This window comes from Dama dama, chromosome 9, assembly GCF_033118175.1.
Source record: "Dama dama isolate Ldn47 chromosome 9, ASM3311817v1, whole genome shotgun sequence".
NCBI lineage: Eukaryota > Metazoa > Chordata > Mammalia > Artiodactyla > Cervidae > Dama > Dama dama.
The window spans coordinates 41,532,322-41,602,438 of record NC_083689.1 but is presented as its reverse complement, the minus strand read 5'-3'; the positions used below and the strand labels follow the sequence as shown (position 1 = coordinate 41,602,438).

Sequence of the window (70,117 nt, the reverse complement as noted above, 5' to 3'; positions counted from 1 at the left end):
GTTGCAATGGTAAATGGGAATGATTCTGTAACTTCTCTTTCTGATTTTTTGTTGTTAGTGTATAGGAATGCAAGTGATTTCTGTGTATTGATTTTTGTATCCTGATACTTTACCAAATTCACTGATTAGCTCTAGTAATTTTCTGATAGTATCTTTAGGATTTTCTATGTATTGTATCATGTCGTCTGCAAACAGTGAGTTTTACTTCTTCTTTTCCAGTCTGGATTCCTTTTCTTTTTCTTCTCTGATTGCCATAGATAAGACTTTGAAAACTATGTTGAATAATATTGGCAAGAGTGGGCACCCTTGTCTTGTTCCTGATCTTGGAGGAAATGCTTTCAGCTTTTCACCACTGAGAATGATGTTTGCTGTGGGTTTATCATGTTGCTCTTTTTCAGTTGCCCGGTCATGTCCAACTCATTGAGACCCCACGGACTGCAGCACACCAGGCCTCCCTGTCCCTCACCATCTCCAGGGGTTTGGCCAAGATCACGTTCACTGCATCAGTGATGCCATCCAGCCATCTCATCCTCTGATGCCCTCTTCTCCTTCTGCCTCTGATCTTTTCCAGTGTCAGGGACTTTTCCAATGAGTTATCTGTTCACATCAGATGACCAAAATAATGGGAGTTTCAGCTTCAACGTCAGCCCTTACAGTGAATATTCAGGGCTGCTCTCCCTTAAGATTGACTGGTTTGATCTCCTTGTTGTCCAAGGGACTTTCAGGAGTCTTCTCCAGCACCACAGTTCAAAGGCATCAATTCTTTGGTGTTCTGCCTTTTTTATGGTCCAGGTCTCACAACCATACGTGACCACTGGGAAGACCATAGCCTTGACTATATGAACCTTTGTCAGCAGAGTAATGTCTCTGCTTTTCAACCCACTGTCTAGGTTTGTCATCGCTTTCCTGCCAAGAAACAATCATCTTCTGATTTCATGGCTGCAGTCACCATCTGCAGTGACTTTGGAGCCCAAGAAAAGGAAATCTGTCACTACTTCCACCTTTTCCCATCTATTTGCCATGCAGAAATGGGGCTGGATGCCATGCTCTTAGTTTTTTGTTTTTTAGTTTTTTTTAATATTTAGTCTTAAACCAGCTCTTTCACTCTCCTCCTTCACCTTCATCAAGAAGCTCTTTAGTTCCTCTTTGCTTTCTGCCATTAGAGTGGTATCATCTGCATATCTGAGGTTGTTGATGTTTCTCCTGCCTAACTAGATTCCAGCTGGTAACTTATCCAGCCCAGAATTTCTCATGATGTGCTCAGCATATAGCTTAAGCAAACAGGGTGACAGCAGACAGCCCTGTCATACCCCTTTCTCAATCTTGAACCAGTCAGTTGTTCCATACAGGGTTCTAACTGTTGCTTCTTGACCTGCATACAGGTTTCTCAGGAGACAGGTGAGATGGTCTGGTATTCCCATCTCTCTAAGAGCTTTTCACAATCTGTCATGATCCACACAGTCAAAGGCTTTATCATAGTCGATGAAACAGAAATAAATGCTTTTCTGAAATTCCCTTGCTTTCTCTATAATTCAGCGAATGTTAGCAATTTGATCTCTAGTTCTCTTCCTTTTCTAAACCCAGCTTGGACATCTGGAAGTTCTTGGTTCACCATTATCCTGAAGCCTATCATGCAAGATTTTAAGCATGACCTTACGAGCATGGGAGATGAGTGGAGTTGTCTGATGGTTAGCACATTCTTTGATACTACCCGTTTTGAGAACTGGGATGAGGATTAACCTTTCCCAGTCTTGTGGCTATTGCTGGGTCTTCCAGATTTGCTGACATAATGAATGCAAAACCTTATGGCATCATCCTTTAGGAATTTGAATAGTTCTTCTGGAATTTTATTGCATCCACTAGCTTTATTAACAGCAGTGCTTCTTAAGGCCCGCTTGACTTTGCACTCCAGAATGACTGGCTCTTGGTTGACTAACCACACCATCATAGTAATCCAGTTCATTTGGATCTTTTCTGTACAGTTCTTCCATGTATTCTTTCCATCTCCTCTTGATCTCTTCTGAGTCTACTAACATGTGAAAGTCACTCAGTCATGTCTGACCCTTTGAGACCCCATGGACTATACAGTCAGTCTATGGAATTCTCCAGGCCAGAATACTAAAGTGGGTAGCCGTTCCCTTCTCCAGGGTATCTTCCCAACCCAGGGACAGAACCCAGGTCTCCCACATTGCAGGTGGATTCTTTACCATCTGGGCCACCGGGGAAGCCCTCAGAGTCTACTAGGTCTCTACACTTTTTATTCTTTATTGTGCCCATCTTTGGGCAGAATGCTCCCTTGATGTTTGCAATTTTCCTGAACAGATCTTTAATCTTTCCCCTTTTGTTGTTTTCTTCTATTATTAAGCACTGTTCATTGAAGAGGGCCTTCTAGTTATTTCTAGTTATAGTCTCTTCTAGTTATTTTTTGCAACTCTGCATTTAATTGGATGTACTTTTCCCTCTCTTCCTCACTTTCCACTTCTCTTCGTTTACCATATATGGCCTTTATTATGCTGAGGTAAGTTCTGTCTATGCCCATTTTTGGAAAAGTTTTTACCATAAATGACTGCTGAATTTTGTCAAAAGCTTTTCCTGCATCTATCGAGATTATCATATGATTTTTATCTTCCAATTTGTTAATATGCTGTATTATTACACATTGACTGATTTGTGTGTACTGAGGAATCCTTGTATCCCTGGGATAAACTTGACTTGATCATGGTGTGCATGCATGCATGCTCAGTTACTTCAGTCGTGTCCAACTGTCTGTGACCGTATGGACTATAACCTCCCAGGCTCCTCTGTCCATAGAATTCTCCAGGCCAGAATACTGGAGTGGGTTGCCATGCCCTCCTCCAGGGGATCTTCCCAACCCAGGGATTGAACCTGTGTCCTGCAGCTACTGCACTGCAGGTGGATTCTTTACTGCTGAGCCACCAGGAAGGCCCTGATCATGGTGTATGGTCTTTTTAATGTGTTCTTGAATTCTGTTTCATAGAATTTTGTTGAAGATTTTTGCCTGTATGTTCATCTGTGATATTGGCCTGTAATTTTCTTTTTTATGCTGTCTTTATCTGTTTTTAACTTCCCTAGTAGCTCAGATGGTAAAGAATCTGCCTGCAATGCGGGAGACCTGGTTTCAATTCCTGAGTCAGGAAGATCCCCTGGAGAAGGGCATGGCAACCCACTCCAGTATTCTTGTCTGGAGAATCCCATGGACAGAGGAGCCTGGGGGGGCCTACAGTCCATGGGATTGCAAAGAGCCGGACACAATGGAGCAGCTGACACTTTACTATCTGGTTTTGGTATCAGGGTGATGGTGGCCTTGTAGAATGAGTTTTGAAGTGTTCCTTCCTCTGAAGTTTTTTGAAAGAGTTTCAGATGGATTGGCATTAGCTCTTCTCTAAATGTTTGATAGAATTCACCTGTGAAGCTATCTGGCCCTGGGGTTTTGAGGTTTTTTTTCTTTTGGAGATTTTTGATCACAGTTTTAATTTCAATGCTTGTGATTGGCTTGTTCATAATTTCTATTTCTTCCTGATTCAGCCTAGAAATACTGAACTTTTCTAAGAATCTGTCCATTTCTTCCAGGTTGTCCATTTTATTGGCATATAGTTACTCATAATAGTCTCTTCTGATCCTTTGTATATCTGCATTGTCTGTTGTAACCTCTCCTTTTTCATTTCTAATTTTATTGATTTGATTCTTCTCCCTTTTTTTCTTGGCAAATCTGGCTAATAGTTTGTCAATTTTATCTTCTCAAAGAAACAGCTTTTAATTTTATTAATCTTTACTATTGTTTCCTTCATTTCTTTTTCATTTATTTCTGCTCTGATCTTTGTGATTTCTTTCCTTCTACTAACTTTGGGTGTTTTTTTTGTTGCTGTTGTTGTTCTTTTTTTCTAATTGTTTTAGTTGTAAAGTTAGGTTGTCTATTCTGTTTTTCTTGTTTCTTGAAGTGGAATTGTATTGCTATAAACTTCTCTCTTAGAACCACTTTTGCTGCATCCCATAGGTTTTGGGTTATCATATTTTCATAGTCATTTGTTTCTAGGAATTTTTTAAATTTCCATTTTTATTTCTTCAGTAATTTGTGTGTTTTAGAAATGTATTGTTTAATCTCCATGTGTTTGTGTTCTTTATAGTCTTTTTCCTGTAATTGATGTCATCCTATTGCACTTATACATCTTATAGCACTGTGGTCAGAAAAGATGCATGATATAATTTCAGTTTTCTTACATTCACTGAGGCTTGATTTGTGACCCAAATCCTGGAGAATGTTCCATGTACACTTGAGAAGAAAGTGTATTCTTCTGCATTTGGTTAGAATATCCTGAAAATATCAATTAGATATATCTAGTCTAATGTGTCATTTAAGGCTTGTGTTACTTATTAATTTTCTGTTTTGATGATCTGTCCATTGGTGTAAGTGTGGTGTTAAAGTCCCCTACTATTATTGTGTTGCCATCAATTTCCCTTTTTGTGTCTGTTAGTGTTTGCCTTATGTATTGAGGTGCTTCTATGTTGGGTACATAAATATTCATAATTGTTATGTCTTCCTCTTGGATTGATCCCTTGATCATTATGTAGTGTCCTTCCTTGTCTCTTGTAATATTTTTTATTTTAACATCTATTTTGTCTGATATGCAAATTGTTACTCTGGCTTTCTTTTGATTTCCACTTGCATGGAATATATTTTTCCATCCTCTCACTTTCAGTCTATATGTTTCTCTAGGTCTGAAGTGGGTCTCTTGTAAAGAGCATATATGTGGGTCTTGTGTTTGTATCTATTCAGCCAATCTGTGTCTTTTGGTTGGAGCATTTAATCCATTCACTTAAAGTAATTATTGATCTGTATGTTCCTGTTGACATTTTCTTAACTGTTTTGGGTTTGTTTTTGTGGGTCTTTTCCTTCTCTTATGTTTCCTGCCCATAGAAGTCCCTTTAATATTTGTTGTAAATCTGGTTTGGTGGTGCTAAATTCTCTTAGTTTTGCTTGTCTGTAAAGCTTTTGACTTCTCCATCAATTTTGAATGAAATCCTTGCAGGTAAAATAATCTTGGTTGTAAAATGACATCCTTCAGATACTTGGTGGCTTTTCAGATATATACTCCCCCTAATGGCCTAGGGATTTTCAGGACTGTTGTCCATATGCTAGATTCTCAAGCAGTTCTCTGGTAGTTGTATCCAAATACACAAATCCTTAGTCAAAGTGCTCACTATATCTCTTAAGTGCTTGCTCAGTTGTACCCGATTCTTTGTGGCTCCATGGACTGTGGCCCGCCAGGATCCTCTGTCTGTGGGATTTTCCAGGCAAGAATACTGAAGTGGCTTGCCATTGCCTTCTCCAAGGGATCTTCCCATCCCAGGGATCGAACCCAAGTCTCTTGCATCTCCTGCATTGGCAGGCAGATTCTTTTCTGCTTTGCCATGGCTCAGCAGGTATAGAATCCACCTGCAAAGCAGGAGACATGGGATTGATCCCTGGGTCAGGAAGACTCCTGGAGAAGGAAATGGCAGCCACTTCAGTGTTCTTGCCTGGAAAATCTTATGGACAGAGGAGCCTGGTGGGCTACAGTCCATAGGGCTGCAAAGAGTTGGACACAATTTAGCAACTGACCACCCACGCACAAGCACCACCTGGGAAGCTCACTGTATACTGATGACCGAAAGGCAGCTGCTCAGAATCTATCTTCACAAACTGCAGTGAATTTTTAATGTTAATTTAAAAACTGAAGCAATGTACTGTTTTGGTAGGACTACATTTCACCTTAGCATTGCATCCTATTAGATATTGTTGTATAGTGGTGCATGTGCTAGGTATATATGTCATTTCCAATGCTGCACTAATGAAAATGTATGTATTGATTTATATTGAAATGCTGTATCTTGGACATACCAAGTTATGTAAGACATATTATTAAAATGAGTTCCAACTGTGCCTTTATATACTTTTCAATGTGACTACTAAATTTTTTTAATTACATAAGTGTCTCATTTTATGTTTATTATGAGAGCATACTGACATACATTTTAAGAATTCAATCCAGAATGTTTGAGATTTTCTAAGCAATAGAAGCACTTTCTTACTTAAAAAAAAAAGTGTAGTGATCATTGTAACGATCATTATGTCCACAATCATTTCCCCCAGAATGGTTGATAACATCAGTAGAAGCTTCCACAGGAAGTAAATACAAACCAAACACTACAATGAAAATTTCTTCTTTTTAATATTGCAGTTGAGAGAATATCCTCATTTTGGATTCAGGGCCAAATTTATTCTATATGTTTCTGTGCCAACAATCTGTTGACCCTTTTCCCATTCATTCTCAGCACTGGTAAAGCAGCCCCCCTTTCATTAACTGTCGGCAATTTGGAGATTGCAACCTGTCCTTTGGGGGCTTCCCTGGTGGCCCAGTGGCTAAGAATCCACTTGCAATGCAGGAGATACACAGGAGATGCAGGTTTTGATCCCTGGGTGGGAAAATCCCCTGGAGAAGGTAAAGGCTACCCACTCCAGTATTCTTGCTTGGAGAATCCCATGGACAGAGGAGCCCGGCAGGACACAGTCCATTGAGTCACAAAGAGTTGGACATGTACTCACACATCTATCCTTTGGGAAGGCCATTTTTTTTGGGGGGGGGTAAGGCCATTTTAGTCTACCATCTTTGACTTTCTACGAGTTGCAGCTGTTGCTGCTCATTTTTTTCTTTACTTGTCACAGTAGAAAAAGAGTAACTGGAAACAAATCAACTTGTCTCTGTGGCCCCCTTCAATCCAAATTATTAGCTCTTAGTGAATGCATTGGCCAGATCTGACTACTGATCATTTCTTGAGCTTTTATGAGATCTTTGTCCTAGTCTAGTCTACTGACTTCTGACTTGAATATTTTTCCTTTTTTTTCTAACCAGTCAGCATCATAGAGGACTCTGAAAGAAATACTGGAACACCAAAGAAGAACTTCTTGGACTTCCAGCATCCCACCCAAGCGACATTCCAAGACACCCTGACGACTTCTGCCAGACAGCTCGCCTGCATTTCAAAGTCCAACCCAACCTTCCCTCCTTCCCTTGCCCTGCCAACTCCCATGGAACCCCCAGACTTGGTGAGGGGAGTGATCCCATCTCCTAAAAAGGCCCTAAAGTGTTCAAGGGAGAGGGAAGCCCAGGACTGGAGCTTTTCTGAGACCAAGGCAACAAAGCAGTCCAGGAGAACATGCTGCCCAGTGCCCCTCCAGGGCCCTTCCTCCCTGGGCGCCCCTTCTCCAGGGCCCCCTCTGGATGTACAGCGGGGCATGAACACCAGTAAGCTATGCCATGGCCCTCCACGATTGCTACCAGTCTTGCCTTCACTGTTTAGGCTTTTTGTCTGGAGCCATGACATTTCCTACTTTAACTAAACTTGGTCACTTCCATTCCTGGGTAAAGACTGGCCCTTATACACATGTTACCAAAAGGTATGTGTGGGAGGGTCTGGCTGCTTGCCGCCCCAAAGCCAATAAACAGGCCAGGTTGGTGGAAAAGAAAGTTTGCTTTATTTCAAATGCCAGCAACTGGGGGGAGAGGATGGCAGACATCTGTCCAAAGGCTGATTTCCCACCCCCAACAAGCAGGGGGTGAGAGCTTTTATAGACAGACGGTGGGGGGGGGGGGGGGGTCACATGCAGAAACAGCACAGTCATCTCTAACAGTCATCTTCAAATTGGTCATCAGTGGTCTGACCAGCATCTCTTGATTATTTTAGGGACAGTTAATCTTCAGTTCCAGAGTCCACTTGTTCCTATTTCTTTGCAGTCAACTCTCAGAATTGTGGCAGCTCAAGTCCTGGGTACAGTCTGGTCATCATGTAGCTAACTTCTCCACCTGGGGTTTTGGTATCTATAAGACAGCTCACAGGATGTGGCTCAGAATATTATCTACAGCCCTTGAGAAAGAACTAAAGGTCCTTGACTATGCTTAATGACTGCATTATTATTATTTAGTCTCCTTTGTTTCCACATTTCTCACTTCTCTAATTTTCCTTTGTTTCCACATTTCTCACTTCTCTAATTAAACTTATTCTTTGATTAAAGTTTTCCGCAGACAAAAGGCAGGCAGAAGACATGGGGGGGAGGATCACAGGTCCTGCTGTTTCACACACAACTAACCTGTCTTCTGAAATGCGCACTATTCCCCTAGAGGAGGAAGCTCGTCCTTGCCCTGTCCCACCTGCTACAAACCTTTGTAAATTTGTTCCTGGACCAAAGAAACTGAGCCCTAGAATACCCTAGACCCAGGATTCTCAACTATGGCTGCTCATTGGAATTACCTGGGGAGATTTTAAATCCTGGAGACCCAGCTACTATGCCAACCAACTCAGCCAGAAGCCCTGGAGGTGGTCCCAGGCACCATCATTTAGTGCTCCATAGGTGCTTCTAGTGGGTGGCCAGGGTGAGGGCCATTGCTCTAGTTTGGGAATCTAGAATGTGTTCTAGATCATTCTCCTTAGACAGTTTACTTTCTTAATGCAATACTTAATTCTAAGCCCTACATTTTTCTTTTGTTCAACTCTTGCCATCAACTTTCCTTTGCACCAGAAAGCCACCTCCATGTCAACTCCCAGATAGAGATGACATAGGAGGAGACACACTCTGAAGCCTATAAGGTTGGGACACAGCCCCAGTTCTCTGTGCCACATTCTCAGAGCCCTGAAAACACATTTCTTTCTTTGTTGTTGTGGAGGGTTTGCTTTTGTTTTGCTTTTTAATCTAGACCAATACAAATGTTATATGGAGGACAGTCTAGCTAATAGCATTTAGTTTAAAAAGTCAGTGAGTACCTGATTTCCCTGGTGGTCCAGTGGTTAAGAATCTGCCTTGCAATTCAGGAGACATGAGTTCAATCTTTGGTCAGGAAACTAATATCCCACATGCCACAGGGCAGCAAAGCCTGAACACCACAAATAGTGAGAAGCCCACATACTGCAACTAAAACCCCATGCAGCCCAAAATAGGTAAATACTAGAAACTTTGTTTTTAAAAAAAGTCAGTGAGTTCAAGGTCTGAGGCCAAGTCCCTCTTGTGTAGTTGTGGAAATGGCCTGTATCTCTCTACAAGGCCTATCTGTGAGGTCCTCCCAATCCTCAGCGAGTTCCAGTAAACTTTTAGGTTAGAATTGTTGACATAATGAGGTAATGTGATGCTCTCTGAACTAAGATAAAAGTGGTCTCCAATCCAAAAAGAAAGCAAAAAGTTTACTTTAAAAGTTTTAATATTTTGTCTTTCATCACTCTAATGTGTCATCCAAATGCATGTTAGTAGTAGATTTATTGACATATATTTCACCCATCACATCAGTTCAGTTCAGTCGCTCAGTCGTGTCCTACTCTTTGCGACCCCATGGACTGCAGCACGCCAGGCTTCCATGTCCATCACCAACTCCCAGAGCTTACTTGAACTCATGTCCATTGAGTCGGGATGCCATCCAACCATCTCATCCTCTGTCATCCCTTTCTCCTCCCACCCCCAATCTTTCCCAGCACCAGAGTCTTTTCAAATGAGTCAGTTGTTCGCATCAAGTGGCCAAAGTAATTCACCCATTTAATGGATATAATTCAATGACTTTTAAGCATATCCACGGAGTTATGATATCATCACTACAATCAGATTTACAACATTTTCATCATCCCCAAGAGAAACTATATCCATCAGCAATCACCCTCCATTCCCTCTCCCCGCTGTTGCTGGCCACCACTTTCTGTCTCTGTAGATGTACCTATTCTGGAGATTTCACATAGTCACATAATTAAAAAAAAAGATAAAGGTGACCTCATTCACTGTTTCGAAGCCTTTCAATGGTAATGAAAGCTACTATTTATTGGGTACTCCTTACGTATCAAATACCATGTACTATACCAGATACTGATGTTATCTCGTTTATTCTCAGCAGCCAGGTATTAAAAGTTCTACTTTAGAAATGTGCAAACCAAGGCTCCAAGAGATTCAGCGACTTGCCTGTGGTTGCAGCGAATTAAGGGTGGAGGTGGGACTCAGACCCCATCTCGCTGAGGCCAGAGTTCGTGCTGTGACCCCGGCTGACCCAGCCCCAGGAATTGCGCCTCTTCCAGGTGAGTCTCCTGGGCCCTTCTGCTTCTGCCTCCCCCACTTCCTGCTTTGGTTTCATTTCTGTGAAAACCAAGAGGAATTAAATGTGCCAATGAGTTTTCTGCAGCACAAAAGTGAGGGGAGGATGTGAAAATGTGCTTAGCAGAGTCTGGTCTCCTCATGCTGAGATGAGATTCTAGAACACTACACAAAAGGGTAGTTCTGGTTGGGCAAAAATTCATGTCGTTGAGGCCTTCTGGTTTTGCCTGCTGTTAGGGTGAAATGAAAATATTCCCTGGGGCAAGGACACTGCTCCCAAACTTCCTTCTCACTCCAATTTCCCCTCATCCTGGGTTGTAGCCCTCAGGACAGTCTGAGGTCTAAAGCCCCTGCAGTGAGGACATGGGGTGTGTCCTAGCTGTGAGGGAGGAAAGCTCACCTCAGGGGGCAGGTCAGCTCCTACAGCACTTTGGACTTCCCATCTTCTTAAATTCAGAATTTTCACAGAATGTTCTACCGACCACAAGCCCGGCAGGATCTGAGCATATCTGAGTCTCTCTAGGCTTGCTCCTGTCCTGGCAGAGGGCTTCCCGGGAAATGCCTGCTGTTGGGCCTGGGAACGGGGCTCTGCTCCAGCTAGTTCCCAGAGGGGAGAAAACTGCCATTTCAGGGGTGCCTCCTCTACAAGGCTCTGGGCTAATTAGGAAAAGGGAACTGGGCCTCCCAGAACAGGTGCTGCTCTTCAGGGGAGTGCTTTAAAAGGAAATTGGTACAAATGAGCTTAAATGAAGCAGAATTAAGGCTGGCAGGGAGCACGGCAGCTGCTGGTAGACAGGTGGAAAGAGCCAGTGAACAAAGAGGGAGCCCAGGTTTGGGGGAAGAGTGGTGCTAGGTCTTCAGGGCAGGATAGGAGAACAAGACACCAGCCTTTAGGGCAGAGGAGGCCCCCCAAAAACAGTGGCTGAACCTGGGGGCTGGAACCCACACCAGGAAACTTCAATTCCATAAAAACTACAAGGCAGCAGGCACCGTCTGGGCACTGAGGCTGTAACAGTGACACCTCAGCTCTGAACCCAGGAGGACGGTGTTCTAGAGGGATGGGGGGAGGGGAGAGACAATAAACAGGGCTTCAGCGTAGGTGTCCGTACACATGCCTGTGAACTTTAGAAAAGGAGTCAGGGAGGCCTCTATGACGCAGGGACACTGGGGGCAGTTATCAAGGACAAACTTCTTCCTCCCTTCCTAGGTGAGCAAATACTCAGTGCTGAACTATCAGACAACCAAATAGTGACCTTTCTATTAAATAAAACAATACCTCTTTCTTTCCAATATCACAGCTTGGGGAGTCCACAACCAAACCTTATTTGTGGGTGAGGGGCCATGGCTCAGGCAGATGCAGTAGCAGAGGCAGTTCTCAGTTCTGTCCGCCTGAATGGTAGGGCAGGATTCTGTCACTTATGGAGCAACTACTACATCACTCATTTGTAACATCTTTAATTTTTTTCCCTTTGGGAATATTGTAGATTTTTAGGAAAATTATAAAGATATTATAGAAAGTTTCCATAGACTCCTTGCCCACCTCCCCCTGAGGTTAATGTCTTACACAACCATGGTGCATTTATCAAAATTAAGTTGACAACAGTAGTACAGCACTCGTAGCTAAATGCTATAGGCTGAGTTTGTGTCCTCCTCCTCCAAAATTCGTATGTTGAAATCCTAACCCCCAATGTGATGGTATTAGGAGATGGTGGCCTTTGGGAGGTGATTAGGTCATGAGAGTGGAACCCTGAATAATGGGATTAGTGCCCATATAAAAGAGGGCCCAGAGAGCTCCCTTGTCCCTCTGACATGTGAGGGCACAGCCAGAAGATAACAACCTGTGAACCAGGAAGAGGGCCCTCACCAGAAAGCAAATCTGCTGACACCTTGATCTTGATCTTTCCAGCCTCTAGAACTGTGAGAAATAAATGTTTGTTGGTTAAGCTTTACTACATATTAAAGCTTTTGACTGCATGGATCACAGCAAACTGAAAAATTCTTAAAGAGATGGTAATGCCAGACCACCTCATCTGCCTCCTGAGAAACCTGTATGCAGGTCAAGAGGCAACTGTTAGAACTGGACATGGAGCAATGGACTGGTTCAAAATTGGAAAAGGAGTACGTCAAGGCTGTATATTGTCACCCTGCTTATTTAACTTATATGCAGGGTACATCATGTGAAGTGCCAGGCTGGATGAATCCCAAGCTAGAATCAAGCTTGCCAAGAGAAATATCAACAACCTCACATATGCAGATGATACCACCCTAATGGCAGAAAGTGAAGAGGAACTAAAGAGTCTTGATGAAAGTGAAAGAGGAGAGTGAAAAAGCTGGCTTAAAACTCAACATTCAAAAAACGAAGATCCCATCACTTCATGGCAAATAGATGAGGAAACGACGGAAACAGTGACAGACTTTATTTTCTTGGGCTCCAAAATCACTGCAAATGGTGACTGCCACCATGAAATTAAAAGACGCTTGCTCCTTGGAAGAAATGCCATGAGAAACCTAGACAGCATATTAAAAATCAGATACCCCTTTGCCAACAAAGGTCTGTCTAGTCAAAGCTATGGTTTTTCCAGTAGTGATGTACGGATGTGAGAGTTGGACCATAAAGAAGACTGAGTGCTGAAGAATTGATGCTTTTGAACTGTGGTGCTGGAGAAGATTCTTGAGAGTCCCTTGGACTGCAAGGAGATCAAACCAGTCAATCCTAAAGGACATTAACCCTGTATATTCACTGAAAGGACTGATGCTGAAGCTGAAGCTCCAATACTTTGGCCACCTAATGGGAAGAGACGAGTGGTTAGAAAAGACCCTGATGCTGGGAAACACTGAGGGCAGGAGGAGAAGAGGGCGAGAGAGGATGAGATGGTTGGATGACATCACTGACTCAATGAACATGAGTTTGAGCAAACTCCGGGAGACAGTAAAGGTCAGGGAAACCCAGTGTGCTGCAGTCCATGGGGTCACAAGAAGTCAGACAGGACTTAGCGACTGAACAAGAAAAAAATTATGATCTTTTTGTTATTGCAGTCCAAATAGACTAAGATATTAAATTACAGAAAGAAATTGGGATTTCAAGTTTCTTATCTTTTAATATCTTATTTAATCATTCAACAACTCTGGCCAAACTGAAGTTCAGAGACGTTGTGACTGAAATAAGATGATACACAGCAAGTAAGTGGGGGAAGTTCAGGTTGCAATCCAGGTCTGTCTGACTCTGAAATGTGTGCTCTTTCTAGATAATGCTGCCTCTTTGAAGGAGGAGAAGTTGGTGTGTCAGTCTAGATCCTTGGACAAGTGGACACTAAGAGATGATTAACTGCACAATCATTTTATTGGGGGAAATGCCTGAAATAGGGAGGGAGCCAGAAGAGGTAGGGAGAGTTGTCATATTTCCACGAAAGTCTGACCACAAGTGAGAGGGAGAGAGATGTTTGGGTGCCAAAAAAGGGGTCCTTTCTGAGTGGAGGACTAGAGCAACCCACAGGAGGTGTGCTCTCAGTGAAGCATATGACGGGTTTTAAGTGTGGCAGCTGGGGCCTTCCTTCAGTCAGTTAAGGACTCTGAGAGTAGGAGTTTGAGCAAAGTACAATATCATGGCTGCCAGAATCAAAAGTGCAGAGAAACTTTGTATTGCCTTTCAGGTCTGCTCAAGCAAGAGAGATTGCTGATGAGTAGGGTGAGGTCCAAGGAGGTGGACAAGGCACCTTGCCTTACTAGATCCACCAGTTCTCTGGCAGAGCTGGTAGCTCAGGAATCCCAAAGTGACAGTTAATTTTATGGGTTGGCCTGATCTAGGCCATAGGGAGCCCAGACATTCTGGTCAAACATCATTCTGGGTGTGTTTGTGAGAGCGTTTTTAGATGAGATTAATATTTACATTGGTGGACTGATCAAGCGGGAGAAGGTAATGGCAACCCACTCCAGAATTCTTGCCTGGAGAATCCCAGGGACGGAGGAGCCTGGTGGGCTGCCGTCTGTGGGGTCACACAGAGTAGGACATGACTGAAGTGACTTAGCAGCAGTAGCAGCAGACTGATCAAGCAGATTGCCCTCCCTAATATGGGTGAGCTGCATCCAATCAGTTGAAGGCCTGAATCTAACAGAAAGTTCTCCCCCTAGTAAGGGAGAATTCCTCTTGCTTGACTACTTTTGAATTGGGACACCTGTTTTTCCTGCCTGCAGACTTGAACTGAAACACTGGCTCTTCCTGTATCTTGAGCCTGCCAGCCTTTGGACTGGAACTCCAACACTGGCTCGCTGGTTCTCAGGCCTTGGAACTCAGAACGAAATAAAAACATCAGCTCTCCTGGGTCTCCAGCTTGCTGACTCACCCTTCAGATCTTGGGACTTGCCTGCCTCCAGAATTACATGAGTCAATTTCACATATATATAAGTAATATATCTCCTACTAGTTCTGTTTCTCTGGCTTAACCCAGACATTGCACCTGGTTATTACACCTGATATACTCAATGTCAGGGCTGACCACAGTGTCTCATATGGTTCCTTTTCCTCTACTGCCATCAAACTCCACTACGCACTTGAATTGCATGCTGGATGGAGAAAGTTTCCCAGAAGAGCATGGGAAGGTCCAGAAGAACAGTTCAATCCAGGGCTAAGCCTCCAACCTCCTTCTGGGTGCATAGGAGACCTGCTCTCTCACAGCCATGGCCTGAGGTGATGGGACTTGTGACGTGGCCTCAAGGAGTCCCTGCAGCTGGCAACTGGCTCTCTAGTGAAAGTAACAAACCCAACAGATACTCAAGAACAGACCCACCATCTCATCTCTATGGTTTGTGGATCCTGGGAGATTCTGCCATCTCAAACTTGCCTGGCTGCTCTTCCTAAAGAGTCCTTAACCTCCGGCAGGACTGGTACTGGCCCTGCTCCAGACCCAAAGTAACAAGATTTCTTCTCAAAGTGGAGTAGTCCTGTCCTGTAGCCCTTGGATGCTCTGCCAGTGTCCACAGGTTAGCCATTTCTGCTGGCCCCCAGTACTCCTTGCTTTGTGTCTTGTCTGAAGCTTCTGGGCTCTCCTGCTGCAGCTTATTCCTAGAAGCCTCCTGTGCTTCATCCTGAAATTCTGGAACCAAACATCACCCATGTGAGTAATCCAATTAGATAGTCTCACTTAAATGGAGAAAAAAAATGATAGTCTCTCTTTTTTGACTTAGCTGCTGTCCTTTCTACCCTCAGGCCAGGGAGGACCCCTCTGATTTGGAAGTATCTGCATTGAGGAAGCCCAGCATCCATACAGGACTACTGGAAAAACCATAACTTTGACTAGATGGACCTTTGTTGGCAAAGTGATGTCTCTGATTTTTAATATGCTGTCTAGGTTTCTCATGGCATTTCTTCCAAGGAGCAAGCGTCTTTTAATTTCATGGTGGCAGTCACCATTTGCAGTGATTTTGGAGCTCAAGAAAATAAAATCTGTCACTGTTTCCATTGTTTCCTCATCTATTTGCCATGAAGTGATGGGATCTTCGTTTTTTGAATGTTGAGTTTTAAGCCAGCTTTTTCACTCTCCTCTTTCACTTTCATCAAGACTCTTTAGTTCCTCTTCACTTTCTGCCATTAGGGTGGTATCATCTAGATATCTGAGGTTGTTATTTCTCTTGGCAAGCTTGATTCCAGTTTGGGATTCATCCAGCCTAGCATTTCACATGATGTACTCTGTATATAAATTAAATACGCAGGGTGACAATATACAGCCTTGACATACTCCTTTTCCAATTTTGAACCAGTCCATTGTTCCATGTCCAGTTCTAACTGTTGCTTTTCGTCCTGCAAACAGGTTTCTCAGAAGACAGGTAAACTGGTCTGGTACTCCCATCTCTTATAGAACTTGAGGCTGGGTAATTATTTGTTGGGGGTGGGGTTGTCCTGTAGGATGTTGGACAACATCGATGGCCTCTTACTAACTACATGCCTGTTATCATCTCAGTTGTGACAACCAAAAATGTCTTTAGATGCCAAACATCTCCTGCCCCAACCTGAAGCCTCTCTGTTTGAACTCTAGAGTCACAGGAGAACCTGGGCTGGAACTGAGGACTAGACAGGCAAGTAGAGGAAACCAGTAGGAGGAAAGCATGTGCCTTCGAAACTACCCCTGCTCAACTTCCATGAACCAGGGCTACTTAGACTTCAGCTTTTCAAAAGCTGCCTCCTCTTGGCTCCCCCAACATAGCTTTGTTTCCCCTTTTTTGAAAAAAGACTATTTTAAAGAACATTTTTAGATTTACAGAAAAATTGCAAAGATATTATTGCGTGCCCATCTACCTGCACCTATTATCAACAACTTCGATTAGTATGGTATGTTTATTACACTGCAATTCCTGAACCAATACTAATACATTATTTTTAACTAAAATAAAACTATTTTATTCAGATTTCTGTTTTTACCTAATGTCCTCTTTCTGCTCCAAGACCTCACTGAAGATACCATATTACATTTATAGTCATGTTTCTTAGGCTCCCCTTGGTTGTGACAGTTTCTCCAACTTTTCTTGTATGTGATGACCTCACAAATTTGAGAAGCACTGGTCAGGTGTTTTCTAAGATACACTCTATTGGAATTTGCTATTTAAAAAATTTTTTTATAAAATATATCAGCTATGTGTTGGTTACTTCTTTCTTCCTCTCTTTCTCTCTTACTTTTTTTTGGCTGTGCTGGGTCTTTTCTGCTTTTTGTGGGCTTTCTCTAGTTGCGGCAAGCTCAGGGCTACTCTCTAGTTGTGGTGTATGGGCTTCTCATTGCGGTGGCTTCTCTTGTTCAAGTGCACAGGTTCTAGAGTGATTGGGTTTCAGCAACTGTGCCACATGGGCCTAGTTGCTCTGTGGCATGTGGAATCTTATTGGACCAGGGTTCAAACCTGTGTGCCCTGCATTGGCAGGCAGATTTCCAACTACTGGACCACCAGGGAAGTCCCGCTGATTTCCTTATGCCTAGACTCGGATTATGGATTTGGGGAAGGAAGACCACTGACATAAAGTATCATTTTCCTTACAATATATCAAGGGTAATACTTGATAAGTGATCAAGATCACTTATCACTCTCAGTGGTGTCCTTGATCACCTGGCTGGGGTAGTGTTTGTCATGTTTTTCCATTCTAGAGTTATTCTCCCACATACACTCATTTCCACACTGGACTCTTTGGAAGTCACTATCAGCAGTCAACAGCTTAAAGAATGGGTAGTCATGCTCCCTTTCCTTGAGGGCAGAACATCTACATAAATTACCTGGAATAATTCTGCGTAAGATGCTTCTCTCTTCTCCCATTTATCGGTATATTTATTTTATACATTGGGTCATAACCCCATATTCCTTTTTTTTTTTTTGGCTTCAGTTGTCCCAGTTTGTGCCATTGAGAGCCCTCTAAGTTGGCTCTAAGCCCTCTAAGTTGTGTTCCTTTGACTATACCCTGAATTAAAAAAAAAATTTTTTTTATTTTAGAATTTTTATGTGGACCATTTATGAAGTCTTTATCGAATTTGTTACAATACTGCTTCTGTTTTATGTTTTGGTTTTTTGGCCATGAGGCATGTGGTTTCTTAGCTCCCTGATGAGGGGTTGAACCTGCACCCCCTCCATTGGAAGGTGAAATCTTAACCATGGATCACCAGGGAAGCAACCACTCACCCCCATCAATTTAAAAAAAAAACATTTCCTTACTCTCTGAAACTAAAAGATGCTCCAGGCTCATCTTATAGGTTTTCCACCCTAGCCTTTGACAACCATTTATCCGAGCAGCCGTGGTTCCTTTTCACTGGAGAATGAAACCATGATGTGAGCACTAGTTGTGTGCTCATTTCTACTGGAGTGCCATTGCTTGCAGGTCCTCTCAGCTGACAGAACAAGGAAATTTACGTGTGTGATACCTGTGTATACACACACATCTATAGATATTTCTATGTATAATTAAGTTTAATGCAAATTCATACTGATTTATTCAACTCTAATCCATCATCACATGAATCATTCTAGCATTCTGCTCTTTGCTAAAAACTTCCTACTCCACAGTAAGAAAACTGGCTCCCACCATCCATTTACTTAATTCTCCAACCCTAATTTGCAGAATTGTTATACCATACCCCAAACCTCCAGGGCTTCTCAGGTGGCACTCGTGGTAAAGAACCCACCCGACAGTGCAGGAGACATGAGACACAGATTTGATCCCTGAGTTGGGAAGAGTCCCTGGAGGAAGGCATGGCAACCCACTCTCCAGTATTCTTGCCTGGAGAATCCCATGGACAGAGGAGCCTGGTGGGCTACAGTCCATCGGATCACAGAGTCAAGTCATGACTGAAGCGACTTAGCAAGCGTACCATGTCCCTGTGGGAAACCACCAGAGGCTCCTGCACACACGCACTTCTTGACTTGTCTTACAGATCGCGTATTTCCAGTGTTACTCAGGTCAGCACCCTCTCCCCTATCCTCTTCAGTGAGGCTATTTTGTAATGTAAGGCAGTTGGATTTTCTTGCCATAGTGTGCATTTCTTCCTGCGATCCTCTTACCTCCTAAATTTTTTTAAAATTTGCACACATTAAGGCTTTTTTTTTTTTCTTATTGCGCCACAAAAGGGCTTGTAGGATCTTAGTTCCCAAATCAGAGATCATATCTATGCCCCCTGCAGTGGAAGCCCAGAGTCCTAACCACTGGACCACCAGGGAATTCTCTATATACCTTTCCTAGACTGGTTTCTTTCACTCAGCCACATTTATGGTTCTTCCGTGTCTTTTTGTGACTTGGTAGCTCATTTCTTTTCAGTGCTGCATAATACTCCATTGTATAAATGTGCCACTAGTTTTTTATCCATTCACATATTGAAGGAAATCTTGGTCACTTTTTGTACTTAGTGATTACAAATAAATCTGCCATAAAGCATTCACATGTAGGTTTTTGTGAGGACACAACTTTTCAGTCAGTTGGGGGAGTACCTAGCAGTGAGCTCACTGAATCATATGGTAAGATTATGCTCAGCTTTGTATGAAGCTACCATACCATCTTCCAGAGTGAGCTTATCATTTTGCATTCTCACCTGCAACAGTGAGAATGTTTCCCATTGCTCCAAATCCTCACCAGCATTTGATAGTCAGTTTTTTGGGTTTTAGGCATTCTAACAGGTAATGTCTCATTATTTTTTTTTCTTCACTGTTGTTTTAAATTTGCAATTCCCTAGTGACAAATTATGTTGAGCATCTTTTCATATGCTTATTTTCCATTGTATATCTGTCGATAAAGTGTCTGTTTAGACCTTTTGCGTTTTTCACTTGGGTTTTTCTTATCTTACTGCTCAATTTTAAAACTCATTGTATATTTTGGGTACAAGTCCTTTATCAGGTGTTTTACAACTTTTTTTTCTAGTTTATGGCTTGTATTTTCATTCTCTTAACAGTTGCTTTCACAGAGCAGAAGTCTAACATCCACTATTTCTTTCATGGGTCATAGTTTTGGTATTGTATCTAAAAATTCACTGCCAAACCAAAATCGCCTATATCTTCTCCAGTTTTTTTCCTGCTCAGAAGACAGGTTCCAGGGATCCGAATCCCAAGCTCCACTACTTACCAGCCTGGCGACCCTGGGCAAGTTTCTTACCTCTCTGTGCTCCACCATCCTCATCTATAAAACAAGTTAACAAAACAGGGCCTGGCTCCTAGGTGAAGACCTACGTGAAATAACTCAGCGTACTAAATTTTGTATATGAGAATGCTCAGTAAGTGCCGGCTGTCATTAGAATCACAGTGGCGAAGCACGTGCCAGGTGCTCCTATATCCTGGGTTCACATCATTCACATACTGACCAGCAAGACTGGGACATCTGTTCCACTCGAGAGAGGAGCTGCCAAGGTGCCGAGGAGGCGGAAGAGCTCTCTGCTTCTTCTCATTACTGACCACCTCTTAGCCTTCTCCCACTCTCCCAGAAAGGTTTAGGGGAGGCCCAGGTTGGGGAGTGAGGGTGAGGGCTGAAGATTAGAGCTGCATCAGGCCTGGCCCGGGGTGCCTTCTGGTTGGTGTCTGGATCATGGAGGTGGTAGTGGTGGTCGTGAGTGTGGGAGTGCAGGGTTAGAGATGCACCCAGCCCAGGCTGAGCTGGCTGATCCTGCTTTTCTCCTGCTCATCCCACCTGTCAGGGCAGGTGGGAAGCAAGGAGTCCCCTATCTTTTTTTGTCTTATCTGCCAGGTGAGTACAGAGCTGGGGGCACTGTCACACCTACTCCCACCAACTCCAAAAGGCTTCGTGTTACACAAGTCCAAGATGACATAGTCAGGGTTGTCCAGGTGACCAGCATACAGAAAGTGCACCATTCCCCTCCCCTGGGCCTCAAGTCGAGAAAGTCCCTTGACTACCCTTGCGCTGTCATCAAGGTCTGTTTGCCCTTCACTGTAGTAAGTAAAGCTGAATTGCTGGCTGAGGTCAATTTAGAATCCCAAGGACCCTCTCTTTTAAGTCTCAACGGTTACACGGAACCTGAAGTTCTTCACTCCCTCCTCTTTGCTTAAATCTCTTGGTTCATGCTCAGGTTGTACAGTGCACAACCCACACAACTGAACAAAATAACCCTAAGATCACCCTTGGAGGAGGAGCCTTTTTGAAGCAGAGATGCTGAATCTACCCTCCTGTATTTGGAGACCTCAATCTTTCCTCTTGCACTTCAGGTGTCCTGTTTATTGTTAAACAAACTAACCTTAACTGGTCCCAGTCTCTTCCAACTTCTGCCCCAAATCTTTTGCAGTCAAATGCCCTGAAGGAGTAATTTACCTTTCAGGGTCCCTCATTTTCCTCTCATTGGCCCTGGGCTTCCCTCCAGATGGTTCCACCATCTCCCTTGGCTCCCCTCCCTCCCTCTTGTTGCTTTTCATGACCATCACTAATCTCTCCTCACATTGTGGGAACACTCCAGGGATTCTCCTACTTCTCATCTTCCTCCTGCCTCAGGAACATGGTCCTCCCTTCCCAAGCCATGACCGAGTCTCCACAATGTAGCCTGACTACCCTCAGTCCAGTCTTGTGATCTACTTCTGTCCATTTTCGTGAGACAGGATGAAGCACCCTTGGGCTGAGGGAGGGAACAGGGATCTTGTGCCTTGGGCCTCTCTCCCACCTGAGCATCCTCTGGCCTCATCGTCCCCAGCCCTGCCCCAGCTCCTTGCCAGCTTTTAACTAAGAAAAATGTCTTCTTTTGCCCCATTCCCTTCCCCCTCAGCCACAGGTTTGGCCTGCCATACTTTTTAAAAGTTTGAATTAGTTGCTATCATTTAAAAGTTAACCAATTTTAAAAAATTAACCAATTTCACTCAAGAATCCAGAATTCTAGTTTCTTTTGAAAAGTCAGAAGACCTGGTAACACAAGGCCCACACTCCTGCATGGTGACAACCAGCCAGAGCTGGGCTCAGCTGCTCCCTCTGTAGGGCTTGCACACTGGTCTCTGCAGTTTTAACCCTCCTAACGGCCCTAGCCACCCACATCAGTGGCCTGGCTTCTGAACTGTATCTCTGCATGAGGCAGTCCAAAGGGAGGAGCTTGCAGATCTCAGCACACAAAAGAGGGCAGGGCAGGGCAAGCAGTAAGGCAGGGTGGAGAGTCCCAGTTGGGAGCCATGTCCCAGCCTCTCTCCATCACTGTTTATTGCTGGTAGCATCCCAGGCACCCTGTGTGTGTCCTGTCCTGGCTCAAGCCTGCCTTTGGGAGCCAGGTTGCTGCAAACGTGTGGCTGGCTGGCCACTGCTTCAGGCCACTCCATGTCCTACTGGAGCTGGGCCTGGGCCAAGGCTTTGTCCTGGGCTTGAGTAGCAGTGTGGCCTATAGGCACAAGCCTCCTTACTGTCCAGCCAACTCAGCTGAATGTGCACCATGGAGTGGCGGCCTTGTCACAGTCCAACAGGATGTTGAGCACAGTGCAGGGGGCCCCGCCCACAGACAGGGCTGTACGGGAATCCACGCGGTACTTCACAGTGCTCAGGCCTCCCTCCCGGTCCACCTTGAACTGCTCCTGAGAAGGAAGGGGGGAGAGAGCATGTACTCAGGGTTTTGTAGATGCCAACTGTCCACTGATCCCCCATGATCTCGTCATCAGAGGTCCTATGATGCCCACAGAGGGGAAAGGGAAGCTGAGACACAGAAAGTCTACTGCCCATGGCTCCACATCCCCATCAGCAGGAGAGCAGGGGTTTTCTAGTTCAATTAATCTGGCTCTGAGAGAAGAGGCTATCGGAGAGATGCTGACTCCTGTGTCCCAGGTCTGCCTGGGATTCTGGCACCTTCAGTTGAGTCTTGTCCCCCCCTCACCTGACACACATAGCCCAAATGGCCTCTGATGTCTTGGCTGACCCACAAGGCCCAGGGGCCATGGCAGCCACCAGAGAAGGGCCCTGTGCCCAAGCAGCATGCCCACAATGACCTGGGCCACGCAGGGGAGGATGGGACCATTTGGGCACGATGAGAACTTGCTGAAAAGCCTAGGCCCACTGGTTCCCTATATACCACATACCTACCCTGATCAAGGGACTGGCCAGCAGCTGTCCACCCCTGATCAAGGGACCGACCAGCACCTGTCCACTCTGATCAAGAGATCAGCCATCACCTGTTTTTGAGCCGCAATGCGCTTCTGGTCTCTCTTCCTCCAGGCTGGGTCGTGCAGGTGGCGGAATGTCTTGTACCCAGTTGTGATACCCGAAGGGCGGAAAAGCTAAGGAGGCCAAAGGAAGCTGGATCAGGCTGCCTCTCCTGGAGCCCTGGCCCTCACCATGAGGCGACAGCCCATAGGCAGGGGCCTGTATTTCCATTCTTTAAGAGGTGTGTGCTAGTCGGGGGCAGGGCTGGGACTGGAACCAGGGGTGGCATCTCCCAGTCCTAGGAACTTCATCTGAGGGCAGAGAGGAACCTCAAGACTGCCATGATGGCTGAGGAAGTGGCGGGTTGGGGGGTGGGGGGAGCATTACCTGGAGTCCAGCTCCTTTGATGCGCCGGTAGAACTCGTCGTCTTCTCGGCCCCAGCCCCAGAAGCGGTTGGACATCCCGTTGCACTGACGCAAAGACAGGTAGTGTCATTTGCGCCATCCTCCCAGGGATGCTCTTTGGTCTTCTACTTGGGGGTCCCAAGTCCAAGTGGGGCCAGGACAGGCCCCCTTTCCTCCTCCTCCCCCACAGCTATGAATGGACACTCAGATGCTTTTGGTTCTTACAACCTCTGTGGTACCAGTGGGGAACAGTCAGCATACCCCAGTTCCTCTGCCTGTTCTAATGGGGCCTTGGATTTGTGTGAGATGAACAGTTTCTCAAAAATGTCTGACTGCTGGGAGGGGACCTCTGAAGAGCTAATGATGGGCACAGTGCCAGCTCCTGCTCTATTTCTGCCTGGTCCCCTACTCCCATTTCTCCTGAGGGTCTCTCTGCCCTTGTCTCTTCCTCTGTATGGAAGAGAGAGACGGTGTCTGAAGTCAGATGGCAGACATTTATTTTTGCCATGACTTCAGGCTTCATTCACATTAAGCTGGCTTCAGCCACAGATTGAACAGAGGAGCAAGAGATGGGGGTCTAAGCCACTCAGTTCTTCCCACCCCACCATCCCACTCCCACCCCTACCACAGTGACGGATTCAGGGATTAGCCATGACTCAAGGCAGGACAATCAAGAGCCAGCGTGCAGCAGCTGTGGGACTGCTGTCTGGGCTGTTGGAAAAGGGAGCTCCATTTTCCACTGGACTTGGGCCTAGACAGATGCAGGTTGCAGCGACAACCACTACATTGCATCCCAAATGTCTGAAAGTAAATCCAGTCTAGAGAAGGCAGAGCTGAGAGATGGAAAGTGAAATGGTGTTCTGTCTGATAGGCTGAGCAGACTTTTCCATTTTGAGAAGCAAAGAACAGGGCTTCTGAAGCTAGTTCACATGGAGGGGTTCTGTTACTGAGGCAGAAACCCTCCCTAACTGGCTTGCTTGGTCCTGCTCCTCTCTCATGCCTCTGGCTAGCCCTGGGCTCCCCTGCTGGCCCTAGGAAAGATACTCCATCTACTGGGCCCCAGAACTGCCACTCCTCTGGCCAAAGCCCCCATCCAGGTAGGTGTTGCCTGACTCTGAGCAGAGCAGGCATGCCAGGCCTCACCAGCTGGTAGTGCTGCTTGGAAAGCAGCAGGATGCCACCAACGTAGGTCTTGTAGTGGTAGAGTGGGTGGAGCTCCGGGGAGGCCACGTGGAAGGGCCCAGCCTCTGGGAAGCCATAGTCCAGTTCCTCATTGAGAGGGAGCAGGTCCACGTCGTGCATGGCAATGTAGTCGGTGCTGTTGCCGCTTTCCAGGAAGCCCACGTTGATGAGTGCTGCCCGGTTGAACCTGTGCAGGGTGCCAAAGCTGGGCATGGGGGCAGTGAGCTTGCTCTCCCCCAGCTTCTATGTGAGAGCCTGTCCTCCACAGCAACCAGCCCCAGTACTCATGCTGCCCTCCAGCCCGAGGCCAAGTTCACTACAGGGCTGCCCAGCTGCCCCTCCACTCATCTAACGAATGTTTACTGAGCACCTACTATGTCCCAGAAACTGTTCAGAGCACGTGAGAAATCAAAGCCCTGCCCTCAAGGCGCTGACATTCTAATAAGACAAAAAAGAAAACCTGAGTAAACATGCAACAAGCCAGTGACTGGTAAATGTTGAGAAGAATAGTAAAGCAATGTGAGAAGAATAAAACACACTGGCAGGCAGGGGTTGTCCTTTTAGAAGAGGTGGTCAAGGAGAGCCAGTGTAACAGAGTGATATGTGAGCAGAAGCCTGAAGGCCTGAGGGAATGAGCCCTGTGGAAATCAGGGGAATGAGGCTCTGAGCAGAGGGGAAAATGACTCCCAAGGCTGGAGGCTGGAGCAGTCAGCAATGTGGTCAAGCAGAGTGAGCAAGGTTTTAGGGAATGAGGTCAGAGGGTGACAGGTCTCTGAAGGACATGGGCTTTGACCCTAGATGAGATGGTGAACCACTGAAGGGCTAAGAGTGAAGGCATCATGTGCAGTGGCTCAGTGTTTAATAGGATCACTCTAGCTGGTATGATGAGAAGAGCCTGGAAGGTGAGGGGTGGAAGCAGGGAGACAGGTTAAGAGGCTGCTCTAGTAATTTAGGCATGAACTGATGATGCCTTAACTCAGGTAGCAGTGGGGATGACAGGAGGGCAGATGCTACAGGCACTGTGCTGGTGGACTAGACGTGTTGTGTGAGGGAGCAGGAGTGGAGCCTTCTGGCCTGAGCAGCTGGGAGTGTGGAGTTTCCATCTCCTAAAATGAGGAAGAGGGCAGGAGAAGCAGGTCAGGGGTGGGTGGGAAATCAGGGATTCAGCTGTAGTCAAGTCAGGTCAGGAGAAAGTAGAGGTCAGGTCAGGAGGAAAGCAGAGAACACTGGGAGGATCGTGGACTAAAGGACCTGGCGGGTTCCAAGAACTGCTGGAGTGTGTTCCCCAGTGGGAGCAAGCTGGAGGAAAAGGAGGTGGGGGTGGGCTGTGCAATGCATGGATTGTGATCATGGAGGGGAGCAGTTTTTGGTGAGGGCAAGGATTTTAAGCTAATGCCAGATTTTGAACAACCTTAAAGCCATGCCCTTGACCCTTCTCTTTCCCTAATCCCTGCAGCTAATCCACCAGCAAACCCTGTCTGCACTTCCTCCACATTGCTTCTCTCCACCGTGTCTGCCACGATGGCAGTGAGGGCAACGCCTGCCCAACAGGTCTCTCGCTCCCCTTCTTGTCCTGGTATGGCCTAGTACACAAATAGCAGCCACAGGGACCTTTGTAAAATGGAAACCAGATCCAGTGCCTCCCCAGTCCCAAACTCTCCCCCCAAATTCCCATCACACCCAGTGAGAGGGGTCGAGCACCTCCCACCCTTCCACTGCTGCCCGGGTGGCCTTTCTCGGGCCTGGGCTACCTGGTACTGGACTGCTGTCGGGAAAGGGAGCAGGCAAGGGAGACCAGGGCGAGGTGAGGCCCAGGTGAGCGGGTGCCAGCCTGGAGGTGGTCCCTACCTGAAATGATCCACCTGGTTGAGCACGTAGATGTGGTGCTGGATCTTCTTCCTGCTCAAGAAGCGGTGCATGTGGGGCACAAAGACCAGGAGCTCCTCGAAGCGTTCTCGAAAGGGCACCAGCACTGCCAGGCGGTGGGGGCCCCACGACTCATCTTCTTCCCAGTGCTCACGAGGTGGCTCTGGCAGGCAGGCCCGGGATGGGCCTGGGGTCTCCTGTCCTTGTCCCCTGGCTGCCCAGGCTACGTCCCCAGAGCAGCTGAGTTGCAGCCAGAGCAGGGAGAGGAAGCCCAGTAAGAGACAGCCAACAAAGAGGTGGAAGACGGAACATTTCCGGGGGAGGCCACTGGGAATCAACCTGGACCTGGGACAAGAACAAGGAGCGGGTCAGAAGGGCAAGGTGAGCCAAGGTCCTGTAACACACCCTTCTCTGGCTTCCCCCAAGTAAGGCACATGTGACTGGTCAGCCCCAAGCGCTTCGGAATTAGTGCAGAAGCAACTTTAGTGCTTTTGTTTGTGCTGCTACCATGCATCAGAATCCTGCTTACAGCTCTAGGTTCAGCCTGAGTCACCCCACCTCCAGGAGGCCCTCCAAACACTCGCAGGTCTCGGAGCTGCCCCACCTGCCTGATGCTCTCTTACTTTTTGTGCCTGAGTCCAGATAAGACCAAGAGCTGCTCAAGGACAGGGAAGAGACTCCTTGTCCCTTGCACTTGCCCCTCCCCAAGACAACATTTCATGTTCAGAGCCGAAGGTGGAAGCCCACCTTAGAGACCCTACGCACTGCCTTCTACCTGTTTCCCTGCAGGTTCACCCTCATCAGAAAGCTTGGCTTCATCCTACTTCTCAGACCAGAAAGCTCCCCCAAAGAGAGAAGCTGTCAGTAAAAAGACCACTGTTTACTCTGGGAAGAACAGGTCTGTCCTCAAACCAACGTGAGGCCCAAACCAACAAAGGCAGTTCACAGAATGCATCTCAAAGCTTCAGTCCAGGGCAGCTCATGTGACAAAAGATGAGAAACAGAAGAGGGAAAGAAAACTGAGGGCCGGGAACAGCACCCAGGCACCTTTTAGAAGCTGGAAGACCAGCAGAATGTCTTACACTCTGGGGTAGTGCTGGGAAAAACAAAGAAATGAATGGAATTCATCTGGTTTCTTTGCTCCTCTCTCTGGAAGTTCCTGAGGGCAGTGAAGGAACTAAGGAATCCAAGAAAATCGCAGCTTCCTGTCTTCTGAAATAATCAGCAAAGCAATTTACTTTATAACCTCTGAGAATTATCAATTAGCTACCAGAGCATATAGATTCTACCTCCTAAGTACCCTTCGTTCTTCCCTCACACACTGCCTATCTTTTAGTTCAAGTTTCACCTGGTCCTTGCCCTGTTCAGACCCCTTCAAATCTCATGGATGATCTTCCTGTTTATAAGATAATGGGCAAACTCTGTGATCTGACAGTCAAATCCCTCTGTAACCTGGCCCCATCTCCAGTTGCTCCCTGCCACTCACCCAGTGCTACACACTGAGCAATTCAGCTTCTCCACTCACCGTATTCCTTCCGGCTCTAGCCCTCACAGAGTCTGCTGCTTCTGCCTAAAATGGCTTTCCTTATTTCATCTGCCTGGAAGCACCCCATTGATCCTTCAAGGCCAAACTCCAATGCCATGGCCAGCATTGTCCCCCCTACTCCCACATACACAACAGACTGAGATACATACTCCCTCCTTTGTGTTCCTGGAGTACCTGGTACTGCCCTCCTTGAAGCAATTAAGAGTTTTGAAATCACCTGTGTCCCTGCCTGTCTTCACAGGTAATCAGATTCATAGCCGTGTACTTAGCACAATTCATACAGCAGAGGGCTTGCTAAGTGAGTTACAGGAAGGGATCAAGCATTCAGGGCATGCTGGTCACACACTAAAGCCAGACCAACTCCTGTCTCTCTCCAGAGGCACAACTGCCAACTGGAAGCAACCCTGAAGCCAGGCCCAGGTCCCACACACAGCAGAGAGGGAGTGTGGCAAGACAACCTCGCAGGACTTCTGACTTACCCCCCATTGTCATGTGGTGGGGGTTTCCGCTGGGGAGGAGCAGAGGCCAATCCTGCTATTGGCCTGGGAAGGCTGGAACCTCTATAGATTCTCCCTCTGGGCTCTTGCTGGGGGTGGGGTAGAGACCGGGGAGATGGACATGAGGAAATATCCCACCTTCGGGAGAAGAAGCAGTGACCGTTATCCAGGGGTGTGGCATGGATTGGGCCCTCCATGCACTTTCACCTTCTGTCCCCTCGGTCCAGCTTTCCCTTCCTACTAGGATCACATTCCCACAGACACTCTCTTCCTGTGCTGCAAGGGCCCAAATCACTGAACAACTGAATTCAGAACTGAATCCCAATTCCTCAGGACAGTGAACATTGACAATTGCTCCTGGTGACACCTGGTGGCAAGTTCCAGATCTGCAGTCTCAGCAGCTACCAGGCCCAGGGCACCCTGTTTCTGGCGGTGGGGAGGCAGAGCAGATGAGGTTTTGTCTCCTTCATCAATATGTGTCCAAGGCTAATAAGAGGGTGATTCAAACCCAGACAGGCTGCTTCCAGAGCCAACACTCTTAATTGCTACCTCAGTATGCATCTGTTGCATGGATCTTTGTACCCCTGTGTCAAAAGCATGAAGTGATACCAATGAAGTTTTGTGGAATATGGCTGTCTTCCTAAAATTCTTAGGAAGAAATTAGGAAATGGAAATTCTCCATAACCTTTCCTTTCTTCCCTCACACAAACCTTAGTGACAGGTTTGAATACTCAGCTGCTCTGATTACAGCACCTCCAAACTGCAAAAGTAACTGGAAGATAACTGGCACCTTCTCTGTGCCAAGCATAGTGTCAAGACTTTTATATATGTGTGATCTCCTTTATATCTTCATATAGACCTGCAGAATAGATATGATGATCCCTGTTTCAGAGATGGAAGAGCTGAGGAGGAAGGTTAAGTTGGCTCTGGTCACAAGGCTATTAAAGAGGATCCCGTCCAGGCCTAAATCCAGAGTCTAGGCTTTCTACTATATTCCTGTCTTCTTACTTCAACACCAAGTCTGAAAAATTCCCAAAGATAAAAGAGTTGTGCCCACTATATACCAGTCTTTGGGCACCTTTGGGCAAACTTGACAGACATACAGGGAAAGAGGTGTCATTCACCAGGTGTAGAGCCACTACCATGTGTTCTGAGAAGACTTGAGGGTACACCTCAAGACTGAAGTCTGGGCGTCCCTTCCCATCTTAATGGCCAAACAGCTCATCCCCATTCTGCTTTAGTGACAACCACTAACTAAGGTCTGGGTCAACCCCACACCTAACACACGGGGCAGGCCACATTCAAGTACAGCTGCACCGGAAATGAACTAATGCTAAGTCTGAGGAGAACTCAGTCCCAGTCAGGCAGTGGGCAGCAAGGCAGAGCACAGAGCTTCTGTCTGGTGTATTCTTCTAGGGGGTCAGCAAAGAATGGGGAAGCACAAGTGTAGGGTCTGAGTCTACAGGCAGGTGAAGGGGGAGGCAGAGGCCAGAGAAACGAAACACAGACCTTCTGAAACCAGGGACAGACAAGAGATCCACTGAGAAAGGTCAACGGACTCTAAGACCCACATAACAACTGAGACTCATAACGAGAGAGACTCGCACAGAGGGACAGAAACTCACAAAGGGAAATCAAAGGAGAAATACAGACCTGCTGAGTGACGGAGACTGGTAGAACCAGAGACGCAGAAAGAAAGAGAAACCCAAATACAGAGAGACCCCCAAGGAGAAACACAGACCCTCAAAGAGCCCCGCAGAGACGGAGTCACAACGGCCTCGGGCTCCTAGATTCCTCGCGGTGGCCCGGAAAGAACTGGCATCCGGGAGGACGAGGACCGGGCCAGCCGCCGAGCTCACCTGCCGTCCTCCCAGGGCAGTTGCGCCGCTTTCCTCCGGGAGGGGAACATCGTTGGAGGCGGCGGCGGCACATGAGGACAGAGCTCCCAAGCCGGGCCAGCCCGGCCTCCCTGGCCTACGCGGCGCCTCCGCCTCCTGCCCCGCCTAAGCCCGTCCGCCCCACCCCTTGGTCCGTTGGGTCCGTTGCTCCGTCTACGCCGTCTGCTCCCCGAAGCTGTGGTGTCAAAGGTTCCGCATCCGAAGGAAGACGTGAACGCGCAACCGTCTGAACTGGTAACCTCCTTCCGGGGATCGCTGGAGATCTCAAGAGGTTGAGGCCCCGGAGAGCGCTCAAGTCAACGGGCTGGGACTGGATTTAAACTCCAGACTTCCAAACCAGCGCCCTGGGATAATCTGCATCTTCCTCCTCTTCCCAAGGGAAGGCGGGGAGCGCGTCTGAGTAGTCCTGCCGTCACCCCAAGTGCATTCTTTGTCCGCAATAAGCTTGGAGGTGGGCAGGGCCAAGCTCAAGGCTGTCTTGCGTTCAGCCTACTACCCCAAGAAGTAGTTTGGAGACTGGTATTAAAGACAGATTGGCTGGATTTGAAACGTGACTCTCCTAGTTTGGTTGTGTTTTGGGGCAAGACACAATCAGCTTATGTTTCCTCACCTGAGTATATAAATGGTTCCTGATATATATGATTGCTGTGAGGATTAAACGGGAAATGCACACACTTGGTACAGTGATGGACACAATAATCAATGCTATATAAATGACAGCTGTCATCCAGGGGAGGAGTATTTGTGGAGCTGAGTTGAGAACTGAAGAAGGGAGTAAAATTGATCTTCCCATATTGGCCTTATCAACAGTGGGAACTTAGCCCCTGCCTGGGCCAGCTTTCCACCTAGGAAAAGAGAATGGGAAAGTTATTAGACTTGATCTCCTCTGTTCTTCCAGGCAAACGTTAAGGTTTCTAATAAATAGCTAATAACATCCATTGAGTTCTTACTATGTGCCAGTCATTTTCCAAATTCTTTACTACTGCTATCTCTGTCTTTATGTGTATTGTACTTATGCCCTCTTTAACAAGTGAACTAAGGCATGAAGAGGTAGTTCAGAATATAAGACCAGATAGTTTGGTTGCACAGTCTTTGATCTCAACTACTATTTCTGAGAGGACTTCACTATGTGTAGGAAATTAATCGTTCCCAGCAGCCCCTTTTCTCCCTTTAACCTAGCATACAACCCACTGGTCCCTTCCTTCTGAGCTCGCCCAGGTCACCATCAGTTCAGTTACTCAGTCGTGTCCGACTCTTTGCAACCCCATGAATTGCAGCATGCCAAGCCTCCCTGTCCATCACAAACTCCCGGAGTTTACTCAAACTCATGCCCATCAAGTTGGTGATGCCATCCAGCCATCTCATCCTCTGTCATCCCCTTCTCCTCCTGCCCCCAACCCCTCCCAGCATCAGGACCTTTTCCAACGAGTCAACTCATCGCATGAGGTGGCTAAAGTATTGGAGTTTCAGCTTCAGCATCAGTCCTTCCAATGAACACCCAGGACTTATCTCCTTCAGGATGGACTGGTTGGATCTCCTTGCAGTCCAAGGGACTCTCAAGAGTCTTCTCCAACACCATAGTTCAAAAGCATCAATTTTTCGGCACTCAGCTTTCTTTACAGTCCAATTCTCACATCCATACATGACCACTGGAAAAACCATAGCCTTGACCAGACGGACCTTTGTTGGCAAAGTAATGTCTCTGCTTTTTAATATGCTATCTAGGTTGGTCATAACTTTCCTTCCAGGGAGTAAGCATCTTTTTTTTTTTTTTTTTTTTACCACAAATAAGATCTTTTATTTGTCACCATTAAGAGTCTGCATTTTAAACCGATTCTTGGACTGGTGGTTCGTATCCATCAGCTCGCTCAACTTTAGCACCTGTCTCGTCCCCAGTAGCTTTTCCAGAACTACTACCTTCACCATGTAGCTCCATGAGTTTTCCCAATTCAAATTTAGGCTTCTTCAGCATTTTCACTTTTCTAACGAAGACGTCATGGAGCAGATAAATAGATTGGCAAGCCTTTTCTATGTCTTTTCCAATGCTATCTGGAATCAATTTATTGACCACCTCTTTCAAGTCGTTTGTCTGCACCTCTCGGGTCATGATCTCCATCATCTTCTTACGGATCTGGCGCACCTGCTGGTGCTGGGCGTAAGAGGTCTTCCGGATCTGATTGTTGCGCTTTTTAGTAAAACCCACACAGAACAGACGAAGCAAGTAACCATCGGTAGTCTTGACATCAACGTGAGCTTCAATCATGGTCTGCCATTTTTTGACCATGGAGCACATTTTGTCACGGGTAAGATCCATACCATGAAAATTTGTCAGGCAGTTTTTGCCCTGAACATCCTCAGTAATTAGCTTGAATTTTCTAAATGCTACTTCCTCATTCTGCAGATCAGCAAGACTCACTTCAAAAACACGACCTTTGAGGCCATCAGACGCGATTTTAGTTCCTTGAGTTCTCGTGACCAATGTTTTCCCAATATTCCTTATATTGAACATAGCTGGTGCTTTCACATCATACCAATCTTTTTTAGAAAATGGGTCAACCACTTTCTTCTTGGCTCCCTTTTTGCCTCCTTTCGTAAGGCGCTTGTTCTTGCCGACCGCCATGGTGCAGCTCAGAGAGCCAAAAGCAGCATCTTTTAATTTCATGGCTACAATCACCATCTGCAGTGATTTTGGAGCCCAAAAAAATAAAGTCTGACACTGTTTCCACTGTCTCCCCATCTATTTCCCATGAGGTAATGGGACCAGATGCCATGATCTTAGTTTTCTGAATGTTAAGCTTTAAGCCAACTTTTTCACTCTCCTCTTTCACTTTCATCAAGAGGCTTTTTAGTTCCTCTTCACTTTCTGCCATAAGGGTGGTGTCATCTGCATATCTGAAGTTACTGATATTTCTCCCAACAATCTTGACTCCAGCTTGTGCTTCTTCCAGCCCAGCGTTTCTCATGATGTACTCTGCATAGAAGTTAAATAAACAGGGTGACAATATGCAGCCTTGATGTACTCCTTTTCCTATTTGGAACCAGTCTGTTGTTCCAAGTCCAGTTCTAACTGTTGCTTCCTGACCTGCATACAGGCTTCTCAAGAGGCAGGTCAGGTGGTCTGGTATTCCCATCTCTTTCAGAATTTTCCACAGTTTATTGTGATCCACACAGTCGAAGGCTTTGGCATAGTCAATAAAGCAGAAATAGATGTTTTTCTCTTGCTTTTTCAATGATCCAGCGGATATTGGCAATTTGATCTCTGGTTCCTCTGCCTTTTCTAAAGCCAGCTTGAACATCTGGAAGTTCTTGGTTCACGTATTGCTGAAGCCTGGCTTGGAGAATTTTGAGCATTACCTTACTAGCGTGTGAGATGAATGCAATTGTGCGGTAGTTTGCGCATTCTTTGGGATTGCTTTTCTTAGGGATTGGAATGAAAACTGACCTTTTCAAGTCCTGTGGCCACTGCTGAGTTTTCCAAATTTGCTGGCATATTGAGTGCAGCACTTTCACAGCATCATCTTTCAGGATTTGAAATAGCTCAACTGGAATTCCATCATCTCCACTAGCTTTGTTCGTAGTGAAGCTTTCTTTATTTCTTTTTTTTTTTTTTTCCGTAGTGAAGCTTTCTAAGGCCCACTTGACTTCACATTCCAGGATGTCTGGCTCTAGGTGAGTGATCACACCATGGTGATTATCTGGGTCGTGAAGATCTTTTTTGTACAGTTCTTCTGTGTATTCTTGCCACCTCTTCTTAATATCTTCTGCTTCTGTTAGGTCCATACCATTTCTGTCCTTTATTGAGCCCATTTTCGCATGAAATGTCCCCTTGGTATCTCTAATTTTCTTGAAGAGATCTCTAGTCTTTCCCATTCTGTTGTTTTCCTCTATTTCTTTGCATTGAACACTGAGGAAGGCTTTCTTATCTCTCCTGGCTATTCTTTGGAACTCTGCATTCAAATGGGAATATCTTTCCTTTTCTCCTTTGCTTTTCACTTCTCTTTGTTTCACAGCTATTTGTAAGGCCTGCTCAGACAACCATTTTGCCTTTTTGCATTTCTTTTCCATGGGGATGCTCTTGATCCCTGTCTCCTGTACAATGTCACAAACCTCTGTAAAACCTTGACAAATCCAGCCTTGATTTAGCTGATGACAAAGGCAAGAGTGACCCCTGCAGAAACCAGTCAGGTAAGGCCAATGATGGAAACTGGGAGATGGGACCGGCTTGGAAAGCACAAGCCCACCTTAAGGGGACTGTTCAATCCAGCTAATTGTTGTCATCTCAGAATGAAGGCCCTCTAGTATCAGATGTACCTCAAGAAATCAGATTTCATGTAAAAATCCAAATTAATAATTTTTTAAATAATTTTACTTTTTGACTGTGTTGGGCCTTTGTTGTTCTTTGACCTGTCATCTGGTTGCTATAATAAGCGGGAGCTACTCTCTAGCTCTCATTGCAGTGGCCTCTCTTGTTCTGAGCACAGGCTCTAGGGCTCCTGGGCTCTAGGGTACAGGCTGAATAGTTGTGGCACATGGGCTTAGTTGCTCCTTGGCAAGTGGAACCTTCCCAGATCAGGGGTCAAACCCATGTTTCTTGTATTGACAGGCAAATTCTTCACCACTGAGCCACAGGGAAGCCCCTTAACTAATTTTTAAACTATGACATCCAGTCATGTTGATAATTAGGACCCTTAATATGATGGGATGAGAATGACACTTTCTTTCTGTGCTCTCTTAAAAACCCAGGGCCCCAGTCTAATCATGAGAAAAACATCAGAGCAAATGCAATTCAGAGAAATTCTACAAAATACCTGACCAGTACTCCTGAAAACTGTGAGGTCAATAAACAAGGAAAGTCTGAGAAACTGTCACAGCCAAGAATGACCCAAGAAAAGACAACTAAATGTAACAATGGTATCTCCTGAGTTCTTGGAACAAAAAAGACACAAGTTAACAACTAAGGAAATCTGCATGAAGCATGGACTATCCCTATTGGTTCACCCTAGAGAAATGGCAACCCACTCCAGTATTCTTGCCTGGGAAATCCCTGGTGGTCTTATATAACTGTAATGACTGAGCACACCCCTATTGGTTACTTCATTTTTAACAAACATACCATACTACTGCATGATGTTAATAAGGTTAACTATCATCACAGTTTTTCAGTCATTTAAAACTTTTCTTAATTTTTTTTTTCCCCCTAAATTTGGTCTAGGTGGCAGTATGTGTTCAGACTACATTCTCCTAGCATTCCAGTCCCCAAACTTGACTTCCCACCCATCTCATTACACAGTTAAGATTGTTGTCATTTAGTCACTAAGTCATGTCTGACTCTGCAAACCCATGGACTGTACCCTGCCAGGCTCCTCTGTTCACGGGATTTCCCAGCCAAGAAGTGGGTGCCATTTCCTTCTCCAGGGGATTTGCCTGACCAAGGGATCAAACTCAGGTCTCCTGCATTGGCAGGATTCTTTATGGCTGAGCCACAAGGAAATTAACCTTCCTCATATTTATTTTCACAGGGTTCTAATACTCAAAACTTTGTTGAACACTTGGCAATGTCCAAACCTCTTACCTGGGATTCAACTTTCTAATACTAACCAACTTTCCTTTCCAGCTTTCTCATTGGCCCCTCAACTCTAGCTGAAACAATGCCCATCTATCTCTACACCAGCTGTTTGCCTCTGTTCCCTTCAATTTCCCCTGTCCGCCTTCTTTTATCAGAATCCTTCCTCTCCTTCAAGGTCTTTGTTGAAATGCCATGCTATCGGTTAAGCCCATCAGTACCCTCCTCTTGACCCCAGCCCAGGACTTCCTGTTCTTCCCACATGTGTTGCACTCCTCTGATCAATGCACACTACCTTCACTAACTGGGCACTTTTTTGAAGCACCAAACAATTCTGTCCATCTGCTTTGGACAGGCAAGTGAGATGGCAAATGCATAGAAGAAATGGTGTGGATCTTAGCACCAACGGCACAACTTACTTGTTGCATGATTTTGGGCAAAACGACCACCCACTTCCACTAGAAGGTATGGAGAGGATGAAAGCAATGAAGTCCACAGGTGGGTACTCGTCTTAGAACGTGAAGTGCTTTGCCCACTGGAAAAACTTGACATTCCCTCAAGCACCGTACAGTGCTACGCCCACTGGCAATAGAATAACTTTACACTGGACAAGAAGTCAATTTTTTTTTTTTATTGGGAAACCAATGTAACAAACCTAGACTTATTGAAAATGAAATCAGTAACTAAGACTCTGCAGGCCCCATCCCCAACCAGCACCAAGGCCTCTGCTTGGCCTGACCCCAGCTTCTTTAGTCCCCAAAAGAACAACCACGTGAAGAACCTGGGGTCAACCTCAGGGCTACTTTCCCACACTGCAACTCCCCATACCCCACCCTCAATTGACACACCCCACATCAGCAGGCTGGGTCTAGGCCCAAGGAGGGAATAGTGAGGTTTCCTGGGTGGCAGGGAATCACAGCTAAGCCCCAACCTGGTCAAAATTCCAAGTTAGCAAAGGAAGACAGAAGGAAGACTGGCTTGCCCACCCGCTCCCCTCCCCCCAGTCATCCCAGACAACAGGCTCACATCCCTGATCAGTAACACTGTGATTCTGAGGTGTCAATAGGGCTCCCAGTGGCTTCACCAGATTACTGCAAAGGGTCCAGGGGAGGAGGCAGGCATTTATCCAACCATCTGCTCAGTATTAGCCAGCCAAGCTGCTGCCCTCGCCTTGGGCTGTGGCCCCTCTCCCCTCCAAATACCCATGGCTAGGAACCAGTTCTCCTGCCACAGAGAAGTCAGTCCAGGAGGCCCTTTCTTCCCCAGCCAGGGAGGAAGGCTGGCCTGGGATGGCTACACCAGCTTCTTGGCTTCAAAGAAGCTCTTGAGGTGCCTCATCTGCCAGACACCGATGGCTACGAGGATGAGGGTCTGCAGGATGGACCACCACAGCACCCTTTGGTTGGTACTCTCGCTGGTCTGCCGGAAGCGTTCCTCTCGCCACTGTGGGGAGGGAAAACAGACGAGAAGCCTGAGTTGCCTGGGCCTCAGCTGGGCCACTGGAACCACTGGGTTCCCTCCCCAGAGGATGCCCCAGGACCAACTAACTTTGCCCAGGTTCCATTTGCAAGTGTCTGAAAAGAACCACCCCACCTGGGAATGAACTGTCTTCATCCTCACCAGCCATATGCCCCTGGGTAACCCACTCATTTCTCCCAGGTTTATTGGCTCATCTGTCAGGTACAGCCCTCACCTGGTCCTACCCTGATGCCTGGAGGAGTGGTAAAGTGGCTGTAGCATTACTCTATCAGACAGAGCTGTCCTGGGATGCTCAGAAATGGATTTGCTCTGAGCCCTCTGCCTGGGTCTCCCAAACTACTCCTTGCATACTGTGTGCACAGGTTGCAAACTGGTGGTCCAGGGGCTGAATTGAGCCCACACATGTATTTTATAGACTCACACAATGTTTAGACAACATTTAAAACTCAGAATTTTTTACATAAAAAAAAAGCCAAAAACCCGGACCTCTAAGTATCTCTCAAAACCCTGGGTGAGCAATTCTGCAATGCTGTCCTCAGTTGACAACAGCAGCTGTTCCCATTTAGATAGGTTGCTAGTCTACCAGTCCTTATGGTCACAGATCCATTCACGGTACAGGCCTGGCTCTGGGACACAAGTTAGTTTGAAACCCCTAATCCTGGGAGCACTGGGAATCATGGAAAGAACACCCAAGGTGTTGGTATCAATTCCTTCTTTGTCACTTTGTGTGGCTCCTCATAAGACAATGACAGCCTCTTAAGAGACTGTCTTCTCAATTACAAAGTAGAGTTAGTAATACCCATCCCATCTTTTAGGCTGGCAGTGCAGCACAGACACAGAAGTCCCTTGGATTCATAATGAATCTGATGTGCAACTCCCGGCTAAGACAGTGGGCAGCCTCTGGGAAGAGGCCCACTGCTCCTCAGCCACTCACCCGCTGGTAGTTCTGCTCTTTCTGGATCTGCTCCACTTGCTCAACCAGCTGTCGCACTCGTAGCTGCAGCTCACTTAACTTGTCTTTGGCAGCAATTTCTGCATAGTCGTTGGCATGTTCACCTACCTGGATGTCCAGGTGAACTCTCTGGAGACAGACAAGACCAGGAAGGTTGGAAGAATCAGGTAGCCCTGCTCTGTCTTCCTGCCAGGGCCTAACAGCTGGTTCTCCCACCTTTCTTCATTTGTTCATTTAGCCAACACTGACTGAGGCGTCCTCAGTGTCTGGCCCTATGGGGCTCTAGACCCAAAGGCAAGAATAAGCCTTGGCTGATGCTCTCACCAATGCATATACAGAAAGTTTTTAAATCACCCGCTTAATGTTCTCTGGAAACCCAGTTGTATTAAGAGACACAAAATCTGACATAGTCACCTACAGTACCACCAGTTAGTTCCTAGTCTTGATGAGCTATAGGTTGAAAGAATCCAACATGGGTCCACTTACCAGCATGCCTCCAGCAAAGAGAGAGAACTTGGTGGAATTGGAGTGAAGACAGATCTGATGCTCACCAGGGGTATGGGAGGTGAAGGTGAATCTGCCTTCAGATCCATACTGCCGGGCCAGGATAACCTGGAGAGCAGAGACTTCAATGAGCATTACAGTAAGGATAAGGCTGAATGGTGCTTAAGGCTCTAAGTGCCTTAAAAGTTGACAAGCAGAGACATCCCACAACACTAAAAGTTCCAATGCTGCTTAGCAGTAGTTGCCAAAAACTTGCCTTTGAGCTATCTGGAGAAAGGGTGAAGAGACTGACATCAAGTTGGCATGTGGCCACTCTTGGAAAAGTCTTTACTTAATTCATAACTCATGCCCTTTCAACTCTTTCACTGTGATTCTTATAAGTGAAAAGTGACAGCGAAACGGTTTTGTTTGGTTGGTTTGGGATGTGGTTTAATATCCTTATTTGTCAAATTAAAAGCTGCTCATTCTTTTTGGAAACTATCCTGTTCCCTGATATCCTAAAGTCTATATGCCACAGCTTTAGAGTCAACAAAACTCTTTGGTTTCCAGTACCACAATTAATCCACCCATCACATCTGTTAAGATGGATGAATTTCTATTTCACAGACCTAGAAAAATGGCTCAGGAAAAGCAACTGACTTGAATTTCACAGTGAGATCAGTAACAAGTTGACAGAAGCAGCTAGCACTGAAACAGCCCAAGGTTAGACTGGAGTAAAAACGCAGGTTCTTCCCATAGTACCAACTGCTTTTTTTCTTTTTTTTTTTTTTACCAGTTTAGCAGATGCGGAAACTATGAGAGGAAGTACCAGCGCCTGCTTGATCTGGCGCCCAAGTGCAGAGCGGGGTGGGGGGTGCGAGGGTGAGGGGCCGACTCACTTTATCCTCTGGGTCTTTAACCTCCACGAACATGCCAAGTCCAGGGGTGGCCGGCTGGTACTCCTCTCGCTGCTTGTCATACAGCTGCGTCCGGTAGTTTCCTGGAGGAAAGCGGGGCGAGCCCAGTCTGAGGAGTGCGCGGTGGCGCCGGGTCCACGGTGGCCAGGGCACTGCGAGGCAGCCTGCTCCCGGCTCTGAAGACATGACCCTTCCGCACTCCCCCCACCCCCACCCCAAGACCGCGGTCTTGAAAACTCTCTCCCTTCCCCCGTACCTATAACCATGGTCTCGTCCGGAATCTCCTCAATAAAGCACTTTTTTTCCGTCTCCCCAATGTGGAAGTATAGCGCGCCTCCGCGGGCCGCAAACCACAGCAGTAGGAGGAGGACCCGAACGACCCTACCCAACCGGGAGCCAGGGCAGAGCCCGACGACCCACAAGCTCCGCTCAGCAGCCATCTTGCCCCACCTGCCCGCGCAGGCGCAGCGTGCCGCGCCACGTAGCCCTGCCGCCGCCGCGGAACCTGCCGGGACAGCGAGTTCCGCCGGCTGGACTACAAGTCCCAGAAGCTCCGAGGCCGCGGCGCGGCAGTGCCTGATTGGGGCGTCGCTTCTATCTAGGGCCGAATTAGAGCTGCAGAGTTGGATTTTTTTCCCCTTTAACTCTCATCGCCGCCCAGTGGCTGGTGTTGATTATCAGTTTGTTTTGTTTTGTTGTACAGATGGTGAAACTAACGTACTTGGAGTCGGCAAGCGAATTATAAGGGACAGGAGACTAACCTAGGATGCTTGACTTCCCTGGGCATAGGGCCCAGGCATAGGCTCTGCCGCTCTGGGCTTGCTTCTGCTTGTGTTTTCCTCTGTGGTGTTTTAACTACATGCTATATCACTGCTGTTGTAACCACCACTTAGAATTAACAAATAATTACAGAATTAACAAATGATAACATTTTATGATAATACTTTCAGGTATTTTTTAAAGTTAAACTTTTTAGAGACATCCCGATCTTCCCTGATAGCTCAGCTGGTAAAGAATCCGCCTGCAATGCAAGAGGTGGGGAGGAGCTGCTGGAAAAGGGATAGGCTACCCACTCCAGAGTTCTGGCCTGGAGAATTCCATGGACTCTATGGTCCATTGATATATATATACCATGGACACGTATATCCTATGGGGGTCACAAGGAGTCAAACACGACTGAGTGACTTTCACTGAGGTATCAACATTTGATATAAGTTCCCATCAGGAAGCTTCCATAAGACTCTTATTCTTGTCCATCAGAGGGCAGACAGACTGGAAACCACAATCACAGAAAACTAACCAAACCGATCACATGCATGACAGCCTTGTCTAATTCAATGAAACTATGAGGCATGCCATCTAGGGCCACCCAGGATGGACAGGTCATGGTGGAGAGTTCTGACAAAATGTGGCCCACTGGAGAAGGGAATGGCAAACCACTTCAGTATTCCTGCCTTGAGAACCCCATGAACAGTATGAAAAGGCAAAAAGAACACTGAAAGATGAACTCCCAGGTCGGTAGGTGCCCAATATGCTACTGAAGATCAGTGGAGAAGTAACTCCAGAAAGAATGCAGAGATGGAGCCAAAGCAAAAACAACGCCCAGGTGTGGATGTGACTGGTGATGGAAGTAAAGTCTAAAGCTGTAAAGAGCAATATTGCATAGGAACCTGGAATGTTAGGTCCATGAGTCAAAGCAAATTTGAAGAGGTCAAACAGGAGATGGCAAGAGTGAACATCGACAATTTTGAAATCAGTGAACTAAAATGGACTGGAATGGGTGAATTTAACTCAGATGACAATTATATCTACTACTATGGGCAAGAATACTTTGGCTACCTGATGCAAAGAACTGACTCTTTTGAAAAGACCCTGATGCTGGGAAAGATTCAGGGTGGGAGGAGAAGGGGACAGAGGATGAGATGGTTGGATGGTGTCACCGACTCCATGGTCATGAGTTTGGGTAAAATCTCAGAGTTGGTGATGGACAGGGAAGCCTGGCGTGCTGCAGTTCATGGGGTCACAAAGAATTGGACAAGACTGAGCAACTGAACTGAACTGAACTGTGGGCAAGAATCCCTTAGAAGAAATGGAGTAGCCATGATGGTCAACAAAAGAGTCTGAAATGCAGTACTTGGATGCAATCTCAAGCACAACAGAATGATTTCTGCTCGTTTCCAAGGCAAACCATTCAATATCACAGTAATCCAAGTCTATGCCCTGAGAAGTAATGCTGAAGAAGCTGAAGTTGAACGGTTCTGTGAAGAACTACAAGAACTTCTAGAACTAGCACCTAAAGAAGATGTCCTTTTCATTATAGGGGACTGGAATGCAAAAGTAGGAAGTCAAGAAATACTTGGAGTAGCAGGCAAATTTGACCTTGGGGTACAAAATGAAGCAGGTCAAAGGCTCACAGAGCTTTGACAAGAGAACGCATTGGTCATAGCAAACACCCTCTTACAACAACACACAAGAAGACTCTACACATGGACGTCACCAGATGGTCAACACCAAAATCAGATTGATTATATTCTTTGCAGCGAAAGATGGAGAAGCTCTATACAGTCAGCAAAAACAAGACCAGGAGCTGAATGTGGCTCAGATCATGGACTCCTTATTGCCAAATTCAGACTTAAATTGAAGAAAGTAGGGAAAACCACTAGACCATTCAGGTATGACCTAAATCAAATCCCTTATGATTATACAGTGGAAGTGACAAATAGATTCAAGGGATTAGATCTGATAGACAGAGTCCCTGAAGAACTATGGATGGAGGTTTGTGATATTGTACAAGAGGCAGTGATCAATACCATCCCCAAGAAAAAGAAATGCAAAAAGGTAAAATGGTTGTCTGAGGAGGCCTTACAAATAACTGAGAAAAGAAGAGAAGCTAAAGGCAAAGGAGAAAAGGAAAGATATACCCATCTGAGTGCAGAGTTCCAAAGAATAGCAAGGAGAGATAAGAAAGCCTTCCTCAGTGATCAATGCAAAGACATAGAGGAAAACAATAGAATGAGAAAGACTAGAAATCTTTTCAAGAAAATTAGAGATACCAAGGGAACATTTCATGCAAAAATGGGCTCAATAAAGGACAGAAATGTTATGGACCTGACAGAAGAAGAAGATGGACCTAACAGAGCAGAACAGATGCAGAAGAAGAGGAGGCAAGAATACACAGAAGAACTGTACAAAAAAGATCTTCATGACCCAGGTAATCACGATGGTGTGATCACTCACCTAGAGCCAGACATCCTGGATAGTGATGTCAAGTGGGCCTTAGGAAGCATAACTATGAACAAAGCTAGTGTAGGTGATGGAATTCCAGTTGAGTTATTTCAAATCGTGAAAGATGGATGATGCTGTGAAAGTGCTGCACTCAATATGCCAGCAAATTTGGAAAACTCAGCAATGGCCACAGGACTGGAAAAGGTCAGTTTTCATTCCAATATCAAACAAAGGCAATGCCAAAGAATGGTCAAATTACTGCACAGTGGCACTCATCTCACATGCTAGCAAAGTAATGCTCAATATTCTCCTAGCCAGGCTTCAACAGTATGTTATCCGTGAGCTTCCAGATGTTCAAGCTGGATTTAGAAAAGGCAGAGGAACTAGAGATCAAATTGCCAACATCCATTAGATCATCGAAAAAGCAAGAGAGTTCCAGAAAAACATCTCTTCTGCTTTATTGACTACGCCAAAGTCTTTGACTCTGTGGATTACAACAAACTGTGGAAAGTTCTTAAAGAGATGGGAATACCAGACCACCTGACCTGCCTCCTGAGAAATCTGTATGCGGGTCAAGAAACAACAGTTACAACTGGACATGGAACAACAGACTGATTCCAAATCGAGAAAGGAGTATGTCAAGGCTGTATATTGTCACCCTGCTTATTTAACTTATATGGAGAGTACATCATGTGAAATGCCAGGCCAGATGAAGCACAAGCTGGAATCAAGACTGCTGGGAGAAATATCAATAACCTCAGATATGCAGATGACACCACCCTTATGGCAGAAAGTGAAGAAGAACTAAAGAGCCTCTTCATGATAGTGAAAGAGGAGAGTGGAAAATTTGGCTTGAAACTCAACATTCAGAAAACTAAGATCATGGCATCTTGTCCCATCACCTCTTGGCAAATAGATGGGGAAACAGTGGAAACAGTGACAAACTTTATTTTCTTGGGCTCCAAAATCACTGCAGATGGTGACTGCAGCTATGAAATTAAAAGACACTTGCTCCTTGGAAGAAAAGCTATGACAAACCTAGACAGAATATTAAAAAGCAAAGACATTAATTTGCCAACAAAGGTCTGTCTAGTCAAAGCTATGGTTTTTCCATAGTCATGTATGGATGTGAGAGTTGGACTACAAAGAAAGTTGAGCACCGAAGAATTGATGCTTTTGAACTGTGGTGTTGGAGAAGACTCTTGAGAGTCCCTTGGACTGCAAGGAGATCCAACCAGTCCATCCTAAAGGAACTGAGTCCTGAATATTCATTGGAAGGACTGATGCTGAAGCTGAAACTCCAACACTTTGGCTGCCTGATGTGAAGAACTGACTCATTGGAAAAGACCCTGATGCTGGGAAAGATTGAAGGTGGGAGGAGAAGGGGATGACAGAGGATGAGATGGCTGGATGGCATCACCAACTCGATGGGCATGAGTTTGAGTAAACTCCGGGAGTTTGTGATGGACAGGGAGGCTTGGCATGCTGCGATTCATGGGGTCGCAAAGAGTCGGACACGACTGAGCTACTGAACTGAGGGACATCCCTGGTGGTACAGTGGCTGGGAATCTGCCTGCCAATGCAGGAGATGTAAGTTGGATCCCTGGTCTGGGAAGATTCCACTTGCCAGGGAACAACTAAGCCTCTGCATGCCGCAACTAGTGAGTAGGATGTCACAAGTACTGGAGCCCATGTGGGGTAACTACATAAGCCCGAGCACCTAGAGCCTGTGCTCCCCAAGAGGAGAAGCCACTGCAAAGAGAAGCTCCAACAGGGCAACCGAAGAGTAGCCCGAGCTCACTGCAACTAGAAAAAGCCACATCAATGAAGATATAGTGCAAACAAAAATAAATAAATAAATATTTTTAAAAGTAAAGTTTTTATATTGAGATAATTATAGATTAACATGAAATTGTAAGAAGCAACTCAGAGATCCAGAGTGCCCATTACTCAGTTTCCCCCAGTGGTATCATCTTGCCCAAGTATAACACAATATCACAACTAGGATATTGACATTGATACAGTCCAGACACAGTAGTTCCAACACCACAAGGATATTTCATGTTGTCCTTTTATAGCCACACCCACTGCCCTACCCTCTCACCCTACCCCTAACTCCCTCTTACCTCAGACAACCACTAACCTGTTTTCCATTTCTATAACTTTGTCATTTCAAGAATGTTATATAAATGGAATCATACAGTATGTAACTTTCTGAGATTGGCTTTTTTCACTCAGCATAATTTTTGAGATTTATTCAGCTTATTACATGCACCAACTGTTAGTTTCTTTTTATAGTAAAAAATAACCATTACAATGTATAAAGATAAAGTTTTGTAATAAACAACTGAAAAGGGTGAGAAAAGAGCTGTTAAAGGAGCAGAGCTTTTATATGTTATCGAAGGTAAGCTGATATAAATTCAAATTAGAATGTTATAACTTTAGGATGTTAAATATAATCTCCATGGTAACCACAAAGAAAATAGCTAAAGAATATACACAAGGGACTTTGCTGGCAGTGGTTAAGACGCCATGCTTCCACTGCATGAGACACAGCCTCAATCCTTCACTGGGGAATTAAGATCCCTGTGTATGGCAAGATATGGCAAAAAAAAGAAATGTACAATGTACAAAAAGAAATGAGAAAGGAATTTTAATGTTTCACTACAAAAAGTTATGCAAAAGAAGTAAACACAAGAAATGAGGAACAAAAAGCTGTAAGGGAAATAGAAAAAAATTGCAAAATGACAGAAGTAAGTCCCTCCTAATAAATAATTATTTTAAATGTAATTTATTAAATGTAAATAGATTAAACTCTCCAGTCAAGCCAAAGATTGGCAGGATGGGTAAAAAACACAACCCAGCTACACACTATTTGCAAGAGGCTCATTTTATTTCATTTTACTTTTTAAAAATTTTATTGGAAAAAAAATTTATTTTGGAAGAACTCACTACATCAGGTGACAAAATTCCAAAATCAAATTGCATGAAAATAGACATCACAATTTCTTTTACAATAGGTGAGAAAAAAATCTGCAGTATAGAATAGAGGCAAAGGAATATGAAGAAGGAGAAGTGTTTGAGGGTAAACAGCATTTTAAATAGCAAACATAGAAGTTAAGTAGAAAGCTATAGCTGTGCATTCTTTATTCATCCAGACTTCACATTGGGTAACTGAAGGGCAAAAATAAATCCAAATTTTGTATTGTTTGGGGTAAATTTTAATAATTTTAAATCTGAATTGAGTTTGGAACCAACTCTTCTTTGTTCTTGGGGATAATGACTGAAAAGTGCTCTCAACAATGAAAAATGTTATTCCTATGTCCAATCCAAGAGATGGTTGCAAATAAATGTAAAAGGGGTAAAGCAGCTGGTGAGGACCAAGTACTTGTGACTTCCCTGGTGGTTCAAAGGTGGGGACTCCGGGCTTCCACTGCAGGGGGCGGGTTTGATCCTGGCCAGGGAAACAAAAATCCTACATGCCAGGTGGCACAGCCAAAAAAAAAAAAATCAAGTAACTGCTTATTGAGTAGTTCAGTATTTGAACTAAATGATTTGAAAATTTCCTGACATACAGAAGAGATAAGAGCAAAGGAGAGTGTGTCAAAACAAAGAAGATACAAAAGTTTAGTAAGTGAAAAGAGTTTAATGAAGCCTGGATGGTTTAAAGGAAATTAATACATGCTGATTTTGTTTGAAAATATTTATTATATAACAAAACATAGATATTCTGGAAAACAATCAGATGAATGCACTTGAAAAGTTTTTGGATTACTCATTATAATTTATAGACCTGTGGTTTTTCCCCATCCATTTGTACAGGTAATCAAGAAGTTGATAATAATACCCCTAAAATTGAGATACTATAAACCAAAATAGAATCGTTAGGGTTTTTTGCAGTAATTTGTGAAATAGTTTTCTTTCGTCCCACCTACTAGTAGGTAATTTGCAGTAGGTAGTGTTGTAACACTTTACAAATGACTTTCTCTAGTCTAAACACCAAATGTTAAGAAATATCATTGATTAATGTTCAGAAACAGGTCCTGAGAAATCGAAATAAATCAACATGCAATTGGGAGAAAGTAACTCCAGCTCCTTTGAGAAGATATTCTCTCAGTGCCTGACTTGGACATTGTGGGTAAAACCATGATGATGATGCTTCATAGCAGTGATTGGTCCACATGTTTGAATTTTTATTATGTTTAAGATGGAAACATATTATGTTAAGATGTTTAAGTGATTTTGGGCTCCAAAATCACTGCAGATGGTGACCACAGCCATGAAATTAAAAGACGCTTGCTCCTTGGGAGAAAAGTAATGACCAACATAGACAGCATATTAAAAAGCAGAGACATTACTTTGCCAACAAAGGTCCATCTAGTCAAGGCTATGGTTTTTCCAGTAGTCATGTATGGATGTGAGAGTTGGATTATAAAGAAACCTGAGTGCCAAAGAATTGATGCTTTTGAGATGGAAACTTTTAGTCCTAATTGCTTTTCATCTGACTTGCTTTAAGGAATCTTTTAAAACTGGTAAGAAACAATAGGGAAAGAAAACCTGCTAAAATCTTTCAGAATTTACGTGATTCTTATTTTACTACAAGAAAACATTATCTGGTGCAAGGTATATTTGTGGATGTACATAAACATACGTATAGTACTATCTGGATCATATTGTGCTATGTACAAGTCTTTACAATTCTTCCTGAAGGTTAAAGCAGTTCATTAGAATTCGAAATGCATAATTATCTGTAAGTTGGCACTTTTTAGGCTCTTGTCAACATTGATACTGGAATGTTTTTTTGCAGCCTAGTTCTAGCCTTATTTGCCAACTTGTTACAACAGAAGTCCAGCAATAGGTGAGTAGAGTGCAAGGAAAATAGTGCCATGTTTCTCAACTGCAGTCCCTGAAAAAAGTGAAGTTACAGCTGTTGAATAAATGTCACTCAAAAGCAGTCTCTTGGCTTTTCCTCACACAGCAAGCAACTTTCCTTTTTTGTTAATTAATTCATTTTACTGTTTCAGGCCTTAGTTGTGGCATGCGGGATCAAGTTCCCTGACCAGGGATCAAACCCAGGCCTCCTGAAGTGAAAGCATGGAGTGTTAGCCACTGGACCACCAGGAAAGTCCCCCAACATTCCATTTTAATTCACCATTTCTGTCTTCATTCTTTCACAGCATCAATATTAGCAGATGAGTCTCCATTAGGGTCTACCAGCATAGGAATGACACTAATCATGACGGTTTCCACAGTGGGAATAGGCAGCCAGTGTTCCTCAGGTTTTTCATAGCCATATTTATCTTTTTCAGGCTTGTGAAGAATAGCAATGCATGTTTCACCATTTTTATCAACACTTGGGTGCCAGATTTTGATAATGAATTTTATTTTAGGAAGAATAGTAAGGATTGCCCATTGATAGAGATCATAGTCATCTATCAAACCTGCTGAAGCCTTCCACTGGATTTTTGTTGAGTTCTACCAACTGTCTTTGCCAAGAGTCTGGGTTGGCACTGGGGCTTTGGAAGGACTGAGGACAGGCTCTGGGGCTGCTGGAGCTGGGTGTGCTGAGGAATCAGGGTCCCCACCACTGGCAGGTCTAAATTGAGGGAGGCTGGGCTCGGGCAGCGGTACAGGATTTTGCTCGCTCTCCGTTCCTTCAACCGGCCTGGTGGGGCCCACCTGTGCCTCCCCCTGCCACTGCCTAACTCAAGAGAATATTTTATTTTATTATTACTGTCTTGGGCCACACCACAAACTTAGTTTCCTTACCAGGATTGACCCATGGCAGTGAAAGTGCCAGGTCCTAACCACTGGTGTGCTGTACTTCGTTGCTCAGTTGTGTCTGACTCTTTGCAACCCCATGGACTGTAGCCCATCAGGCACCTCTGTCCATGGGGATTCTCCAGGCCAGAATACTGGAGTGGATAGCCTTTCCCTTCTCCAGGGAATCTTCCCAACCCAGGTATCCCACATTGCAGGCAGATTCTTTACCATCTGAGCCACCAGGAAAGCCCAAGAATACTAGAGTGGGTAGCCTATCCCTTCTCCAGGGGAACTTCCTGACCCAGGAATCAAACCAGGGTTTCCTGGATTGCAGGCGGATTCTTTACCAGCTGATTAACCACTGGACTGCCAGGGAATTCCCAAGAGACTCGTTTTAGCTACAAAGACAGAAACAGACCTGAAAGTGAAAGAACTGAAAAGGATAGTCCAGGCAAATAGTTACCAGGAGAGAGCAAGAGTGGCTAAACTAGTATCAAACAAAATAGATTTTAAGTTTAAAAAAGTACAAGAAACAAAGGACATTATATATTAATAAAAGGTTCAATACAGCAAGAAGATAAAATGATTATGAATATTTACATACTTAATAATAGATCACAAAAATTCTGAAGCAAAAATTGACAGAATTGGTGACTTTGTCAGTCTAGGTTAAGACTTCCAACACAGGGGACACAGTTTCAATCCCTGGTTGGGGAACCAGATTCCACATTCTGCTTGGCCAAAAAATAAAATTTTTTTTTTAAATGGACAGAATTGAAAGGAAAACAAGACAGTTCTACAATTATAGCTGGAGTCTTTAATATCCAACTCTCAAGTGGGTGGTTTAGTTACTAAGTCATGTTTGACCCTTGTGACCCCATGGACTGTAGCCCACCAGGCTCCTCTGTCCATGGGATTTTCCAGGCCAGAATACTGGAGTGGTTTGCCATTTCCTTCTCCAGAGGACTTTCCCTACCCAGGGATCAAACCCGGGTCTCCTGCAGTGCAGGCATACTCTTTACCAACTGAACTACCAGGGGAGCCGCCAACTCTCAATAATGGATAGAAGAAAAAAAAAAAACAACAACACAGCAGACAAGTAAGGAAACAGAGGACTTGAACAACCCAATGAGCCAACCAGATTTAATAGACATACAAAACACTCTAGCTAACAATAACAGAATACACATTCTTCTCAAGTGCACATGGAACATTTCTCAGAATAGAGAAAATATTAGGCATATATTGAGATAAAGTGTCACAATAAATTTTAAAAACTAGACAGCATACAATGTATGTTCTCTGACAACAGTGGGATGAAGTTAAAAATCATTAACAGAAGGAAAACTGGAAAAAAATCACAAATGTGTGGAAATTAAACAATAGATTTTTGTGTGATGAGAGCTATTCATTTATTTAACCGCTATGATGTGAGCACCTGTTTTGTGCCAAGTCCTAATTTTGGTATTAGATATATGTTGGTGACTCAAAAATAGACACATTCTCTGGCCATATGGTACTTACTGTCTAGTAAAGGGGATTGTATGATTTTAATTATAAACTTTTTTCTTTTTAAACAACCAGTGGATCAAGAAGAAATCACACGGTATTTCTAAAAATACACTTAGAGATGACTGACAACAAAAACACAATATACCAAAACTTATGGGACACAGAGAAAGCGGTGCTAAGGGGCACAATTACAGCTATAAATGCTTCTGTGAATAAATAAGACCTCAAATCAACAACCTCACTTTACAGTTTAAAGAACTAGTAAAAGAAGAACAAACTAAACCCCAAACTAGCAGAATGAAGAAAATTATAGCTTAGAGCAGAGATAAATAAAACAAGGAACAGAAAATTGACAAATCTTTAACTAGATGGATTCAAACAATACTCAGATGACTAATATCAGAAATGAAAGTGAGGACAATTCTAAAGAAATAAAAATTATTACAAGACAGTACTATAAGAAAGAGCTTCCCAGGTGACATTAGTGGTAAAGAACCCACCTGCCAATGCAAGACGCATAAGAGGTGCGGGTTCAATCCCTGGGTTGGGAAGATCCCTTGGAGGAGAGCATGGCAACCCACTCCAGTCTTCTTGCTTGGAGAATCCCCATGGACAGAGGAACCTGGAGGGCTACAGTCCATAGGGTCGCAAAAAGTCAGACATGACAGAAGCGACTTAGCACACACGCACTCTAAGTAATTGTACGCCAACAAATTGGATAACCTAGTTGAGTCAGACAAATTCCTAGAATCTCAAAACCTACCAAGACTAAACTACAAAGAAACGTAAGTAAGGAGAGTGAATCAGTAATCTAAAAATCTCCCAATGGGAAAAAAAAAGCCATCAGTTGTTGTCTTCACTGGTGAATTCTACCAAACGTTTAAAGAAGAGCCAACACTAAACTTTTCAAAAAGTTAAAGTGGGAACGGTTTCTAATTCATTTCTAATTCTTTCATTCAGGGTAAATCAGCATTACTCAGATACTAAGTTAAGTTCAGTCACTCAGTCGTGTCCGACTCTTTGCGACCCCGTGAATCGCAGCATACCAGGCCTCCCTGTCCATCACAAACTCCTGGAGTTTACCCAAACTCACGTCCATTGAGTCGGTGACGCCATCCAACCATCTCATCCTCTGTCGTCCCCTTCTCCTCTTGCCCCCAGTCCCTCCCAGCATCAGGGTCTTTTCCAACGAGTCAACTCTTCACATGAGGTGGCCGAAGTACTGGAGTTTCAGCTTCAGCATCAGTCCTTCCAATGAACACCCAGGACTGATCTCCTTTAGGATGGACTGGTTGGATCTCCTTGCAGTCCAAGGGACTCTCAAGAGTCTTCTCCAACACCATAGTTCAAAAGCATCAATTTTTCAGCACTCAGCTTTCTTCACAGTCCAACTCTCACATCCATACATGACCACTGGAAGAATCATAGCCTTGACCAGATGGACCTTTGTTGGCAAAGTAATGTCTCTGCTTTTTAATATGCTATCTAGGTTGGTCATAACTTTCCTTCCAAGGAGTAAGCGTCTTTTAATTTCATGGCTGCAATCACCATCTGCAGTGATTTTGGAGCCCAAAAAAATAAAGTCTGACACTATTTCCACTGTCTCTCCATCTGTTTGCCATGAAGTGATGGGACCAGATGCCATGATCTTAGTTTTCTGAGTGTTGAGCTTTAAGCCAACTTTTTCACTCTCCTCTTTCATTTCATCAAGAGGCTTTTTAGTTCCTCTTCACTTTCTGCCATAAGGGTGGTGTCATCTGCATATCTGAGGTTATTGATATTTCCCCCAGCAATCTTGATTCCAGCTTGTGCTTCTTCCAGCCCAGCGTTTCTCAACGGGTACTCTGCATATAAAGTTAAATAAGCAGGGTGACAATATATAGCCATGACGTACTCCTTTTCCTATTTGGAACCAGTCTGTTGTTCCAAGTTCAGTTCTAACTGTTGCTTCCTGACCTGCATACAGGTTTCTCAAGAGGCAGGTCAGGTGGTCTGGTATTCCCATCTCTTTCAGAATTTTCCACAGTTTATTGTGATTCACACAGTCAAAGGCTTTGGCATAGTCAATAAAGCAGAAATAGATGTTTTTCTGGAACTCTCTTGCTTTTTCGATGATCCAGCAGATGTTGGATACTCTGATACTAAAGCCAGGCAAAAACACTACAAGAAAAGAAACCACAGACCAATATTCCTTATGAACATTGAATCAAAATTCAACAAAGTACTAGCAGACCAAATTCAGCTGCATATTAAAAGGATTTTACACCATAATCAAGTGAGATTTATCCCTGGAATGCAAAGATGGTTGAACATACAAAAATTCATCAGTGTAATGCACCATGTTAAGAGAAAAAAGAAAAGCACATTATCATCTCAATTGATGAAGAAAAAGCATTTATCAAAATTTAATACCCATTATGATAAAAGCAAAGAAGAAACTAGGCATAGAAGGAAACTACCTCAATATAATAAAAGCCATATGTGAAAAAGCCACAATGAGCATCATACTCATAGTGACAGACTGAAATTTTTTCTTCTAACGTTAGAAAAAAAACAAAGATGTCCACTTTTGCCACTTATACTTCACATAGTGCTAGAAGACTTAGACAAAACAATTACACAAGAAAAAATAGAAGTTATCTAAAGTGAGAATGAAAAAGTAAAATTATATTTGTTCACAGATAATATGGTCTGTGTAGAAATCCTAAAGATTCCAAACATACACACACACACACTCAAACCCATTAGACATAATAAACAAATTCAGCAAAATAGCAGGATACAAAGTCAAGACAAAAAATCAGTTGCATTTCTATTCCCAGAGGCAAGCTGGAAAAAAAAGTTAATTTTTAAATTCCATTTACAATAGTACAAAAAAAAATTTAGGAATCAACTTATTGGAAGAATTGAAAGACTTGTACAATGAAAACTACAAAAAATTTCTGGAAGAAATTGTAGAAGACATAAATAAATAGAAAGACACCCTATGTGTCTTTGGATTGGAAAAATTAATAATTTATGATGTCAGTACTACCCAAAGCAAACTACAGACTTAACGCAATCTCTATCAAAATCCCAGTGACTTTTTTTGCACCCGTCCTAAAATTCATATAGAATATCAAGGCACAAAATAGGCAAAACAATCTTGAAAAAGAAGAATCAAGTTTTTTATTTCAAAACTTACTACATTAATCAAAATAGTGTAGTACTGGCATAAATTACAGACAGATAGGTTAATGGAACTGACTAGAGAGTGCAGAAATAAGCCCTCACAAAAACAGTCAAGTTATTTTCAACAAGGGTGCCAAGACAATTCAATAGGGAAAAGACCGTCTTTTCAAAACATGGTGGGAAAATTCAGTATCTACATGCAAAAGAATGAAGTTTCATTGTTACCACCATATACAAAATGAACTCAAAATGGACTCAAGACTTAAATATAAAGTCTAAAACTATAAAAACCCTTAGAAGAAAGCATGGCCAAAGTTTCATGACACTGGACTTGGCCGTTGTTTTGTGAATATAATACCGAAAGCACAAGAAACAAAAGACAAAATAGACAAATTGGACTTTATGAAAAAAATTTTTAATGTGGATCAAAAGACACTATCAACAAAGTAAAAAGGCAACCCACAAAATAGGAGAAAACATTTGCAAATCATACATTAGCTAAAGGATCAATATCTAGAATATACAGAACTCCTAAAACTCAACAACAAACAAAAAAACAAACTCAATTCAAAAATAGGTAAAGGACTTGAATATACATTTCTCCAAAAAGATATATACAAATAGTCATAAGCATATGAAAAGATTCTCAACATTTCCTTCTCTAGGGGATCTTCCTGACCCAGGGATCGAACCCACGTCTCCCACATTGTAGGCAGACGCTTTTACCATCTGAGCCACTAGGGAAGTCCTAATTAGCTATTAGAGAAATGCAAATCAAAAGTACAATGAGATAGTACCTCCATCCCCCAAAATAAAAAATAAGTGTTGGCAAGAATGTAGAGAAATTGGAACCCTTGGGCACTGTTGATGGGAATATAAAAAAAATATTTAAAATAAAATTACCATATAATCCAGCAACTCCACTTCTAGGTATACACACAAAAGAATTGAAAGGAGCTTACATTGAGTCCCATCTGAGAAATGCTGTTTCAACTCCACAGTGGTTTTAATTTGCATTTTCTTAATGGCTTATGTTGAACATCTTTCCATGCAATTATTTGTATCTCTATTTCTTCTTTAATTAGATGTCTCTTCATGTCTTTGCCCATTTTCTATTTGAATTTTTACTTTTGAGTGATGGAAGTTCTTTACATATATTCTATATAGTAGACTTTTGTCAAATACATGGCTTGCAAATATTTTCTGTCACTTTGTAGCTTATCTTTTCATTCTGTTAACAAGATTTTTTACAAAGCAAAATTTCAAAATTTTGATGAGGTTCAGATTATTGATTTTTTCCCCCCTATGGGTTTTACATTTTACATTTAAACCTGTGGTCTATTTTAAGTTAATTTTTGTATAAGGTATGAGACAAGCCAACACTTTTTTCTTTTCTTTCTTTTTTATAAGTTTTTGTCTAAGGATGGCAAATTTCTGTAGCATCACTTGGTGAAAAGGCTATCTTGAAAAGAATAAAAGTCAAGCCATATATTGGGAGGAAGTGTTTACAAAAGACATCTGAGAAAGGGCTGCTACCCAAAATATACACAGAACTCTTGAAATTCAACAATAAGAAAATGAACCACCCAAATTAAAAATGGGCAAAAGACCTGGACAGACATTTTGACGAAGAAGACATATAAATGGCAAATAAGCACATGAAAACCTAATCATTGTCAGAAGTCATTAGGTAATTTCAAATTAAAACACCTGTGAAATAAATGAAATAGCACCATACACCTCTGAAAGTGAAAGTCACTCAGTCGTGTCCGACTCTTTGTGACCCCATGGTCACTATGTAGTCCATGGCATTCTCCAGACCAGAATACTGGATACTTTCCCTTCACCAGGGGAATCTTCCCAACCCAGGGATCGAACCCAGGTCTCCTGCATTGCAAGCAGATTCTTTACCAACTGAGTTAAAGGGAGATCTTATATACACCTCTTAGAGCAGCCAAAATCTAGAACACGACAGCACCACACGCAGATGAGGATGTTGTACAGGAGGAACTCTCAGGCATTGCTGATGGGACTGCAAAGTGGTACAGCCACTTTGGAATTCAGTTTGGCAGTGTCTTACAAAACTAAAATACTCTTAGCATGTGATCCAGCAGTGACGTGCTTTGGTATTTACCCAAAGGAGTTGAAACGTAAGTCCACACAAAACATGCACACTGACATTTATGGTGGTTTTATTCATAATTGCCCAAACCTGGAAGTAACTGAGATGTCCTTCAGCAGAAAAATGGATAAAATGTAGTTCATGCAGCCAATAGAGTATTGGTTAGCAACAAGAGAACATGAGCTAAAAAGCCATGAAAAGACATGAAGGACCAAAAGTGTACATTTCTAAGTGAAAGAAGGCAAACTGAAAAGGCCACATGCTGTATGATGCTAGAAGTGAAGTGAAGTCGCTCAGTCGTGTCCGACTCTTTGCGACCCTGTAGACTGTAGCCTCCCAGGCTCCTCTGTCCACAGGATTTTCTAAGCAAGGGTACTGGAGTGGGTTGCCATTTCCTTCTCCAGGGGATCTTCCCAACCCAGGGATCAAACCCAGGTCACCCGCATTATAGGCAGACGCTTTACTGTCTGAGCCACTAGGGAAATGATGTTAACCATTTGCCATTCTGGTGAGACAGTCAATTCCTAGGAAGGTTAATCAGAAGTCTGGTGTTCCTGAGGAGGAGAGAAGGGTCTGGGCTCTCAAGGAGGAGATAGGGGTCTGGAATTCTCAAGGAGGAGGAAAGGACAAACTTTTTTTCTACATTCCTTAGTCTTAGTAAGGATTATGTAACAACAATGTATCTTGTTCGAGGATATGTTTCTCCTTAACAAGAACCTTTAGACTAATCCTGTTATCTTAAAATGTATGACGAAAACCACTACACTATTGTAAAGTAATTAGCCTCCAACTAATAAAAATAAATGGAAAAAAAAATGTATGTTGTGAGAGTAGGTCTGATAAAAGCATCTAGGGCCTTGCTAAGACTAGCAAGGGGGCACTCTCATCCCCCTTCTGATGTCTATGTCAGAAGCTTTCTCTGTCCCTTTCAGGCTTTAATAAAACTCTGTTACACAAAAGCTCTTGAGTGATCAAGAGCTGGTCCCAAAGTTAAATCTTCTTCTTTGGAGATCATGAATCTGACATCGTTCACCATAAACTATCACTGGAGAAGGGAAGACTGAAGACAATAAAGAGATCGGTGGTTGTGGACTTCCTGGTGGTCCAGGGGCTACGACTCTGTGCCCCTAACGCCGGGGGTCTGGGTTCAAACCCTGGTCAGGGAGCTAGATCCCACATGCTGCAACTAAGAACCAGCACAGCCAAATAAATAAATATTAAAAAAAGAAAAAGAAAAAAGATCAATGGTTGTTAGGAGTGAGGTGCGGGGTGGAGGAGGGATAAATAGGCAGAGCACAGAGAATTCTTAGAGCATTGAATCTATTCTGTGTGATACTATGATGATGGATACATGTCATCATACATTTGTCCAAAATCATAGAATGCATAATTCCAATAGTGATACCTAATGTAAACTATAGACTGTGGGTGGTAATGGTGTGTCGATGTACTTTAGTTGATTATAACAAACATACTACTTTTGTGCAGGATGTTGACAGTGGGGAGGCTCTGCATGCTCTGTGCAAGGAACTTTCTGTACTTTTGGTTCAATTTTGCTGTGAACCTAAAACTGCATTAAAAAATGAAGTCCTTTAAAAAAAACTGATATCTTTCTTCCATCGAACTGCTTTGTATCTTTGTCAAAAACCAGAATGGCTTCTGTTGGTCTATTTCGGGGTTCTCTGTTCTGTCCCATTGAGCTATTTGCCTATCTTTCTACCAATACCACATGGCCTTTATTACTGTCATCTTGATTGTTGTTTTTGTTTAGCTGATAAGTCGTGTCCTACTCTTTACAACCCCATGGACTTCAGCCTGCTGGGCTCCTCTGTCCATGGTATTTCCCAGGCAAGAATACTGGAGTGGGTTGCCATTTCCTTCTTCAGGAGATATTAATAGGAATTGTGTTAAACCTGAATATTAATTTGGAAAGAATTGCCATCTTTACTATGCTGAGTGTTCCAGTACACAAATACAGTATGTCTCTACATTTATTTGGGTCTTCTTTGATTTCTATCATCAGGATTTTGTAACTTTTGGCAAACAGATCCTGTACATGGTTTGTTTAGATCTTACCGGAGTAAGATTACCTTTGGCATGATTGTAAATGGTATTACATTTTAAATTTTGGTTTCTTTATTATTAATACATAGCAATGTGCTTGATTTCTTTGTGTTGCTCTTATATTTTGCAGATTGCTAAACTCATTTGTTAGTTCTAGGAGTTTTTGGTAGATTCCTTGAGATTTTCCATCTATACAATCAAGTCATCTACAAATAGGATTTGTTTTATTTCTTCCTTTCCAATCTGCATGCTTTTCATTTCTTCTTTCAGCCTTATTGCAGCTGTTACAGCTTCTGATGTGCTGCTGAATAAGGTGGTGAGAATAGACATTTTGCCTTGTTGCTGATTCTAGGAGATCTTTCAATCTTTTACCATGGTTAAATTTAAGTTTTCAGTTTTGCTAAAGCGCTGTTGCAGGAAGTTTCTTGAGAGATGAGGAAAGGGCTATCTCTACATCTCATACACATGTCATATTTCCTAAGCTATCCTGTCACCACGCCCTGTGCTTTAGTCTGACACACTCTCTGGTATGTTCCATCGGTTTCCTCTGAGTTTTTAAGTCAGAGTCTTCACATTAAGAACTGGACTATCAAGAAGTAGACAACTCTTGGCACATTCTGTTTCTGTAGCAGTGTAGAAAAAGAAAGCAGTTTCTCTCCAGACCTTTATCAGTCTTGCTGGAAATCTTCCCCACTGACCATTGACATAGTCAAAGCAGAAGATAGGCTTCATGTTCCAAACAGTTTTCCTAAATCCAGGGCTATAGCTTGGAGAACACTCAGAGATGGGAATCTGAACAGTAACAAGGAAAACGTTCATAAGGGATTAAATAATACAGGGAAAGTAAAGATGGCAGCAGTAGGAGAATATGAATGTTCAACTATGTCTATAGAAGGACTTCCCTGCTGGTCCAGTGGTTAAGACTCCATGCTCCCATGCATGCATGCACGATAAGTCACTTCAGTCATATTCAACTCTGTGCACCTCTATGGACTGTAGCCTACCAGGCTCCTCTGTCCAAGGGATTCTCCAGGCAAAAATACTGGAGTGAGTTGTCATGCCCTCCCCCAGGGGATCTTACCAATGGAGACTTCAATCCCTGGGCAGGGAAATAGATCCCACTTGCCACAACTAAGTGTTCACAAGCTAAGACTAAAGATCCTGTATGCTGCAACAAAGATCAAAATCCTGCGTGCTGCAACTAAGACCCAGTTCCACCACATACATTTTTTTTTTAAATATGTATATCCAATGTGTGTGTGTGTGTGTGTGTGTGAGAGAGAGAGAGAGAGAGAGATTTGGGACACAAGTATGGGGTTTATTCTTGACATACATTCAAGGGAACAGGGAAACTAGAGATCAAATAACATCAATCAGTGTTAATAGTAACTGAAGAACTTACTTCGCTTTAATTCCATCCAACTATTCTTAAGGCAGAAATGCCCCCAGGAGGAGGAAGCAAACACCAGCGCCACCTCTCCCACACTCAGGGAGCAGTCCTGGGGCTCCCTTTCTCCTCTCCAGTGGTGGCAGAGCCCATTCAACCAGCAAGGATCCTCACACTTGGAACTGTAGGATAGAGTGATTGACACAAGCCCCTAAGAGGCAGAGTTCCACAACACGGACCAGCAAGCAGCACAGTGGCTGAGCCCTCATCTGGATCAGCCCTAGCGGCAGGAAAACCTGAGCACTAGAGAAGGGAAGCAAGGTACAAGCTCATATAATCAACTAATGAGAGCTAGTCCAGAATCCTGAATCCTAGTTTTAAGGATGGGGAGGGAGAAGGATGGAGACCAGAACCCACCTTAGGTCATTTGAACTTGTGATTCAAAGCTAGAAACATGATTGGGGCTTACCAGATTGGGTATAACTGGGACTTACCAGGTTTGGTATAGCAGTATTCTGGCCGTGGCAGCAGCAGAAACCCAATTGTCTTACTTTCCTCTTAACCTCAGCCCCAATCCACTCCACTCCAGTCCAAGAGAAGACAGGACTGTGATGCACCTTTCTACTCTTGCCTTCCCACTCTGACTCCCATCTCCTGGTTTGTAAAGCCTTCAGTGTAGCTGGGATGAGAATGCTGCCATGACCTTTTGGAGACTCAGTGGTGCAGACTCTGGTTGGGAGTGTATTAACCATATTTTCTTATTTTCTGTGGTCCTGGTGCTCTGGCATCTGGGCCCTCATTGCCCCTCCCAGGGTGAGCCAGTTCTTAGAATAGCAAAGAACTCCACTCAGAGGGTATCTTTCAGGTGCAAAAGAACCAGTCCAAAGCACATATCACTGCCACCACCACCCGCCCTCAACCACCATCTTTATTGAACTCTCAAGTGCCAAACTAGTATTTCTCCTGCCCTAATCACCCCATGGTCAGATACCAGACAACCAAGGAAAGCCAAAACACCACAGAGACTGCTGAAATTATTCAAACTAACCAATCACCTACATCTTCCCATGAAAACCACAATAAAGGCTTTTACCCATGATTTCCCCTCACTCCTGCCTCGTAATCAACCCTGGTATTTCCCCATGTGGCCCTGCATAATGTGGTGTAACCAGTCCTCTTGAGAATTGTGAGTAAGAAACTATCTTTTCTTTCTTTCTTTCATCCTTATTCTTTTTCTTTTCTTTCTTTTTTTTTTTTTTTTTTTTTTTTTTTTTTTTTTTGCCGCACCATGCTCCATGAGGGATCTTAGTTCCCCAATCAGGAATTGAACCTGCAAGACCTATAGAGGAAACACGGAGTCTTAACCACTGGACTGCCAGGGAAGTCCCCAAACTATCTTTTCAATAGCAACCATCTCCTATCTTTAGGCCTCACCATGCCTAAATAATAGTAAAACCTGCATTTTAAAAACAGGAGAGGTGGGAGGTGTTATGGGACAGAGGGGAAGGAATAGAGGAGAGGAAAGGGGGAGAAAGTGGAAGTAAGGAAGTGTCACTGTCTGCATTTGCCGTCTTCCTCCTCTCTCCTCCCTCCACCTTTCCCCTGGGCTCTATCTCATTATAGACAATGAATGATCTTTGAACATACAGAATGGGGTTTCCCATTTGTATGAAAGACTGGAGAGGAAGTCTTCAGTCAAGGGCAGGAGTGGTTACCAGTTAAGGAACTTGGCAGAAAGAGTTATGAGCAGTAGATGATGTCTGAGAAAGCTGCATCCCATGTCCAGGTTCATTTATACAACCTCAGGCATGAGGGGAAAGGGTTTGCCCTTGGTTAAAACAGAGCCCACAGAGAAGTCCTGGTGCAGTCCTGGTGCCTCAGCCAAGTCTGTGCATTTCTTTAATCACCCAGAAAAGATGTTTGGAAGATGGTGGAGAACTTTGAGGATGCTGCAAACATTTTACTGTGGGAAAGTATAATGACATTTTGGCTGGAGTAGAGCTGAGACTTAAGTGTGTTATTTAAGTATATTGTTTTTGGCACACTACCCCTAGTAGTCTTCTGAGTCCTGAGATCAATGGCTACCTGATTCTCGGGGACTGAGACATAGCCCAGCTAATCCCTTTGATTTGCCCTCATTATGGGAACCCTTGCAGTGCAGGAAGGAGGGAGGACCAAGCTAGGCACATACCCGTGAGATGGATTGCCCGAAGCCCTGAGGAAAGATGGACTGGAAAGGAAGACAGTGAGAAAACTCACCAGGAGTAGAAGAATTCTGTCAGAGGGATCAATGTCAGCCTGGGAGCAGGAGGTATCTGAATCAAGAAGTGTAGTTGATTCCAGATCCAGAGTGATACTGTTCTTATACACGCCCTTCAGTGCCTAGGTGTTTTGGGGCAGAAAGCACAGGGAAAGAACATGCATAGAAAATACCTTTGTGGAGATGGTCACAAAGAATATTTTTCTACAGGCCAGGGAGGAAGAAGAATGTAGAGGCCAAAGGACTAGAAGAAAGGACAGTGGCACTGTGGTATCCTGGGGATGAAGTGGAGGTCACCAGCAAACCAACAGAATCCACCCAGCACCAGAGCAGAATCGCACATGGAAGCTCTGCTTTTAGCTGCAGGACATTGTAACCCTGATAAGCCTCCACCCCCACCATCCTCAGCTTGAGATGCCTAATGGGAATAATGAGGAGGGGGCATCACAAGAAAAGCCAGGCACCAGGTATGGAGATTTTGGCTTTTCTGGTGCTTACGACTCACCATTACTCTTCTTCCTTCTTTCTCTCCCAGCTCCTTCATCCTTTCTTTCTTCTTCCCCCCTTCATCCTTTCCCTCTTCTCTCTTTCTCTCTCCAATTTCTCTTTCTTTTTCCTCTCTCTATTCCCCTTCCTTTCTCTCCATACTTTTCTCTTTCTCTCCTTCATCTCTCTTCCCTTTCTCTAACCAAACATCCATCGCACAATCATGCTGTTCCTGGATTTTTGTTAGGCTTTGGTGAGCACAGAGACAAATTTGTGGCAGAAACTTGTCTTTATCCCTTCTAGCCATCAGCCCCAAGGGACTTGAGTGTGAATGGACAACTGTAATTCAACATGGTTAATACAAGGCCCCAAGGAACCCAGGATAAGAAACACCTAAGAAAGTGTCGCTGCACTTGAGACTTGAAAGGGTGAATAGGAATTAGGCAAGTGGAAAAGAGGACAGCAATGGGGGTTTGGAACATCCCTTAAAAAGGGCACAGCACGTAGTAGAGGCCTGCAGAGACTAGATCTTGGGGGAACCCCAGACAGTAGATGTAGTTCCCCCAATATCTCCTTTGAATCTCACAAATGACACCCAGGTACAGTGGTCTTGGCAGTGTGGAATGAGATCACTGTCAAGTGGGAGAATCCCTCTCTGTTTTTATATCCTCAACCCTGTCATCACTTAAAAACAGGTTTTATCATCAAAACAACACTTTTGCCACTTGGAAACCACATCACCATTCCCAACATCTGAATTCTTGATTTTGAAATCTTGCTGGTATGCTGTCTTCTTACATGCATGTCTCTGCAGCCCCTAATAATTTTACACTTTTGTCCCTTTAGAAGATTTCTGTGGGCAGTCTGACCACTGGCTATGAAACAGTACTATTCACTGTAGGCCAGTGTTGGTCCATGAGCATTTGTTATAGATCTTCAAAGAGATAAAGTACAGAAATTGAGTGTTTAGAAACTTTTGTAAAAATTTAACATTGATGTGACATCCAAGCACATAATGTTTCATTTTTTAAAATTTTGTTTTACAAAAGCATTGGTTCATGAGGGGTTGGAAATTTTATATAAAAACAATAACAGAAACAAAAACCAAACCAGTCCTTTAACGCAGGCAGTGGCACTGGCAGTCACCATTCAGGACCGTGGACAGCACCTCACTCAGTCTCCCAAACCTTGAGTCATCATCCCTGCTCCCAGCTCCTGGTGAATGCCCTTTGTGAACAACTAGTTTCCAAATCCAACTGATGCTTTTCAGTTGTTGTCTTAATTGACCTTTCTAAAGTGTCTGCCTTTGTTAACACTTGCATCTGCCATTTTTGTTAAGGACTATTTCCAATGAAGGAACAAAAACGTTCCCCTAGAATTATCAATGGGCCACACTGCTAAAGAGAGGGGACCATTTCTGGTAACTGAAAGATATCATTAATCTTAAAATACTATATTGACATTGATCCTTTGCTTTTCAGTGGGCTCTTAGAGGGAAGGAGACAGGTTTTATTCATCTTTTTGTCCAATATGCATCGTAAGGTCTTGCCCAGAGCTTGTGTGAGCAAATGTCTGCTGCTTATCAGCTGGATGACCTTGGGCAAGTATTACTCAACTTTTCTTTGCCACTGCTTCTCCACCTGTTAAACTGGAATCCCATTAGAGTCTACCTTATAAAGTTTTAAAAACATTAATTTAGTTAATACACTTAAAAGTGCTTAAAACAGTGGCTGGCACAGAAGAATAAAAGAATATTATTATTTTCATCATCATTATTTTATATTGCTGAATAAACCAATGAGTATATATTATTACCAAGTATGAGATGGTGGAGGACTTCATCCCACCACCTGGATAGAATACTGCTTTATAATGATGCTTGGGTCTACACTGCCTATTTAGGGCGCTGTGAGCTTTGGAATTCTTGAGATTTGCTATTCCTGGGTCCCTATCTTGTCATGTTGACCCCATTCTCCCACACCTTTCAGTTGTATATTCCCTGTCCTTTCCTAGTTGCATTCCTGCTGCCTTCTTTCACTCTCCAGGCTCATCCACGATCTCTTCTTTTGGTCCCACTGGATTAAGGGTCCCACCTGTGCAGGTGGGCCTGGCAGCTCCTGCCCCCTCAGTGATTTGGCCCAATTTACCTCCCCCCTCCCATAAACTTTCTAGTACCTTAACTGTCCCACTGCTGCTAGGTAATTCTAGGTCTTTCCACCGAAGTGGTTCTTGCTCCCTCGCTGCTCAGGGAAATTTAACCATTTTTCAGAGCTTGAGTCAAACTTGAGTGTTTGCAAAGTCTCTTCAGTCATGTCCGATTCTTTGCGACCCTGTGGACTGTAGCCCACCAGGCGCCTCTCCGTGGGATTCTCCAGGCTAGAATACTGGAGTGGGTTGCCACGTCCTCCTCCAGGGGATCTTCCTGACCCAGAGATTGAATCCGTGTCTCCTCCCTCTCCTTCAATGGCAGGGAGATTCTTTACCGCTAGCTCCACCTGCGAAGCCCTGAGTCAAACTTACCCCTTCCATAAAAGGGACATTTCTCCCTCCCTTTCCTGAACTACTATCCCAGCCTCTGAACTCCACGGGACTTGTATGCAGTTCTCATTCTGTCTCACCATTCCGTCCACCGAGGTTTAGGTCCAGCCACCCATCTCTGGCAACTGCTCTGCAAGTTTCAGAGGGCAATCCCCTTCCTTCCTCTCTCTGAGGCTCAGTTACCACATCAACAAGATGGCGCTAAGAGCACCTGCCTCCTTGGGTTTCTGCGAGCTTTAAGCGAGGTACGGCAAGGAAAGCGTTCTAGAGCGCCTCGCTGGCGGGCTGGGAGCTCGCGTGGCCCGTCCGCAACGCGGGTTCGCGGGAACGCGCCTGGGGCGGGGCCGCGCTGGCGCTCCTGGGATTTGTAGTCTGTGCGCTAGTTCGCAGTCTCCGCAGGCGGGGCGCAGAGGCCCTCCGGCTCGCCTGGGAAAGTGGCGGGGGCCTGCGGGACACGAGGCCCTGGGCCCCGGGTCGGTCCCCGGCTGGGATGGGGCCGAGCGAGGGCAGCCGGATTGGCCCTGCCGCTGCTGCTGGGGCAGCTGCTGGCGCTGGCGGGCGGCGGAGGAGCCTTCTACCTCGAGGTCCGTGAGCTGGAGGAGAAGTGCTTCATTCAGGAGATCCCTGATGGCACCGTGGTCATAGGTGCGCGCGCCCCGCCAGTCCCGGCCCTGCCCTACCCACATCCGGAGCCCTGAGAGGGAGTGGGAGATGGGGCCCGCGGGATCAGCCCCGGGGAGGGCACGGGTGGGAAACAGGTGGACGGCTGTGTGGTCAAAGCACCCTCTCCATTGCCTGTGCAGGGGTTGGGAACACGGAGGAGGCAAGAGTGATCCGAACCCGAAAACAGCAGAAAAGCAGGGCTGGAGAGGGGAAGAGAGAGGCAGAGGGCTGTGGTCAGACCCCACAACCAGACCAAATCTTCCTGTTCCTCCACCCACCACCACCCCTGTGACCAAAAGTCCGTGGTGGGCTCTTGGTCATGACTGTGGATGGAGATGCATCCAGGCTGCTTCTCCATTAGGTAACTACAAGACCGAGCTATACGACCCTGCTATGGAAAAGTACCAGCCCTCCCCACAGTGGATCAATTTGTTCGTGTTTGTGAAGGACCCTGAGAACAAGGTGAGGCAGGCCTTGACTCCCTGCAGCCCCGCCCCCTTCACCCGACCCCTGCCCAGATCCGCGGTCTCCAGCGTCAATGCCTAGTCCTCCCTAGCCCTCCTTTTCTTAGACGAGGGACCATCTCCTCACAGGCAGGAGGGATCAAGGAAGGCCACGCTCTTTGCAAACTGTAGAGTACTGTGTTTTGGCAGTGCTGGGATCTGAGATTTTCGAACCTGGATGGATGCCAATTTCTCTCACACCCTCCTTCCTGGTCTGGCCAGTGGGGGTCAGAACCTGGGATACCCCCAGAGTTCCTCTCTTAGAAGCAGGTTTCTGGTCCATTTCTCTGTGCTCACCAGAAGCTGTTTCTGCTAGAATCTGCTGGCCCGCCAATATGGCCCTCGGGGCAGCTTCACCTTCACCTCCCAGTCTCCAGGAGAGCACCAGGTCTGCCTTCACCTCAAGTCCATCCGGTTCGCCCTCTTCTATGATGGTAAACTGGTGAGTATGGCGGGGAACGTCACCAGTCCTCAATGTCTCAATCCCTGGGGTGAGAAGTGTTCCGCAGGTGGTGCCTCTTGATGAGGGCTGGGCTTTCCATGAAGTAAGCCTACAGAGAACAGGTCCTGAAGAATGAGAGGGGACCCAGGAGGGAGTCGCTTGGACTTAAAACCATCCCTAGGCCCCCTGTCATCTCTAGAATGAAGCCCAAGCTTCTAATGTGAGATTCAGAGCTGTCTGGCAGCTGAATGCTCCCAGGCTCTTCGTTACCACCTCCCACTGACACAGATCTCCTAGAAGCTGGCTGTCTCAAACACTGAGTCACACCTTGGTTTCTCTGCACATTTTGTTCTGTCCCGTCTGTCTTTTGGACTTGGAAGTCCATGCAAGCAGGGCCTTGATTTGGGATTCTGGCACCTGAAGCAGGGCTGTCCCCACATTACTGAGTGTGAGGAAATGAACTGCTCAGTTCAGTCAGGCCCAGACTAGTCTGTGGAAGCTGGGTTTCCTGCAGGTGCTCCCTGACCTCCAACCCTTGACTCCTCTGCTCCCCAGGCCATTCACTTGGACATGCAGTTGGGTGAACACACCAATGATTATATGGAACTTGAGGCCAATGACAAGCTGACCCTGCTGCATCTGCGGATACAGCAGCTGGTGGAGCAGGTTGAGAAGATCCAGAAGGAACAGGAATACCAGAGGGTGAGGGGCTGGGCTGGGCCCAGTTGGGACAGCAGACGTGTACCCTGCCAGGGAGTGGCTCTTTCAGCTTTTCCCCTGGAGGTCAGTTCCGTTCTAGCCACATGCCTTCCTCCTTCTCCCCTTCCCACAGTGGCGAGAGGAGCGCTTCCGGCAGACCAGTGAGAGCACCAATCAGAGGGTGCTGTGGTGGTCCATCCTGCAGACCCTCATCCTTGTGGCCACCGGCATCTGGCAGATGCAGCACCTCAAGAGCTTCTTTAAAGCCAAGAAATTGGTGTAGATCAGCCTCAGAGACCAGAGGCCTGGCCTCCAGTCAATCCCCTGCTGCTGAATGATGGGAAGTGGTCTGGCCTGGTCTGTCTCCTGACTTCTCCCATCCTTCCCAGCCCTGAGGGATTTCCTAGTTAACTGGCAGGGGGAGAGAGGACCTCGTTCAACTGATTTTCTTAGTTGGGATTTGGGAGAGAATGAGTTTCCAGCTGGAGATGGCGTGGGTGGGAGGAGCAAGAGGGTGGTGAGTGTTATCCCCACCCCCATGTTAATTAGAATGAGTAAACTATCCCAAGATGGAGAAATAGAAGTGAATATAAATTATAACTGTCCAATTTTCTGAGCTAAACATTTATTGCCTCCTATGCTACAATTCATTCTATAAGGCCAATCAGATGTTTAACATGTGAGGCTTTGGTGGGAGATTGATCCCGAAGTGGATGAGGTGAAGAATGGTTTTATCCCAGAAGCATTAGCAACATGTGGAACCTTTTCTAGAAAAGTCCAACTTGGACCCCTCTTTTGGGTAACCTGAGTGCTGGTGGTAATTGTGTGCCCATTGCACCTTCTCTCTCTGGGCTCTATTCAGGCTCATGTGCTACCTTATTCCAATTACTTGGACTTCTGGGTTCTTCAAGGAATCTGATGTGCCCCTCTGTGGTCCTGCTTTTTTTCAGTTGACCTCTGTCTCTCTGTGATTCCATTGGCTTGTCTTTTAGGAGATGCCTGAAGTTCTAAGTCACTGCTTCCATTATATTCAGCATCTCCCGTAACTCAGCCTTCACAAGTGCACACAGGTATGCATGCATTCGTGCTAAGTCGCTTCAGTCATGTCCAACTCTTTGCAACCCTATGGACTGCAGACTGCCAGGCTCCTCCGTCCATGGGGATTCTCCAGGCAAGAATCTGGAGTGGGTTGTCATGCGTTCCTCCAGGGGATATTTCTGACCCAGGGACAGAACCCATGTCTCTTATGTCTATCTGCATTGGCAGGCAGGTTCTTTACCACTGGCACCACCTGGGAAGCCCTGGCACACAGGTATAGATGCCCCCCATTGCTTCTGCCTGATCTAATCCACATTTTACCAAATTCTATGCTGGCGGCCCTGTTGGGTTATAGTCATCTCTCATGTGAATTTGACATTTTCTGTTATAAGGAAATTCACTGGTTGGCATTTCAATAAATTCACATCCAAGTTGTCAAGGCCAGGAGTATTAATAAGAGAGACTTCCCATGGGGAGGGGCAGCTGTGACAGCCCTGGCCTCTGACACTCATTCTCCCCTGGGATAATCCTGAGGGTGACTGCAAGCCTCAGGGGTGTTGCTCACTTGTGCGTCTAGCCACAGTTGGCCTCAGAAAATATGAATGAGGCTTAACTGAAGGCTGGGGGCAAGGACCACTGGAGAATAACCTCTAACTATAGAATGTGACCTTAGGCTCACTTCCCTCACCTGAAGTTGGTGGGGGTGGGGAGGGGGAGGGTGCTCTACTCTCTGCTGCAGAGGAAGGAAAGTGACCTAGTTGGGCACATTCTTGCCCATGGAACCTGCAGTATAACACCAAATGAGTCAGGATATTGAACAAGATGTAACGGTGACACATGCTTCTGAGGAGGAGGACGTTGGGCTAAGGGCAGTATTTCAAGGGTCCTGGTCTAATCTAGTTAGTCATAGAAGGGTGCTTTTCAGAACTCAGACTCAGGATAGACGTTAGCTGAGGAAAGAATGTTCTGGCTAGAGAGAATAGCAAATACAGAAGCCTAAAACAAAAAAGAACATGGCTATTTGGGGAAACTGAAAGGAGGCCGCTATATCAAAATCCCAACTCCAGAGAGGCTGCCTGCAGCTTGCTTTCCAAATTATGATTTCATGTCTAGGACTTGCCTCTTCCTCATGATTAACCCTAGAATGACCACACAACTTTTCAGAGGGACTCTGTCCTCTCCCCACATAGGTGAGACCTTATCCTGTCACTTCGATAGAGAAACAAGTCACAAAACAGCAACAGTGAGTGAGTACATGGAAGAGCTGCACACACAGTAGAAGGGGGTTTCTTCGTGTCAACCTCCCTATCCATTCCCACATGGAAACTTCTCTGGAGGAAATGGCACATGTCCCTGATTTAGAGAAGAGAGCCAGCTAGTAAGGGATGGGTCATTCTGAAATGGGGCGAATTCAACTCAGTTCTTGGTGTTTTGTTTTTTTTTCTGTTTTGGCTTCTCTGTTCTCGCTACTTTTCTCCAGGTAGAGGAAAGATCCCATACAAAGAGGTAAGAGCTGGTCATTTGAATTTCTAGTTTCTTGTGGCTGCCTTAACAAATTACCACCAACAACAAAAGTCTATTGTCTCACAGTTCTAGAGGCCAGAAGTACAGAATCAAGGTGTCAGCAGGGCTACACTCCTTCCAAAGGCTCTAGAAGAGACTCCTTCATCCTTTTCCAGCTACAGGTGGCTCTAGGCATTCCTTAGCTTGTATGTGCCTTCGTCTCCTCCTCTTGTGTCTCCTCTTCTGTGTCTTCTAAGGACATTTGTCATTTGATTTAGGACCTACCAAGGTAATCCAGGATGATCTCTTTTCAAGGTCCTTGAATTAATTATATCAGCAAAGAATTTTTTTCCATATAAGCTCATGTTCACAGGGTCCAGGAATTAGGACATAGGCATGTCTTCTGTGGGGTCACCATTCAACCCACAAAAGAGAGCAAGACATGCACATATGATAAGATTCCAGGTGATCTAACAAATGGGGTACACAGAGCTCTCAGAATTCAGTATGGGGTGAGACCTGGGTGGATGGATGGATGAATAGGAAGAGGGATGCCAAGATCTTTATAATGGAAACACTACATAGGAAAACATTGAAAGATAAATGGTTTGAACATGGGAAGAACAGGGAAGGAATTTCAGTTTGGGGCAATGAAGCCTATAAAGATGCAAATGTACAAAGAATTTCAATGTAATTTAACATATAATCCAATACCCATTATTACATAACACTGTAAGACAGAGACTTTGAAAAAGAAAGGAATTGGGAAGAAAAGTGTAGCATGGTAAAAACAGGAAGAAAGTTAGATCAAACAACAGATGAAAGTGAATATATTTTTCTGTTCAGTCACCAAGTCTTGTCCAACTCTTTGCAATGCAGTGGACTATAGTACACCAGGCTACCCTATCCCTCACCATCTCCTGAAGTTTGCTCAAATTCATGTCCATTGAGTTGGTGATGTCATCCAACCATCTCATCCTCTGTTGCTCCCTTCTCCTCCTGTCCTCAATCTTTCCCAGCATCAGGGTCTTTTTCAATGAGTCAGCTGTTTGCATCAGGCGGCAAAAATATTGGAGCTTCAGCATCAGTCCTTCCAATGAGTATTCAGGGTTGATTTCCTTTAAGATTGACTGGTTTGATGTCCTTGCTGTCTAAAGGACTCTCAAGAGTCTTCCCCAGCACCACAATTCGAAAACATCAATTCTTCAGTGCTCAACCTTCTTTATGGTCCAGCTTTCACATCCGTACATGACTACTGGAAAGACCAT

The 70,117-nt window shown here is 44.8% G+C and overlaps 4 protein-coding genes and 1 pseudogene across 6 annotated transcripts; 1 reads left to right on the top strand and 4 right to left on the bottom strand.

Moving 5' to 3' along the window:
• Window positions 1-21,421: 21,421 nt before the first annotated feature.
• On the bottom strand, window positions 21,422-30,213 carry B4GALT7 (beta-1,4-galactosyltransferase 7). 3 transcript variants are annotated; one of them, XM_061151061.1, is made up of 6 exons: window positions 30,041-30,213; window positions 28,164-28,319; window positions 26,121-26,483; window positions 24,234-24,459; window positions 23,073-23,156; window positions 21,422-22,123 (listed from the first exon to the last, which is right to left on the bottom strand). In XM_061151061.1, the coding sequence occupies exons 1-6, from the start codon at window positions 30,088-30,090 to the stop codon at window positions 21,968-21,970; spliced, it is 1,035 nt and encodes a 344-aa protein (XP_061007044.1). In that variant the 5' UTR covers window positions 30,091-30,213; the 3' UTR covers window positions 21,422-21,967. The 3 variants fall into 3 exon arrangements, with proteins under 3 accessions (XP_061007044.1, XP_061007045.1, XP_061007046.1); XM_061151062.1 differs by lacking the exon at window positions 28,164-28,319 and adding an exon at window positions 22,715-22,819 and having other exon boundaries at window positions 30,041-30,207; XM_061151063.1 differs by lacking the exon at window positions 28,164-28,319 and having other exon boundaries at window positions 30,041-30,210.
• A 1,632-nt stretch (window positions 30,214-31,845) lies between these two features.
• Window positions 31,846-32,719, bottom strand: LOC133061333 (small ribosomal subunit protein eS1-like). Its single transcript, XM_061149342.1, has one exon. The coding sequence runs from the start codon at window positions 32,697-32,699 to the stop codon at window positions 31,905-31,907; it is 795 nt and encodes a 264-aa protein (XP_061005325.1). The 5' UTR covers window positions 32,700-32,719; the 3' UTR covers window positions 31,846-31,904.
• Window positions 32,720-36,258: 3,539 nt separating this feature from the next.
• Window positions 36,259-39,946, bottom strand: LOC133062268 (transmembrane emp24 domain-containing protein 9). Its single transcript, XM_061151060.1, has 5 exons — window positions 39,730-39,946; window positions 39,456-39,556; window positions 38,560-38,685; window positions 38,056-38,202; window positions 36,259-37,085 (listed from the first exon to the last, which is right to left on the bottom strand). The coding sequence occupies exons 1-5, from the start codon at window positions 39,911-39,913 to the stop codon at window positions 36,936-36,938; spliced, it is 708 nt and encodes a 235-aa protein (XP_061007043.1). The 5' UTR covers window positions 39,914-39,946; the 3' UTR covers window positions 36,259-36,935.
• A 7,693-nt stretch (window positions 39,947-47,639) lies between these two features.
• Window positions 47,640-64,687, bottom strand: LOC133062808 (ubiquitin-conjugating enzyme E2 G1-like; annotated as a pseudogene).
• LOC133061332 (transmembrane emp24 domain-containing protein 9-like) lies at window positions 64,213-67,770 on the top strand. Its single transcript, XM_061149341.1, has 5 exons — window positions 64,213-64,246; window positions 65,026-65,126; window positions 65,484-65,609; window positions 66,165-66,311; window positions 66,442-67,770. Exons 2-5 carry the CDS (start codon window positions 65,058-65,060, stop codon window positions 66,589-66,591), a joined length of 492 nt encoding a protein of 163 aa, XP_061005324.1. The 5' UTR covers window positions 64,213-64,246; window positions 65,026-65,057; the 3' UTR covers window positions 66,592-67,770.
• The last annotated feature ends 2,347 nt before the right edge of the window (window positions 67,771-70,117 follow it).

What these genes read in the sequence shown, in the direction of transcription:
- B4GALT7 (XM_061151061.1), bottom strand. Translation starts at nt 30,090, where the DNA reads ATGTTCCCCTCCCGGAGGAAAGCGGCGCAACTGCCCTGGGAGGACGGC. An exon ending in CCAAGCAGCACTACCAGCTG is followed by an intron (nt 23,157 to 24,233) that starts GTGAGGCCTGGC and finishes TCTTTGCGTCAG; the next exon opens with TGCAACGGGATGTCCAACCG. An exon ending in TCAAAGGAGCTGGACTCCAG is followed by an intron (nt 22,124 to 23,072) that starts GTAATGCTCCCC and finishes CTTCCTTCTCAG; the next exon opens with GAGCAGTTCAAGGTGGACCG.
- LOC133061333 (XM_061149342.1), bottom strand. Translation starts at nt 32,699, where the DNA reads ATGGCGGTCGGCAAGAACAAGCGCCTTACGAAAGGAGGCAAAAAGGGA.
- LOC133062268 (XM_061151060.1), bottom strand. Translation starts at nt 39,913, where the DNA reads ATGGCTGCTGAGCGGAGCTTGTGGGTCGTCGGGCTCTGCCCTGGCTCC. An exon ending in TCTTTGCTGGAGGCATGCTG is followed by an intron (nt 38,203 to 38,559) that starts GTAAGTGGACCC and finishes GTCTGTCTCCAG; the next exon opens with AGAGTTCACCTGGACATCCA. An exon ending in AAGAGCAGAACTACCAGCGG is followed by an intron (nt 37,086 to 38,055) that starts GTGAGTGGCTGA and finishes CCCTCCCCACAG; the next exon opens with TGGCGAGAGGAACGCTTCCG.
- LOC133061332 (XM_061149341.1), top strand. Translation starts at nt 65,058, where the DNA reads ATGGAAAAGTACCAGCCCTCCCCACAGTGGATCAATTTGTTCGTGTTT. An exon ending in TGAAGGACCCTGAGAACAAG is followed by an intron (nt 65,127 to 65,483) that starts GTGAGGCAGGCC and finishes TGTTTCTGCTAG; the next exon opens with AATCTGCTGGCCCGCCAATA. An exon ending in TCTTCTATGATGGTAAACTG is followed by an intron (nt 65,610 to 66,164) that starts GTGAGTATGGCG and finishes TCTGCTCCCCAG; the next exon opens with GCCATTCACTTGGACATGCA.